Source organism: Phocoena phocoena, chromosome 6, assembly GCF_963924675.1.
Source record: "Phocoena phocoena chromosome 6, mPhoPho1.1, whole genome shotgun sequence".
Taxonomy (NCBI): Eukaryota; Metazoa; Chordata; class Mammalia; order Artiodactyla; family Phocoenidae; genus Phocoena; species Phocoena phocoena.
In genome coordinates this window covers 35505743-35577831 of record NC_089224.1, presented here as the reverse complement: position 1 = coordinate 35577831, position 72089 = coordinate 35505743, and the positions used below count along the sequence as shown (strand labels likewise).

At 41.4% G+C, this 72089-nt stretch overlaps 1 protein-coding gene across 5 annotated transcripts; it reads right to left on the bottom strand.

Moving 5' to 3' along the window:
* Positions 1 to 47036: 47036 nt before the first annotated feature.
* Positions 47037 to 66126, bottom strand: APTX (aprataxin). Of its 5 annotated transcripts, none has more exons than XM_065878519.1 (8): positions 66022 to 66126; positions 58863 to 58999; positions 57511 to 57557; positions 56971 to 57273; positions 56308 to 56367; positions 55262 to 55488; positions 48555 to 48658; positions 47037 to 47312 (listed from the first exon to the last, which is right to left on the bottom strand). In XM_065878519.1, the coding sequence occupies exons 2-8, from the start codon at positions 58993 to 58995 to the stop codon at positions 47158 to 47160; spliced, it is 1029 nt and encodes a 342-aa protein (XP_065734591.1). In that variant the 5' UTR covers positions 58996 to 58999; positions 66022 to 66126; the 3' UTR covers positions 47037 to 47157. The 5 variants fall into 5 exon arrangements, with proteins under 5 accessions (XP_065734591.1, XP_065734590.1, XP_065734589.1 ...); XM_065878518.1 differs by having other exon boundaries at positions 66086 to 66123; XM_065878517.1 differs by having other exon boundaries at positions 65569 to 66113.
* Between the last annotated feature and the right edge of the window lie 5963 nt (positions 66127 to 72089).

Here is a 72089-nt window from a genome sequence, read left to right as displayed (position 1 = left end):
ACTTCTACTAAACCTTAATGGCATCAGAGTGGCCCAGAAGTCCCTCTTGCTCCCCACATCCCACCAAAGACTTGCTTCTGGGAGAGCTGAAAGATCTTCAGATGTCAAATAAAAGATAATAAATTTATGATCCTGTCTGACCCTGCCTGATTCAATTCCTAGCCTTTAAATGCCATACCTGCCATTAAAAGGGGAAAAAAAAAATTCTGTCCATCTGTTGTATTTCTGCTTGCTCCATTAAATGCAACTATTTTACATACGGTCTTGAGACTTGATACTATTCATAGAAATTTAAATAGACCTTGTATTTATTTTCTAGGGCTGTCATAACACATACCACTGACTGGGTGGCTTAAACAACAGAAATTTAATTCTTCACAGTTCTAGAGGCTAGAAATTCAAGATCAAAGTGTCAACTGGGTTAGTTTATTCCAAAGTCTCTTTCCTTGGCTTACAGATGGCCGTCTTTTTCTGGTGTTTTCACATGATCTTCCCCCGTGCATTTCCGAGTCCAAATCTCTTCTTAAGGACACCAGTCATATTTAGATTAGGGTCCATCCACATGACTTCATTTTACCTTAAGTACATCTTTAAAAGGCCCTATGTCCAAATACAGTCACATTCCAAGGTACTGAGAGTTAGAATTTCAACATATGAATTTGGGGGGTGGGGTCACAGTTCAACCCATACAGCTCTGAACCCTACTTTCTAGAAACTCTTCCTCTAAAACATAAACTAACATGAATGAGCAAAAACCAAATTAAGTAAGCACTGAGGAACTCCTGAACTCTGCTGTTTTGGGGTGGAATTAGTCCTGGTATTATGTGTGACTTTCACTGTGTGCAGCTGCCAGTTTACCCTTAGACCATCTGAATCATGTAATGAACCATGTCACAAAGGAGTTCCTAGAGTCTTGTTGTTCCTGAATCCAGTCTCATGACATGGCACTATGAGCTCTCAGATCCTCCTTGTTGGGCCCTGAACTGATCTTGTAACTGACCTTTGATTCTCCCAGAGTGGATCTTACATGATTTAATCACTCCTTGCACACTTCTAGACACCCACTGTGTGCATAGTCCCCTTCTCTGCTAGGCGCTAGAGGAAACAAAGCCAAGACCACCTAGTGGATTTGTCCCTACCTGCAAATAGCCCTTGGGCTGCTCCGAAGTAACAGCAGAAGGAGGAGGCTACTCTCACTACATGCACACTTAGGTGTCTGCTGAATTCATAGAGATCATAGCAGAGACAAAATGAAAAGGAAAATACCCTAGACGTCTAACAAGTTAGAGGGCTTGACGGCCTGGCCATAAGCATGTCTCCAGGAGAAATTCCCATTGGTTTTCATGCTTTTCCCCTCCAGGGAACAAGTCACAATACCTTTTCCCAAGTCTCATGCCCTTATCTTTTTATTCTGACTGCAACGGTTTTTCACTAATAGATAGATACCATATTTAAAGCAAATATTTAAAACATGGATTTAAACAAAAGATATTCTGTCACTGTTAGGAAGATCCACATTATGAATCTTCTCAGGGCAAGTTTTCTTCCCCTCCTGCCAATCCAGTATCATGCCTCCCTCCCCATCCTCAAAAAAATCAATTTTCAGAAATAAATTTAGGCGTAAATCCAAGTATGCCTGTAGCTTGTCATTTCAACCAATAAAGTAACAAGCATTTGTTAAATGTTTCCTATGTTCTAAGTGTTTGGAGGCACAAAAGAAGCACAAGGAATCTCTCTGGATCCACTTAAAACCTATTTTGTCACATTGAAAATGTCTCAAAGGTGCCAAAGGAAAAAGAGAGACAGAACTTCAGGAATGCTTTTTCCTTTGTGAACCTTTGAAGCTCATGTTTAATACTACAGAAGAGTTTTTGAAACCTAGATTCTTAAAGGGGGAAAAAACAGATTGGCCTGAGGTTTTAATTTTTTTTATTTTTATTTTTTTGCGGTACACGGGCCTCACTGCTGTGGCCTCTCCCGTTGCGGAGCACAGGCTCCGGATGAGCAGGCTCAGCGGCCATGGCTCATGGGCCCAGCCACTCCGCGGGACGTGAGATTTTCCCGAACTGGGGCACGAACCCGTATCCCCAGCATCGGCAGGTGGACTCTCAACCACTGCGCCACCAGGGAAGCCCTGGCCTGAGGTTTGAAAGAGAGGTTGTAACAGCCACTATGGGGCATTCTTCAGGGAAAACAGTGCTTCTGGTATTTATGAGTTATTCATGAGAAAGGCAGCATCTAGCTGGCTTCCACCATGGGTGTTCAGGCAAAACTTTCATCCTGGCTGGAAGGCAAGAGCTATAAAGCCAAGTGAGGGCTGCCATGTGTTTCTAGAGGGCAGTTGTAAATCACAAGAACGTAGAGAAACAGACAGAGGACAGGAGACATCAGAGATAGAGAAGGCTTTGCTGTCTTGTCCACAGAAGAAAATGACATATGTCAGAGGCAGAGCTGCTCAAGGCCTCATTAGTGGAGGTAGGAGGCCAGGGGAGCCCTCATTTTGAGAAGATAATCACAGGAATCGTCTTCTCTACTATAATTTTTAAATCCAAAGGTCAGAATGGTACCACCTCAAGGCTCTGACACAAATAAAACATTCAGAATTAGTTTGAGACCTAAGAGTATTAAGTAGATGAGGTTTAAAGGTAAGTGATGCACTGAAATAGAACACAGGCATCCCTTGCTTTGCACAGTCCCAAGATGTACAAATTTCAGTTACTATGGTTTAGTTAAATAACACCAGTCGTTCAATAAAACAATTCAAATTTCAGTTACCACCATATATTAACCTGAGTAATCACATAAGATAGAAACTTTGCTGCTAACCTTCAGTCCACAAATCATGACATAAGTAACAGATGGGCATCACGATCAGTGACTGCTCACATCACTTCTTTCCAAGGCCGTCAGCAATTGGCGACTGCGCATTTGTTATTTCTTTCACAGAGAATAAAGAGTACAGTTGTGTTAGCTCCTTGTCTCCCAGAGATAAACTCATGAAATATTTTACAAAAAAGATTAAAGTGCAGCAAAGAAACAAAAAGTGGTAATTCTGGAAGTGAAACTGGATGCAACTAGAGGATCTGAAAAATGGCAAAAGAAAAGCAAAGTAGGATGAGATCTAGGCTTTCATGAAACTATGGTCTAAACTGTGTTGACAAAATTCAATGAATATAAAAAACAAGGTAAAGTTGCTTCCAAATATTTTAGTTTAAATTGTAGCAGCAACAGAAAACCAATTATGGCTGAAATGGAGCACTTACTTCTACTATGGATTGAAGGCTGCAATAAAAAATAATCTAAATCAGGTCAGCTAGCATTCAGGCCAAAGTGTTAAAGTTAGCTGCCATATTGAAAGAAAACATTAATTACAGGGAGACCAAAAAAGAACCTTTTACTGCCAGTAAAAGGTTCCATCATTTCAGATGTTGGCATGAATTGATTAATGTTAACCTATCTGATGAAGTGGTTAGCACAAATAAGGATGCTGCTGTGAAATTTGAACCCAGGTTGTAAGGATTAGTTAAAGCAGGTAGTTATGATGTTCTTCAATACGAAAGTGACTGTGACAAAAGCATGAAGATGTCCCAGAGGAAGTGACACTGGCAGAAAAAAACTCAGGTTAAGAGAACTCTCAGATATTTCATGACATTGAAAGTGCAAAGGATAAAGTGTTGAAAGCTGATTCAGGCTTAGAAAGGATTACAACAATTTGCCAAGGCATAAAGAACCGACACATGCTATGGATGAAACTTGAAATAAGTGAAAGAAGCCAGTCACAGAAGACTACTCAATACATCTTATATAATTCCATTAACATGAACTCTCCAGAATAGGTAACTCTATAAGTACACAAAGTAGATTAATGTTTGCTTAGGGATGGGGGGAAGGCAGAATGGGAGGGTGATAGCTACAGGTTATGGGGTTTTAGCCATCTGTTTAAAGATATCAGAGAGCTGTCAAAATAACCAGGATTTGAAGGTCAAGATTCCTAAGAAAAGGGAAGCTCGCTAAAGTGAGTCCAATATTCTGTTTACCTCTTTTTTTCCTCAGGGAAATGATGGTTCTTAGGGTGGTAGAAGCTGTAGGGGGTGAGGGTGGGAGGGCAGGAGGGAGGGTGAGAGTGGTGAGAAGCCAGGCAGAGAATGGATGCTAGAGGCAGAGATGCCAGTAATCTCACGGACTTGGGGAGGGAAAATAAAATCGGGGCCTGCCAACACAGCCAGGACTTAAACTGCCAAGATTCCTGAAGAAGGGAGGCCTAGGGAAGACAGTCTCGCCTTCACTGATTTCCCCTCAAGGCTAATAAAACTGGCCATCCTTTTAAGCAAGACCAAACAAGAAAAAAGAGGAAAGGTACAGCTTACCAATAACAGAAATAAAAATGGAAACCTCATTACAGAGTTTGCAAACATCAGAGATGCCAGTGGAATTATAGAACAACTTTAGGCCAATAAATTTGACAGTTTAGATAAAATGGACAAACTCCTAGAAAAATAAAACTTATCAAAACTGATATAGGAAAAAACATAAAATCTGAATAATGCTTTAACCATTAAAGAAACTGAATCTATCATTTAAAAATCTTTCCACAGAGGGATCTCCATATCTAGTTGGTTTCACTGATGAATTCTTCCATTTAAGGAAGAAGAAACAGCAATACTAAGAACACCTCTCTCAGAGAAGACAATCTATAAATTAATGAATTTATCAAATTTACCAGTAAACAAGGTCAATATATAACAAAAATAAAATACCAAAAATAAACCATAAGAAAATAAGATTTGAAAAATGATACAATAGCAACTCTCATCTCCCCCCTTCCCAATATAGCTCAGATTTAATTTCTTTAAATAATTATCTGATGATAAATTTAACACCTTGGAGGAAGTCATAAAGTCTGTATTTAAATAACTGGACTCCTGTTTATCCAACATACATGAATACATGCATGTCTTCCTTTAAGACAGGCCTTCAAGGAAACCCAACATTCCAGATGCCACAATAGTTCCAGGTATATCTGCCTGAGTTCTGCGAGAGAAGAAAGGAAGGTAAATCATACAGCTGGTACAATCCACAAGCTCACCTTCAGTTTATTTTCAAGGAGAACCCTTGTTTCCAAGGGACACTGATTCTGTAAGGAGACCTTCTTGGGCCTGGTTGGAGAACCTCTAAGAAATGTAGACAAAAGGGTAAGGGCCAGAGGTCAAGAAGCCTGGCCAGTGAGCCTCTGAATTTGATGGAGAGCCTGCTCTCAAGACTGTTAACGGTCCCCTCCCACCACTGCATCAGTGACTGTCTGGAAGAATGATTATAACAAGTATAACAAAGTGTTATTAATGCCCTTAATAGGTAACGAACATACAAATATCAATCCAAAAGACCTCTAAGACCCAAAATACAAGTGGGCAACAATCCTGAACAGAGTTTACAGAAAAAAATATTAATACAAATGTTCAATAACCATCTGAAAAGTGTTTGCCTGGGGTAGAAATAAAAATTAAAATGAGTTATCTGTCTTGCCAAACATATTAGCAGAGATTTTTTTAAATAATAATTTTTACACACAAAAAGAGAGATGGGCACCCTCGTATCTACTGGTTGGTATGTTAATATGTCTTCAAAACTGTAGAAGCCTAACAGTAAAAAAGAAATCGAAACAAAGCTAATTCTAATCTAAATGTTATAAAGAAACAAATGCTGTGGGGAAGGGGGTTGATATGTCCTAGCCCACCTCCTGTCTAAGTAAGTTGAAATAGCTCTTATTTGAAATAAGTACTGTCCTCCAGCTATAGCATACAGGAAGACTACTAACTTCTTTTATGCTGTTGACCTGGCTGTTCAATCATGAATCAAGGAATGACCTTAAAAGAGAGCAAATCTACTGGAAAACTATGTTAGAAAAAAGAGTTTGGTACAACATATTTCAGCATTCAGATTGAGAATGTACTCTCAGTATACCTCTCTACCACACACGCACACATACACACACACACACCCAAATACATACCCACCCACCCCCACACACATATTCACACACACATTCACTCATACTCACATATTACATGCACACATAGTTTCTGAAACTGTTTCTTCCCTTTATTTTCAAAACTTTTCAAAACATACCTCCTCTCAATCCTCTAACTTCTTTTTTTTTTGTGGGATCTTTGTTCCTTGACCAGGGATTAAACCCGGGCCACCGCAGTGAAAGCACCAAGAGTCCTAACCACTGGACCGCTTGGGAATTCCCTCAATCCTCTAACTTCTTTTCAGCCACTTTCCCCTCTCTGCCAGCTAGTTTTCCTCTGTCTGCCCCTTAAATACCCCCAAAGGTTCAGATCCTTGCCTTTCTTCTCTTTAAGGTTTACACCTTCTTGCTGAGTGGTCTCAGATTCTACTATTGCTTCAAGAACTATCTCTATCTCAACAACTTCCAAATCCATATCTCCAAACCTGCATGAACTTTCTTCACAAACTACTAGATCTATATAGTTCTTGTATTGCCTTCAAACATACACATCTAAAATGGAATTTTCCTTTCTTATTCCACCTCGTCTACTTTTTATCCTATTATTTATTCATTCATTCACTGATCCAACAAATAGTTACCAAGGGTCAGTGATTATTGACCACTCATTTTTCCAAGCTAGACACTTGAGAATCCACCTTCATTATTCTCAGCCCTTCTCCTGCTCAGGTCAACCATGTATTCTAACTCAGATAGGTCTCTTAGATTTAGCCCTTTCCTTCATCTCCACCAACACTTTAGCCCCAGTCCTCCTCATCTCTTACCAGGATGCCTGCAGCAACCTCCTATATGTTTTCCCTGCTGGTGAAGTCGGTCCATTTTCCACACAGTTGGCAGAATTATATTCCTAAAAAAAAAAAAATGAGGTCATGCCACTCCCTGTTCTTAAAAGCCTTCATAGCCCATAGCAATGGAGTCTGTGGACCAGATGCATGAGAATCAGCTGGGGAGCTCATTAAGCTATTGCTTTCTGAGCCCCAGAGTGACTGCATCCATCTCCTTGGAGAGGAGACCTAAGGATCCCCACTTTTAATGAGCTCCCCAGGTGATTCTTGTGCCCGCAAAAGGTGGAGACAAGTTCCTTAGGCAGCAATGCAAGGTCCTCCACCCTCTGGGCCCGGCTGATATGAGTTCCTTCCTCTCTATACTGTGCACCCTACACGTCAGTCACACGGAACTAGTTGCTCTTGCCTAGACACTTCAGGCTCTCCCAGACGTCCACACCTTTCTCTATATGCCACTCCTCTGCCTCCTTCACCTCCTTTAGCAAAGCTTGGTTTATCTTTCTCTGTGAATCCTTCCCTGGCCACCACTCTCTGTTCCATCAGAATCGTCTCTTCCTCATTTGTTCTTCCCAGCCTTTTCCTCACACCTTCATCATGTCCAGGCACTAGCCCTGCTGAATCATAATTTATCTGTTTATGTGGTGGTCTCCCAAATAGCCTATGACCTAATGGTATTATCTGGCAAATTTAAAAATCTTTATAAATGCCTAATGGACTGATTGATTAATTAGTTAACTTCATGCACTAGGTCCATTAGTTTATTTTGCCTGGTATTCATTATGGCAGGCTCACGGGATTCAGCTCTGTCTACAATCTACAGTACTATTAGAAAAAAACTAAAGTTTTTTCGTGATCGGGGAAAAACCACCATTACCATGTAAACCAGGCAAGCCTCTGGAATTTAAAGGTTCTAACCCTATAACAAGTTAGATCACCAGAAAACTCCCTATTTTAGCCACCCACATTCCTCATAGAATTATAATTTGACGTAATGCTCTACTGTCACTGTGATGGTTAATTTTCTGGGTCAACTTGACTGGGCCTTGAGGGTGCCCAGACATTTGGACAAACATTATTCTGGGTGTGTCTGTGAGGGTGTTTCTGGATGAGATTAACATTTGAATTGGAAGACTGAGTAAAGCAGATTGCCCTCCTCAATGTGGGTGGGTCTCATCCAATCAACTGAAGAACTTAGAACAAGAAGGCTGAGTAAGAGGGAATTCCTCCTGCCTGAGTATTTAAGTTGGGACACTTGCCTTTTCCTGCCTCTGGACTCAGACTGAAACATCAGCTCTTCTTGGGTCTAGAGCCTGCCTGCTTTCAGACTGGAATTTACACCATCAGCTTTCTTGATTCTCAGGCCTTTGTACTCAGGCTGAAACTACATGTTGGCTTTCCTGGGTCTCCAGCTTGCCACATGCAGATCTTGAGACCTCTCAGCCTCCATAATCACATGAACAAATTCCTTATACTAAATGTTTGTTTTATATACACATCCTATTGGTTCTGTTTTTCTGAAGAGCCCTAATACAGTCACCAAGTGGCCATTTTGAAAGATGTTTCTATATTTTCCCCCGTTGAAATCCTTGTCTATTATGTTAAGTGCTCCACTGAAACGGTTAAACACAACGTGAGTGTGCTGCTGATGTCCAAATGTATGGCACTTCCCTGAGCTCCACACTCATGTATCCCACTGTCCACTTCACATCTCAACTGAGTTGTCTCATAAATAACTCAAATTGAACATGTCCAAACAGAACTCGTATTTTTGCTCCCCAAACCAGCTTATGCCCAGTCTTCATTATCTCAAAAGATGGACCCTCATTGATCCATGTGCTCAGGCCAAAAACTTAAAGCAATCTCAATCCACACTTTCTCTCACTTCCTTCATGCAGCTAATCAGCAAGTCTTGTTGATTCTACTTGAATCTGAACACTTAATACCATTTCCACCAGCTTCCTCCTGGACCAGCCACCATCATCTCTCACCCAGACTTTTCCCACAGCCTCCCAATTGCTCTCTGCTTCCACTCTTGCCTCCTGCAATGTTCTATTGGTCTCTGCTTCCACTCTTGCCTCCTGCAATGTTCTATTCTCCATACAGTAGCCAGTGGGAACTAGAATTAGACACTCCCTGCTCAAAACTTCCCAACAGTTCCCCAATCACACTTGAGGAAAAAATCCAAATCTCTACGAAGCCATACATGGCTACTTTCTCTAGCTTCATCTCCTACCAGTCCCCTGCCACTTGCCCCACCACTGCTATTTCCCCCATCCCACTATGTGCAAATCTTCTCCCACTGGTCGTTTCTCAAATATATCAAGTTTTTTCCTACCTATGGGCCTTGGAGCCTGCTGTTCCCTCTCCTGAAATGGTCTTTGCAGAGCTCACCCCCTCTCCTCATTCAGGTATCTGTTCGGATACCACCTTCTCCAACAGACCTTTCTTCTCCTGACTTCCTAGCATGATTTACCACATTAATTCACTTTATTTGCCTTCGGAGCATTCACCTACTACCTGATGGTACTTTATTTACTAACTTGTTTGTTGACTCTCTCTCTTCAATAAACTATAAACCTCATAAGGTCAGAGAATTTGTTTTTCTTGTATATATTCATATCCATGGTGTCTGGAACACATATGTACACAATAAATAAATGGGTGGATTCTTCTTAGTATGTAGTACCAAAAAACATTCAATATTTGCAAACTGATACGTATCCTCTTATGAGATACAGAAATCACATGATTCATCATGTTTCCCTTTTTCTTAACTTCCAAGAAGCCCAATTCTTAATTTTGTACTCAAGCCCAACAACTTACCTTAAATTGGGTTTCCTTTTTAATTATCTCTCCATTACATGAATCTTGATCTTTTATCATTATTGCAACATTTTATAGAGCTATCTTTTATTATAAACCATCTTGATTCCTTTGTGTAGGCAGACTATAAAAATCAATACATACTTGTCCTCTGTTGTTTTTTTGATTCATGTGTGTTAATACTATCTCTCCAACATGACTAAGTTTCTTGAAAGCTGACCTATATATAACTGCCCTTCATATGCCCTCAAGCACATATCAAGGGGTAGAACTTATATTTGCTCAATAACATTCTTTTTTTTTTCCTTTTAGGTCCCAAGACTCTTTTTTTAAATTATTTTTATGGGAGTATAGTTGATTTGTGTACAGCAAAGTGAATCTGTTTCAATAATATTCATAATGTACTGACTTCTTCACTCATTGATCAATAGCACAACCACACTTTGGTTACAAGTGAATAAGCTAGGGTCTAGAGAAAATTGTCATTTCCCTTTCAGAAAGTGGACAAAAATTTGTTAGAAGTGAGAGAGCAGGAGTTACGTTATATAAAAGAGAACTTGACTTGGTAAGCTGGACTGGGAGGACATCACAGGCACAGTTAAGCCTGACACAAAGTTTAGTGGCAGAAAACCTAGAAGAGGTGAAAGGTTCTCCAAGAAAATGCCCTGGTAAACCTGGTGGAGGGGAAGTGAAGTAAGGGAAGGAAAGAAATTTGAGGATGCCTGGAGGTGGGCCTTGAAGAAAGGTGAAGGTATTGATCCAAATCTTGCTAGAGAAATAATGAAGACCCCTTGGCAGAGTGAATGGGGTTGAGGGGAGGCGGGATCAATTTGGGATTAAAGGGATGGAAACAGTGAAGGCTTTGTCATTAGCACTGCTTGAGAACTACCTGGAGGTGGGAACCCTAGAGACAACCCTGTGGGATGTCTGATGTCTAGACTGAGGTTATAGAGACAAGACAGAAAAAAGAGAGAGAGGGAGATGTAAAGTTCTGATAGAAATCTGGCACGACTGCCCCTTCACCATTAATTCTTGACGTTCAGCAAAAAGCCCAGCACTAAACATGAAGGCCAGCGGGCAGGAGTAGATGCTGGCATGGTGGATGCAGCAACTGTCCCCACTGGCATCTTTCCAGCCCCCAGGCACTCCACATCTTCACAAAACTCTTTGGGAGCAGCTGCAGTGCTAGACAAGGTTTTAAGTTTCTAGGTATTTCTGTGTAGGTATTTCCCCGCCCCCCCAACATGCCTCCAGAATCTACAACTTGCATTCCTCACAGCAGGAGAGGGCCGAAGACCCTCCCCATTAAATAGGATGGAAAAAACAAAAATGAAAAGCAGACACCCCACATCCACAGCCACTGTTTCAGCACCCAGAGCCTTCTACTGGATACTCTGCTCAAACTTTAATGTCTACATCGAGGCCCAGAAATAGCAGGGACAAAATGTGAAGTTTCATCTGAAAATTGTGCCAAATAACTGCATGTTAATCAGAGTAACTTATATAATATGCCAGAGTTTTGTGGGGGTTTTAATGCTCTCAAAATACAGTTATCCGATGCTGAGACACTTACCTATTCCAGAGCAGGAAACAGATGGTAGCTAGTTTCAACATGTGAGGGAGAGCACTTTTGCTCAGAGGACTTTTTGCCCTAACATTGGACCAGACCTAGAACCACTTGGCATATTCAAAATCCCCTGTGAACATTCATTAAATGATGCATTATTAACACCACCAAGAAATCAGGCTACCCTGATGCAAAAGCTGACAGGTCACTCATAAATCTAATTGGTATATACAGGCCAAATGGAATAAATTCACAATAAATCTTAGGAGAAATGGTCCACTAGCAGCTTCCACTCCCCCCATATCTATAGCGGCACAGCCAGACCCATACAAGATCCACTCCATCATCAACGCATGTGTTCGCTGAACACTTACTATCTTCCAAGCACTATGTTTACATCATCATCTCATGTAAGCCTTCCAAGAACCCTGCAAGGTAAGTACCACTATCACCCCATTTCACAGATAAGGAAACTCATCAAGATTAAGCCCTCACCCAGTTGGTGGAGCTGGCATTTGGACCCATGTGTCCTCACTCAAGAGCTCCCATTCTTAGCATTTAAAGCTACACTGTCTCCCAAGTGATGGCACAGGGTCAATAAGGAGAGATGCCAAAATGAGGTACATCGTCCCTCACAACTGCCTCTAAAGAGAAAGAAACGGTTGCAACTGAACAGGGGAAATGGAGTTCACGTCAGACGCAGAGGAGATGGGACCTCTTAAAGCTCTAAGTACAATAACTCTGAATACAAGTGGCTTTGTTTGTTGAATTAAACTACAGTATCAGCTGATAAAGTATTGCATCAATCGTTTTCACTTAAAGCAGTTTATAACATTTGAAGTTTCCTCCTAAAAAACAAATATTTGGGCTTAATAAAACACCTTCCAAATGATTTCTGGGGAGATGAAACATCTGAAAAGACTTTACCAATTGATCTCAATGCAGAGATACTTTTAAAAACAAAAACTCTAAGCCCTGGGTCTCAGCTCCCTGCAGAACACACACACACACACACACACACACACACCATATTCATCACACACACCTACTACACAGACAATGCACTTACACCACAAGCAAACATACACACACACGACACACACACTTATCACCAAAAAATACACCATAAATATACACACATACACCACATACATATATATAATACATATATAGCCAACACACATCCACCACATATATGCACATATACTACAAGACACCCATGCCACAGAAATCACACACACACTCCACACACTAGCAGTAAAGTGGCATGTGCTATTTGTATTTGTGATCCCCTTTCTGCATCCCTTTATGGTGTAACTGCACCTTTCATTTTCAATTTGAAGTGTACAGCTCTGTAGGGACAATTGTTTTAAATTTGAGAATGCCTGAATTAAATAACAATTTTAATTAATTTTATAGTCAAAAATGCAGTTCAGGGACTTCCCTGGCAGTCCAGTGGTTAAGACTCCATGCTTCCACTGCAGGGGGTGCGGGTTGGATCCCTGGTCTGGGAACTAAGATCCCGCATGCTGCGCTGTGCAACCAGAAAAAAAAATGCAGTTTACACTAGCAGAAGAAAAAAGTATGGGGCTTCAAAAATTATGCTCTTAAGCCTACTGAGTCACTGTAATTTTAAAATTTTGAATCTGCCATTAGTGGGAGAAAGGAAATCTATTTTGTAATCTGGCACATTCTTATGATGAGTCTCTTACTGTGACTCATGCCATAGGTGCCCTGTGCAAATGTAAAAGAAAATAACCAGATTAATATGTGAGAAGAATTTCAATGATGGGAGAGAGGTTGTTGGGGTGAATCAAGCCTTTCCCACCCTTCACTGACTTGGAGCCCCTCAGAGTGCCCACATCAGGTTAAAACAATCTCACAGAGTTGAGAAGAACTTCATAGCACACCAGCAGAACAAAAGAGAGGATTTTTCAACTTGCCCTGACCTACACTACTCCCTTTGTCCACTGAAGAACACTCTCTTAAACCTAACAGACTATCCTCTATTTCTTTTATTCTCCTAATTAAAAACCTTATGGCTAAACGCCTCAACTGCCTTCAAGCATAGTATAGCCCTGGGGTGAGGAGCAGGGGTGAGAACGGTGGAGAGAGAAAAGAAGCAAGTCAAGCCATGTACGCACTGTTATATTTAAAGAAGATAACCAACAAGGACCTACTGTACAGCACAGGGAACTCTGCTCAATATTCTATAATAACTTAAATGGGAAAAGAATTTGAAAGAATTTGAAAAAGAATAGATACCTATACATGTATAACTGAATCACTTTGCCGTACACCTGAAACTAACACACTATTGTTAATCAACTATATTCCAGGTACTTCCCTGGTGGTCCAGTGGTAAAGAATCCGCCTTCCAACGCAGGGGACACGGGTTCAATCCCTGGTCAGGGAACTAAGATCCCACATGTCACAGGGCAACTAAGCCCACAGGCCACAACTACTGAGCTCGCGTGCCTCAACTAGAGAAAGAAAACCCACACACCACAACTGGAGAGAAGGCCGCGCGCCGCAATGAGAGATCCCACATGCCTCAACTAGAGAAAGAAAACCCGCACACCACAACTGGAGAGAAGGCCGCGCGCCGCAATGAGAGATCCCACATGCCTCAGTGAAGATCCCACGTGCTGCAACTAACACACACAACACAGCCAAAAAATAAAATAAAATAAATAAAATGTTTTTTTAATTCTTTTTTAAAAAAGCCTTTTAAAAAATCCCTTATACTCCAATATAAAATAAAATTTTTAAAAAAAGAAGAAGAAAGAAGTCAAGGAAGTGAATTAATGGGAGATGAGGCTCAGTGGGTTCCTCTATGAGTGGGTTTCTCAGAGGAGGGGTGGGAATGAAGGAGGTGGGAAGAGCATAGGGCTGAGGAAAGTGGGTGATGCACATAACTCAGAAGTGTGTGCCTAATTCTCAATGTTAACATGTGCCAAATAAGCTTACACTAAATACATTTTGTACATTGACTTAATGAGTTTGGTTTACTTTGCAATTTGGGGTTATCTATGATCATGTAATTATCTCACCCTATGCATTGTGTTTAAGTTTCTGGTTTCAGGGGGCAAAACCGTTGAGAACTTTTTTTTTTTTGGCCGCACCGAGCAGCATGTGGAATATTAGTTCCCTACCAGGGATCGAACCATGCCCCTTGCAGTGGAAGCACAGTCTTAAATAACTACTGTATCGCCAGGGAAGTCCCAAAGAACTTTTTCTTTAATTTACTATTGTAGAAGAAATGAGGAATATGTTTTTATATAAATGTTGGTTGCAATTCGCCTTTAAGGAAGGTCTTTGAAGTTTACTGTGAATCATTACGACACTGAACAATTCATTGTTTCTCTTCCTAAAAACCACTTTAAAATAATATAATTTATATAAACAATATAATTTATCTAAATGATAGTTCGTAAGTGCCAGAGACAATAATTAAACAAAGGGTTTATTGTGTGCTACAGGAAAGGAACTAACAGGATTTTTTTAGGACTAAAAAAGTTCTTATCTTCTCCCTGGGTGTCAGGAGCTGGAGGATAGTTCAATCAAGGCAAATGCATCTGTCTTGGAGACTTTTCTTGAACCTTCAAAATCTAGCTAACAAGCCCTTTACTGCTAAGTTGACTTCTATTATTAAGTGGGAAAAATTTATTTGTTATCATAATTTTCTTTCTTTCTAAAGATTTATGTGTTTTTCTAACAACCAAGTTGACATAATTTGAAAATAACACATTTTCAAGGTACAGATAATTTCCATGCTCTGTAATTCATCACAGGGCATTAAACTTAGAGAACAATTTCCTTCATTTAAAAAAATTCACATATCCCTGAATAGAAAAACAGAAAATGAGAAATCAAGCCTCTTACAAATATAGATATGTTTTAGGATGAAGTCAGGGATATCCAATATTACAACTATTATTTAATATTGCCTTGAATATTTTGGCAAATGGGAGTGGGAAGAAGGCAATAAAAAGCAACAAGTATAACTATCAGAAAGAAGAAAGAATTATCACATGATACTCTATCTAGAAACTTTGGGAAATCAATCAGAACTAATTAGAACTAATCAGACTATTCACTAAGGGGCTAGTTATGAAACAAATTACTAACTTTCCTTTATATTAGCAATAGACCAAAAATGTGATGAAAAATATAAATTGCACTCCAAGCGCAACAGGATCTCATTATACATAAAGAATAACCACTAGGAATAAACTTAAGAAGAAATGTGGAGGATATAGATTGAAAGAAAATTACAAAAGTATGCTGTAAGTCATAAAGGAAGATTTGAATCAAATTGTTTCCAGGGAAGTGCAAGAGCCGTAAGACCGAAGTCCACCCAGGCCCACTGAGACCCCATTCAAGACCAAAACCAGTGACTGAGTGACACCCAAACCTAGAAAACTAGGCTTCCTGCAGGATTCTAGTCATCAGTCATTGGACAATGGGGAAGACACTATGTCAAAGGCATCACCAGGTTCATCTGTCACCATGTTTTAGTGGTAATGAGATTTCACACACACAAAAATACACTCAAGTGGAGTTGGACTATCTCCACGGATTGCCAGGTTTCCTGGGGTAGGACTGTGTTACCCTATATTAGCAAAAGTAATGCTTGCCACTGTAAAGAACGATAAGCCCATTTTCTCAATAGCCAAACAAAATGAAAACTACTTTCTTGCTTATTTAGAAGTCCAATCAGCCTGGGATAAGGAAAAAGGAGAGAAGCCAGGTTGATGAAGGCCCTTGCCATCTTCAACACATGAATTTTCGGGTTGCCCTGAACATCAAAGTCCCACCAGCAGATGGGAGAAAATGGAGAAGAATATTGTTTATGAGCCAGCTCTGAATGAGGTGCCCCTCACTTCTGCTCACATTCCGTAGCTACAACTCAGTCTCATGGCCAACCTAACCGCAAGGGAGCCCAGGAAGGGGGCTCGCACTGCTTCCCTACCCCAACTAAAAGAACGGACAATTGGGTTTATTCAACAGGCAAAGAAAGAGCTGCCCAGTTGCTGATATCTTCTTCATATAACTGGAGCTTCCCCTTTAAAGAGTTAATTTTTAAATTTTACACATATTGATGCATAACAATTTTTCTGTTTCAACAGAGGGGGCAATAATGAAACTTTTCCTATGGCTCAGGAGCTTGATGATGTATATCAGCTCTCCTCCTGGGACTGTGGTCAGGAACTCTTGAGGAATTACTGATACTTTCCCTCTATACTAAAATGCTCTAGATCACTATCTTTTTTTTTTAAACCCTTGGGTCATTTGAAATGTCTTTTCTGAATCCTTCCTCCGAACAGAATGGCACCTGTCACTTCTTGCTGCTGTCATCACACAGGTTTCTAGCAGTTCATTTCCCCTCTAATGTCGTACTTCTACTAAGGATTTATAATAAGGTAAAAAAAATTGAGTGTGAAGTAAAAGCAAAAAGTTGGCTCAGACTGAGGCCCACTCCTGAGTAAAGATTGTGAATTTCTATCACCCGGACCTGCTAGCCTTGACTTTTGTTATCCAATATCTTTTTGAAATTTTTTCTTCCAAGTTTTTACTGCTTTTAGCAGTTACAAAAAAACAAGTATGTTGGTTTAGGATATGATCCTAGAAAAGAAAACAAAATTATGCCTCAAAGAGAATCACTTTACAAATAGTCCTAACTGTGAAGAAAATTAAATAATAAAAAATAACAAAACTAGAATAGTAACTAACAAGGAGAGAGGTCTGCAATATATTGTTAGGTAGGAAAATAAACAAGCTGCAAAACAGCATTTAGAGTGTAACCCCATTTTTGTAAAAAAAAAAAGGCGTATTTTTGTACATGCATAGAAAAACCTTAAGGAATGTGCAGTCATTTTCTCTAAGGTGTGGGATTGGTGACAAATTTTACTTTCAATGCCATTTATTTATGTGTTTTATATTTTATAAGAAGCAGATTTTTTGTAAGCATAAAAAATAGTAAAGATGTTAAAATTCACACTGTCTTCTCAGAGTATAAGCTCCTGGAAGACATGGATGACAGATGAGCACTCCTCTGTATACTGCCTACTGCCACAAATAAGGGGATTCTTAATAAACACTAATATAAACACTGATCTTTATAGACTAAAAATACAAACAGGAGTCTTGAGCTCAGAGTCGATCTCATAGACCAGGCAGGCTCCAGGAAAGTGCTGATGACTTTCCCCTTGGAACACTTCTGCCTGGAAACCTGCTGGAGACCATATTAAGCAGAGTTTCAAGAGCCCATCAAAGGAGCTTATGCTAACCAGAGCCACACTCTAACCTATACTAGAATCATGATGAAAATGTACTCAGCTGGGGAAAAAACTCTGGATAACTATACTGTGTTATAAAGGTTTTCCAGAATCTACTTCACAAAACATTGATCATTTAGTGTGTGAAACCAACATGCACATAGTAGGCTTTTGCCTCTTGGTGTATACTGAGGGGATCCCACAAGACACCTTCTGCCCAGCACTTTCTCTCTACCCTGCATGAAACTCTATAAGACATTCACAAGAATTAAGGCACGAACTCCAGAATACTCCAGTTTAAATGAAAATACATTTGCTAGGAAAGTAATGTATCAGTAAGCTATTGCCCCCAGAATGCTGCTTAACAGATTGACCCCAAACCAAGGGGCATGCACCAAGAAGCATTTATTCTCGTGTTCATAAATCTTCATGTGTGATGGAACAGCTCAGCCTCATGCCGTGGGTGTGTGTGTTCGTTGAGGGAGCTATGCTCCACATGCCATGATTCTTCTGGGAATAGTTTTCATACTTAGTCAGTCTTAAAAGGAGGACACTAAAGAAATAGGACAGGAGGAAGGGGGGAAATGGGGTCTAAAAATACGTAGCACTCTGGACATTGCCTATGAGGGAGGAAAGGCTGGGGGAGGTGCCACAGGAGAGGTTTCTGGAAGAGAACATAATAAAACAGAACACCCTCATGAATGAAATTCACTGATGAAAATTCAGAAATGAAGAAAAACAAGATAAGACAGCAGGAAGACATAGATACATGAGTGTAAAAGAAAATGACAGAGAAAGACAAGTTTTAAGAAACCTGTACATAGAAGTAAAACTGTTCAAGCACAATGTGTTTCTCCATTTGAAACTAGCATTTCTTTTTTTTTTTTTTTTTTTTTTCCCCCGTTACGCAGGCGTCTCACTGCTGTGGCCTCTCCCGTTGCGGGGCACAGGCTCCGGACACACAGGCTCAGCAGCCATGGCTCACGGGCCCCGCCGCTTCGCAGCATGTGGGATCTTCCCGGACCAGGGCACGAACCCGTGTCCCCTGAATCGGCAGGCAGACTCTCAACCACTGCGCCACCAGGGAAGCCCTGAAACTAGCATTTCTTGTATGGCCATCCCTGATTCATAATCTGAAAGAGGTTGCAAACCGCTATGAGAATATCTCTGTAAGAATCCTTTCTACAAGAAAAACAAGTGTGTGAGTGTGTGTGTATGTGTATGTGTGTACAGGTTTTTTTAAATATAATTTTATTATTTTTTATACAGCAGGCTCTCATTAGTTATCTATTTTATACATATTAGTGTATACATGTCAATCCCAATCTCCCAATTCATCCCACCAACACCACCACACCCCGGCTTACCACATCAATGTCCATATGTTTGTTCTCTACATCTGTGTCTCTATTTCTGCCTTGCAAGTGGGTTCATCTGTACCATTTTTCTAGATTCCACATACATGCGTTAATATACGATATTTGTTTTTCTCTTTCTGACTTACTTCACTCTGTATGACAGTCTCTAGGTCCATCCACGTCTCTACAAATGACCCAATTTCATTCCTTTGTATGGCTGGGTAATACTCCATTGTATATACGTAACACATCTTTATCCATTGGTCTGTTGATGGGCATTTAAGTTGTTTCCATGACCTGGCTATTGTAAATAGTGCTGCAATGAACATTGGAGTGCATGTGTCTTTTTGAATTATGGTTTTCTCTGGGTATATGCCTAGTAGTGGGATTGCTGGGTCATATGGTAATTCTATTTTTAGTTTTTTAAGGAACCTCCATACTGTTCTCCATAGTGGCTGTATCAATTTACATTCCCACAAACTCCATACCCTCTAAAGCATTTGTTGTTTGTAATTTTCTGATGATGCCCATTCTAACTGGTGTGAGTTTTGATGTTTGCATTTCTCTAATAATTAGTGATGTTGAGCAGCTTTTCATGTGCTTCTTGGCCATCTGTATGTCTTCTTTGCAGAAATGTCTATTTAGGTCTTCTGCCCATTTTTTCATTGAGTTGTTTGTTTTTTTGATATTGAGCTGCATGAGCTGTTTGTATATTTTGTAGATTAATCTTTTTTAACATCTTTATTGGAGTATAATTGCTTTACAATGGTGTGTTAGTTTCTGCTTTATAATAAAGTAAATCAGCTATACATATACCTATAACCCCATATCTCCTCCCTCTTGCGTCTCCCTCCCATCCTCCCTATCCCACCCCACTAGGTGGTCACAAAGCACCGAGCTGATCTCCCTGTGCTATGCGGCTGCTTCCCACTAGCTACCTATTTTACATTTGGTAGCGTATATATGTCCATGCCACTCTCTCACTTCGTCCCAGCTTACCCTTCCCCTCCCCGTGTCCTCAAGTCCATTCTCTATGTCTGTGTCTTTATTCCTGTCCTGCCCCTACGTTCTTCAGAACCAATTTTTTTTTATATACATGTGTTAGCATATGGTGTTTGTTTTTCTCTTTCTAACTTACTTCACTCTGTATGACTGACTCTAGGTCCATCCACCTCACTACAAATAACTCAATTTCGTCTCTTTTTATAGCTGAGAAATGTTCTGCTATATATATGTGCCACAACTTTATTCATTCATCTGTCAATGGACAGCTAGGTTGCTTCCATGCCCTGCCTATAGTAAACAGAGCTGCAATGAACATTTCGGTACATAACTCTTTTTGAATTATGGTTTTCTCAGGGTATATGCCCAGTAGTGGGACTGTTGGGTCATATGGTAGTCCTATTTTTAGTTTTTTAAGGAACTTCCATAATGTTCTCCATAGTGGCTCTATCAGTTTACATTCCCACCAACAGTGCAAGAGGGTTCCCTTTTCTCCACACCCTCTCCAGCATTTATTGTTTGTAGATTTTTTGATGATGGCCATTCTGACTGGTGTGAGGTGATAACTCACTGTAGTTTTGATTTGCATTTCTCTAATGATTAGTGATGTTGAGCATCCTTTCATGTGTTTGCTGGCAATCTGTATATCTTCTTTGGAGAAATGTCTATTTAGGTCTTCTGCCCATTTTTGGATTGGGTTGTTTGTTTTCTTGATATTGAGCTGCTTGTTAAATTTGAAGATTAATCCTTTGTCAGTTGCTTCATTTGCAAATATTTTCTCCCATTCTGAGGGTTGTCTTTTCGTCTTGTTTATGGTTTCTTTTGCTGTGCAAAAGCTTTTAAGTTTCATTAGGTCCCATTTGTTTATTTTTGTTTTTATTTCCATTTCTCTAGGAGGTGGGTCAAAAAGGATCTTGCTGTGATTTATGTCATAGAGTGTTCTGCCTATGTTTTCCTCTAAGAGTTTTATAGTGTCTGGCCATAAATTTAGGTCTTTAATCCATTTTGAGTATATTTTTGTGTATGGTGTTAGGGAGTGTTCTAATCTCATTCTTTTACATGTAGCCGTCCAGTTTTCCCAGCACCACTCATTGAAGAAACTCTCTTTCCTCCATTGTATATTCTTGCCTCCTTTATCAAAAATAAGGTGGCCATAGGTGCGTGGGTTTATCTCTGGGCTTTCTATCCTGTTCCATTGATCTATCTTTCTGTTTTTGTGCCAGTACCATATTGTCTTCATTACTGTAGCTTTGTAGTATAGTCTGAAGTCAGGAAGTCTGATTCCTCCAGCTCGGTTTTTTTCCCTCAAGATTGCTTTGGCTATTTGGGGTCTTTTGTGTCTCCATACAAATTTAAGATTTTTTTCTTCTAGTTCTGTTAAAAATGCCATTGGTAATTTGATAGGGATTGCATTGAACCTGTAGATTGCTTTGTGTAGTATAGTCATTATCACAATATTGATTCTTCCAATCCAAGAACATGGTATATCTCTACATCTGTTTCTGTCATCTTTGATTTCTTTCATCAGTGTCTTACAGTTTTCTGAGTACAGGTCTTTTATCTCCTTAGGTAGGTTTATTCCTAGGTATTTTATTCTTTTTGTTGCAATGGTGAATGGGATTGTTTCCTTAATTTCATTTTCTGATCTTCCGTTGTTAGTGTATAGGAATGCAAGATATTTCTGTGCATTAATTTTGTATCCTGCAACTTTACTAAATACATTGATGAGCTCTGCTAGTTTTCTGGTGGCATCTTTAGGATTATCTATGTATAGAACTACGTCATCTGCAAACAGTGACTGTTTTACTTCTTCTCTTCCAATTTGTATTCCTTTTATTTCTTTTTCTTCTCTGATTGCCATGGCTAGGACTTCCAAAACTATGTTGAATAATAGTGGCAAGGGTGGACATCCTTGTCTTCTTTCCTAGTTTAGAGGAAATGCTTTCAGTTTTTCGCCATTGAGAGTGATGTTTGCTATGGGTTTGCTGAATATGGCCTTTATTATGTTGAGGTAGGTTCCCTCTATGCCCACTTTCTGGAGAGTTTTTATCATAAATGCGTGTTGAATTTTGTCAAAAGATTTTTCTGCATCTATCGAGATGATCATATGGTTTTTATTCTTCAGTTTGTTAATATGGTGTATCACATTGATTGATTTGCATATACTGAAGAATCCTTGCATCCTTTGGATAAATCCCACTTGATCATGGTGTATGATCCTTTTAATGTGTTGTTGGATTCTGTTTGCTAGTACTTTGTTGAGGATTTTTGCATCTATATTCATCAATGATATTGGTCTGTAATTTTCTTTTTTTGTAGTATGTTTGTCTGGATTTTGTATCAGGGTGATGGTGGCCTCGTAGAATGAGTTTGGGAGTGTTCCTTCCTCTGCAATTTTTTGGAAGAGTTTCAGAAGGATGGCTGTTAGCTCTTCTCTACATGTTTGATAGAATTCACCTGTGAAGCCATCTGGTCCTGGACTTTTGTTTGTTGGAAGATTTTTAATCAGAGTTTCAATTTCATTACTTGTGATTGGTCTGCTCATATTTTCTATTTCTTCCTGCTTCAGTCTTGGAAGGTTATACCATTCTAAGAATTTGTCCATTTCTTCCAGGTTGCCCATTTTATTGGCACAGAGTTGATTGTAGTAGTCTCTTATGATGCTTTGTATTTCTGCGGTGTCCATTGTAACTTCCTTTTCATTTCTAATTTTATTGATTTGAGTCCTCTCCCTCTTTTTCTTGATGAGTCTGGCTAAAGGTTTATCAATTTTGTTTATCTTCTCAAAGAACCAGCTTTTCACTGTATTGATCTTTGCTATTGTTTTCTTTGTTTATATTTCATTTATTTCTGCTCTGATCTTTATGATTTCTTTCCTTCTACTAACTTCGGGTTTTCTTTGTTCTTCTTTCTGTAGTTCCTTTAAATGTAAAGTTAGATTCTTTATTTAAGATTTTTCTTGTTTCTTGAGGTAGGGTTGTATTGCTATAAGTTTCCCCCTTGAACTGCTTTTGCTTATCCCATAGGTTTTGGATCGTAGTGTTTTTGTTGTCATTTGTCTCTAGGTATTTTTTGATTTCCTCTTTGATTTCTTCAGTGATCTCTTAGCTGTTTAGTAATGTACTGTTTAGCCTCCATGTGTTTGTGTTTTTTACATTTTTTCCCTGTAACTGATTTCTAATCCTATAGCATTGTTGTCGGAAAAGATGTTTGATATGATTTCAATTTTCTTAAATTAACGGAGGCTTGATTTGTGACCCAGGATGTGATCTATCCTGAAGAATGTTCCATGTGCACTTGAGAAGAAAGTGTAATCTGCTGTTTTCAGATGAAATGTCCTATAAATATCAATTAAATCTATGTGGTCTATTGTGTCATTTAAAGCTTGTGTTTCCTTATTAAGTTTCTGTCTGGATGATCTGTCCAGTGGTGTAAGGGAGGTGTTAAAGCCCCCCATCATTAGTGTGTTACTGTCAATTTCCTCTTTTATAGCTGTTAGCATTTGCCTTATGTATTGAAGTGCTCCTATGTTGGGTGCATATATATTTACAACTGTTATATCTTCTTCCTGATCATTATGTGGTGTCCTTCCTTGTCTCTTTTAACATTCTTTATTTTAAAGTCTATTTTATCTGATATGAGTATTGCTACTCCAGCTTACTTTTGATTTGCATTTGCATGGAATATCTTTTTCCATCCCCTCACTTTCAGTCTGTATGTGTCCCTAGGTCTGAAGTGGACCTCTGGTAGACAGCATATATATGGGTCTTGTTTTTGTATCCATTCAGTGAGCCTGTGTCTTTTGGTTGGAGCATTTAATCCATTCACATTTAAGGTAATTATCGATATGTATGTTCTTATGACCATTTTCTTAACTGTTTTGGGTTTGTTTTTGTAGGTCCTTTTCTTCTCTTGTGTTTCCCACTTAGAGAAGTTCCTTTAGCATTTGTTGTAGAGCTGGTTTGGCGGTGTTGAATTCTCTTAGCTTTTGCTTGTTTGTAAAGCTTTTGATTTCTCCATCGCATCTGAATGAGATCCTTGCCAGATAGAGTATCTTGGTTGTAGGTTCTTCCCTTTCATCACTTTAAATATATCATGCCACTCATGTCACTCCCTTCTGGCTTATAGAGTTTCTGCTGAGAAATCAGCTGTTAACATTATGGGAGTTCCCTTGTATGTTATTTGTCATTTTTCTCTTGTTGCTCTTAATAATTTTTGCATTTAATTTTTGTTAATTTGATTACTATGTTTCTCGGCATGTTTCTCCTTGGGTTTATCCTGCCTGTGACTCTCTGCGCTTCCTAGACTTGGGTGGCTATTTCCTTTCCCATGTCAGGGAAATTTTCAATTATAATCTCTTCAAATATTTTCTCGGGTCCTTTCTATCTCTCTTCTCCTTCTGGGACCCCTATAATGCGAATGTTGGTGCGTCTAATGTTGTCCCAGAGGTCTCTTAGGCTGTTTTCATTTCTATTCATTGTTTTCTCTTTATTCTGTTCCGCAGCAGTGAATTCCACCATTCTGTCTTCCAGGTCACTTATCTGTTCTTCTGCCTCAGTTATTCTGCTATTGATTCCTTCTAGTGTATTTTTCATTTCAGTTATTGTATTGTTCAACTCTGTTTGTTCTTTAATTCTTCTAGGTGTTTGTTCTTTAATTCTTCTAGGTCTTTGTTAAACATTTCTTGCATCTTCTTGATCTTTGCCTCCATTCTTTTTCCAAGGTCCTGGGTCATAATCACTATCATTATTCGGAATTCTTTTTCTGGAAGGTTGCCTATCTCCACTTCATTTAATTGTTTCTCTGGGGTTTATCTTGTTCCTTGACCTGGTACATAGTCTTCTGACTTTTCATTTTGTCTATCTTTCTGTGAATGTGATTTTCATTCCACAGGCTGCAGGATTGTAGTTATTCTTGCTTCTGCTTTCTGCCCTCTCATGGATGAGGCTATCTAAGAGGCTTGTGCAAGCTTCCTGATGGGAGGGACTAGTGGTGGGTAGAGCTGGGTGTTGCTCTGTTTGGCAGCGATCAGTAAAACTTTAATCTGCTTGTCTGCTGATGGGTGGGGCTGAGTTTCCTCCCTGTTGGTTGTTTGGCCTGAGGCGACCCAGCACTGGAGGCTACAGGCTCTTTAGTGGGGCTAATGGCAGATTCCAGGAGGGCTCACATCAAGGAGTACTTCCCAGAACTTCTGCTGCCGGTGTCCTTGTCCCCACAGTGAGCCACAGCCATGCCCCACCTCTGCAAGAGACCCTCCAACACTAGCAGGTAGGTCTGGTTCAGTCTCCTATGGGAGACTGAACACACTACTTTGTGTGTGCCCTCCAAGAGTGGAGTCTCTATTTCCCCCAGTCCTGTCGAAGTCCTGCAATCAAATCCTACTAGCCTTCAAAGTCTGATTCTCTGGAAATTCTTCCTCCCGTTGCCAGACCCCCACGTTGGGAAGCCTGATGTGGGGCTCAGAACCTTCACTCCAGAGGGTAGACTTCTGTGGTATAATTGTTCTGCAGTTTGTGAGTCACCCACCCGGTGGTTACGGGATTTGATTTTATTGTGACTGCGCCCCTCTCACCATCTCATTGCAGCTTCTCCTTTGTCTTTGGATGTGGGGTATCTTTTTTGGTGAGTTCCAGTGTCTTCCTGCTGATGACTGTTCAGCAGTTAGCTGTGATTCCAGTGCTCTCACAAGGGGGAATGAGTGCATGTCCTTCTACTGTGCCATCTTGAACCAATCTCTAAGTGGCAAGATGTACAGGTTTTTTTAAACAGAGCAGATCAGAAACTTCCTAGAATTTGAGCCTTGTATATAAGGATACAAGACTGAAAACAGTACGAGCTCACTCACCATTCTGGTTGCCCTGAGGAGGCTATGTCATGATTACTGTTTCCCATTCTTAGAGTTGCTCCATATTCCTGACCCCTCTGAAGGACCCCTCTTCCACATTTCCTTCAACTCTGTGAACCATCCTTTAATCCTATCAATAAATATATTTTTTGCTTAGATGAGTTTTTAATTGATTTCAAATTTTAAATCAAATCATTGAAATCAAAGAATTGTACCAGGTACTGGTCCCTTTCCTGTGTTTATCCTCAAAGGAGACAAGAGAGAGAAGGACAGAGAGCTAAAGATGCCTTGAAGCAAATAACAAGGAATGCCATCACTCAAGAATCTAGTATCCAAAATCATTTCATGAAAATCACTATTACTATGGCAACTCTTCAATGTGCATTCAGTGACTTTATAATATATTAGCACTTTGATGTAAATCAAACTGTATTGGCTTATTCGGCCTTGACTCCTTTTTACATATAGATTGTTTTATCTCATAAAATTCATCAGAGCTAACAGAGTAAATTTACTTTTTCCTCTAAAATTCCTATTGAAATCACACTATAAAGGAAAGCCTTCCATGTTTTATCTTCCACCACCACCAGCATTCTATAAACATACACACACACTCATAATATCCACTAGAGCCCCAGCTCCTGTCATCAGAATCTGTTCTGATGATCCAATATGGTTAACATGGTTAATATGCCTCCCATTAAATGATAAATTAAAAACCATCAAAGTCAAAAGCCTAATGAGATTTTTTAATAAAATCTGACTAGTTGGAGAGAAAGTTCATCTGGAAGAGTAACTGTATAAGAGCCAATAAAATGTTGCGTATTTTTGGCTGTGCCACCTGGCACGTGGGATCTTAGATCCCCAACCAGGGATTGAACTTGCGCCCCCTGCATTGGAAGCATGAAGTCTTAACAACTGGACTGCCAGGGGAGTCCCTTTTGTTTTTGGGGTTTGTTTTGTTTTGTTTTGGGGTTTTGGGGTTTTTTTTAAAGAGTCAATAAAATGTTGAAGAAGAACACTGGTCAAACAAGCCCTGACCATACAGAAAGTCAAGGTAGGTGGCAGCAAAGTAGTGCATAGAGCCCCAGGAGGGAGAGCCCTAGGGAGAGGCATGCCTATTTCTCATCACTCTGAGACAAACACCAGCACTTCCATATTATCTGCACCCAGAACAAGTTCAGACAAACTTTGAGTACCAAACTGTTTCCAAGGCCATATGGCCATATGGGACCACTGAGCATCATGTAAAACTCATTCATGTGCTACATGACTCTGAGATTCAACGTCTCACTAATTCAGAGAAGAGCCTCAGTCAAAGAAAATAAATAAAAGAGGAAATAAAGGAAGAGGTGAATCCACATATACTGGGGTCAGTGATGTTTTCACATCTTCAGAGAACTTAGAGAAAGTTTTTAAATCCAGCAGTAAAGAGAAATAGATTCTACACAGACACTGGGTCCAAAGGATCAGAAAGATGAAGTGTAAAGAACAAGCCTTAACCTCAAGCCACAATCCTTCCAACCTCAGCAAGACCTAGGAGGGGTAATGATGGGCAACAAAGAATGGGGGAGTGATGAGTAGGGAAGGGACAAAGATTCCACGGTTAAGGAAATAAAGCTGGATACTGTGTCAGTTTGCCTCAGCTTCACAGAAGCCTCATACAAGCTTGGCTAGATGAAATGGTAGTAGGGAAGAGAACGGAGGAGAAGTGGGGAGGAAAAGGAGAAGAAAAAGAAGGAAGAATAAAGAAATTCTACAAAATAATATTAATGAAAATTGTGGTATGAGTTTAGTAACAAACAGCTCAATAGTAGTGGAATAGGGAGTCCATAATAGACTCACGTATGTATTAAAATTTAGCTCACCATAAATGTGGTATTTCAAGTGAATAAGAAATGAAGCCTTGTTTAATAAATGAGTTGTAGTATTTAGCTAAAAATTGAAAAAATAAACACGGATCCCTACCCACACTATACCACAAAATAAATGCCAATGTAATAAAGACCTAAAGTCAAAAACAAAAGTATAAAAGTACCAGAAGAAAATATGAGAACATATGGATGAGGAAGGCCTACTTAAGCAAAATATAAAATTTAGAAACAATGAAGAAAAAAGAAAGAATGCCTGATTTGGCTACATAATTTTAAACCTCTGTACGATGAGAGACACCATAAACAAAGTTAAAAGGTCTAAATTTGTTAAGTGTTTGCAAAATAAGTAACAAATATGTCAAGAACAAAAAGAGAGGTAACCCAATTTTTTTCATGTGCAAAGGAACATTGACAGAGACTGTTCAATATCTCCAATTCTCATTCTGTGCTGCTTCTATAATAATAAAATTTTATTATTTAATTGGGCGTGTAGTTACACAAAATAAAGATTATATTTCACAACCTCCCTAGAGCTTAGTCACCTATGGTATGTGAATGAATGCTGGCCATGGAGTTATAGAGAAGGGTCATGAAGGAGGGTCCAGGAATTTTCTTAAGAAACAGTATGTTTGGGTCCTTGACTCTACATCCTACTGCCCAGAGTGCAGATGCTTCCATCTTAGACCTGAGGTCAAGGTGAGGAGTTGGATTTGAACAGGAAGAGGGATCCCCTTATCCTGTGGAAGGAAGTCAGGAATTGTATGCATGTAGACGAGAGGTAGTGAGGGGGATGGAAAGTGAGCAAGATAATTCTTACTGGCCTCAGTTTTTTGATCAAGTAGGAGAAAACATAGTCAGCTAAGAGTAAGGTAAGTGAGAACTTAAGGACAGTGGTAGTGACATCGAATATTTATTGAAGACAATGAAGGAGGAACCTGACAACAGCCAATCAACAGAATGAAAGGAGAGTGCTGAGAGCCCAACAAGGGTTCAAGGCCATAGATGTGGGGGGGTGCCAATCTGCAAGGTTTATTCCAAGATCTACTGATATTTTTTTCCAACATTGATTAACTAATCTGAAGATAGAAGTAAAGGAAGCAAATTGTGGCACTGATCCAGGGTTGGGATACAGTAGAGTGGGATGAGCAGTAGGATAAAAATAAAAGGGGTATTTGTGGGAGAATATTTTAGGTGATCAAACATGAGGGTTCATGGAGAAGAAACAAAGCCCAAGATAGGACCAATAAACTGGGAGGAAGTGGAAAGAGCAAGGGACTGGAAATCTTGATGCTGAAAAACAGAGATAGTAGAAATGAAACTATGAAGAAACTGAGGGCTGGGATCAGGATACTTGAGTTTTACTTGAGTCTTCTAAAATGGAGGTGTTCTAGAAGAAGGCAAGTTCCACAATATGACCGTGCAATAGACAAGAGAAGTACAGCACAGTGGTTAAAAGCATGGGCTTTGAAGCCAGAGAGAATTTCTGTCATTAGTTTTATTATTTATCTTCACTTAGCCTTCGTTTCTTCATCACACCTAATTAATAAGATTGTTGTGAGGATTAAAATAATTTACTTAAAGAGCTTTGTTCAGTGCCCAACACATACCAAGCTCTCAATAACTGATCATTTTTAAAAAGCAAAAAAGAGAAAAAACACACAGACACCCTACTATTCTGCCTACTATTAAAGAAGATGCACAACACATTATTGGGTAGAAAAAGGTACTACCTTTAATACTGATGCTAATTTTGCTTATGGGCAGCAAACATTTCCAAACTGTAAGCAAACGTCTAATAAAAAAACAGTGAATAGCCTAATCCAGTTACGGGCTCTTCCTTTTCCTTGATTGAAAATGTCTTTAAAAATAAGTGCTTGTTGGGGCTTTCCTGGTGGTGCAATGGTTGAGAGTCCGCCTGCCGATGCAGGGGACGCGGGTTCGTGCCCCGGTCCGGGAAGATCCCACATGCCGCAGAGCGGCTGGGCCCGTGAGCCATGGCCGCTGAGCCTGCGCGTCCGGAGCCTGTGCTCCGCAACAGGAGAGGCCACAACAGTGAGAGGCCCGCGTATCGGGGGAAAAAAAAAAAAAAAAGTGCTTGTTTTGGTGAGCAGTACTTCAGTAGGGTGTGCCTATTACAATTAATTAAGTCAGCAATTACAGCAGAAACTCAGCCCGTTCAACTAAGCCAGTATTTTGAAAAGAAGCATTTTTAAATGAAAGAAAAAAGAACCTATTTCCAGATAACAAGTAAAAAATGATCATAAGTAAACAGATAACATAGCCAGTGTGACTGGAGATGGAAGAATTATTCTTGGTAAAGCTGGAGAGGATGTCAGAGTTACCTAATGCAGTCAGCATCTTCAGTATTAGAGAGCTTTCCCTACTCCATATGCCCTTATCACACCTCCCTCACTCTGTAAATTATTACATGAAGTGTGGGAAACGTATACCTGTATATCAAAGATAGGAAGTAAACCACCTCAGCAGATGCAGTTGGAGAACAGATAGAGCCCCTGGTGTGGGCTAAAGGAATAACTGCAGACTTGTGATCTTTTAGTTATGTTTGAGTGCACATGGTTTGCTCTGTGATATACCCAAATCCTTTTAACTCAAATGGCTTTAGGCCACACAGCCAAAAGGCAATGCCTGATATTTGGTGCCTAGTACATAGTAGGTATTCAACGAATGTTAAAAGCCATTTGCTTATTTATGCAGCCAACATTTATTGAGTACCTAATATGTGCCAAACATTGTTCTAGACATTAGAAATAGAACAAACACATTTTTTAAATTTTGTTTTTATTTTGGTGTTTTTTTTGCATTATAAATGTAATACACGATTGTTGCACAAAATGAAACAACACAAAGGTGTATCAAAATTTTCCTTGTTGTCAAATATGGGATCAATTATTTTAAATGTTCCATGAACATATGGGGGGAGTATATCTTTTCTCTATTCAAAGGATGTGAGTCTTTCTCCTCTATACATGAGTGCACACCTGGGTGCTCACATGTTCACGCACGTGCACACACACACACACGTTTACTTATTGTAGCATTCAATTCCTTTATATCCTTACTTATTCTTTGCCTCCTGGAGATGTCCAATTTTGATATATACATACTAAAATCTCTCACTATCATTATTTTATATATCCCACCAGTCAATAAAAATTAAGATTAAACAACCATACAACAATGAATTGAGAGGCAAGAGCTAAAGTCCTTTGTTAAGCATCAAATGAATCAGAAAAACATTAAACGAATTCTGTCAATAGAACTGTCTATAGCTAAGTACACTGTGAATTAAGTTAGAAGATTTTTTTCTTCAGAAAAATGCTCTTTCTGTTGATGTCAAATTAAATTCCTCAAGCACAAGAACTACGTATCAGATCATCTACCTCTTCCCAGTCTGCGAGTCATAATTATTTCCCTTGGCTTACTGTTAATGTGGGCTTTTGTACAGTTGAAAAGGACTGTACAATTAGGTAATTCTGTTAAAAAGACAAAAATTAGCTTTTTCTCTCAAGAAACAGAAGCCATATGAATACAGTGATGAGAAACTAAAAAGCAATTCAGAAACGATTTTAATTACAGTACAAAGTCCAAAGTATCTGCCTGCATCGTTCATCTTCAAAGGTCTTTTGCTTTTCGCTTTGATAACTCTTCCTCAGATTTTAAAGGAGTAGATAAGGTGAAAAACACAATTATATTATGTGTATAGAGTAGCCCCATCCAGGAAAAAATGAGCCACAGAAGGAGAGAGGATGCCCTGTTGACTGTCCTTGCTATTAGTCACATTGGTTTAAAACCTCACAGGTTTTGTAGGGATAGAATACACAGAAAACAGGAGGAAAGGACCCAGAAGGTGGATACCATGATAATGATAGGTGTTTACAATTATACAAAATGTTTACTTTCCTTAGTCACCACAAATGAGTTGGAGTGTTAATCTGTACCTGGCCAAGTGACTGAAAGTTTAAAGTTGACTGTTGCTCCAAACAATTGTGAAGTGAATTCACCTAAAATTGTCATGTGTCAGATTATTTTTCCACTTTAAAAACATAAGTTTATTAATTAATATAGAAACTACCCTGCTAGCTCCTATCTTTGGAGGAGGAGCTAAATTATTTCCTTTCTCAAAATTCTTTTGAATTAAAAGTGATTTCTTTTGTCAAGAATGTTTACTTGGTCCTAAGATATATTTGGCATCTACCAAAATGAATCTTTTCTTAACCTGCTCACCTAAGCCGGCTGCCACTGAGCAAGGGAGGTGGAAAGGGCAGGAGAGAAGAGAGAACCTGCATGTTGTATAGTTTCTTACATCAGAAAAGAAACCAAGAATTCCAATGAATAGATTAGACCAAATCTACAAGAAAGTGTCCTTAGAAGACAACTATTTGCCATAATCATCATAGTTATTTAGTAACCATATACCAAGTGTTTAACTGTCATTATTTTACAGCAATCCTACAAGGTAGACCTATTGTGTCTCTATTTTACAGGTGAGAAATCTGAGGATCAGAGAAGTTAAACAACTTGCCAGTGTCACACAGTTGCTAAGTGGTAGATCTGGCATTTGAACCCAGCGACTAGGATGTGGGTTGTTTTGGTTAACACGAGAGACTAAGAAAAATCAGTACTGGTCATTGAGGATAGAAAAGGTACAGGTATTTTGCCAAGAGGTGATGTTAAAATCACTTTTAGACTGGCGGCCCTGGAGCGCCGAGGATATTATGGGGCCCCTTCCTCACTGCCCAGCGTCTGGTCATCCAAGTCCAGTCCTGGTGGGTTTCCCAGCAAGCTGCACTCACCCGCCGCAGTCCAGCATGATGCCCTGGTCCATCCAGGCGGAGCAGTAGCCAGCAGGTGTAGTCTTTGTTGTCCAGATCTTGCAAAGCCCAGGTCCCTGCGATGAGCAAGCAGCTCCTGCTCTCTGAGAAGACCTCTCTGAGCCCTCCATGACTCCAAACCCCAGGGAGGTGCCCACACCACCACCACTACCACCACCCCGGCAACTCCTGCCCTAGGTCGTCTCCAACACCAAACCCTGGCGAGGGGGTGAGGGGACCTCAAAGTCTCCAGCAGGAGCCTGGGGCAGGGCTTGGGGCTTACCCTCCTCTAACCCCAGCCATCTGGGACCCAGGACTCCCTCCTGGTCACGGTCTCCTCCGTTCCCCACCTCCTCTGGCTTGAGCCCCTATGGGCAGCCTCTGGCCTACACCAACAAGCCAAGGATGCCTCAGAGCCCCAGGGGCGTTCTCATGGTGAGGATCCTGGCTCGGCTCCTTCCCCCCACTCAGTGCAAAGACGTGGCTCTGCTATCTCAGCCCATCTCCATGGGAGGAGAGGGGAGGGAGGAAGTGGGCAAGAGCTTCACATGGGCTGAGGCGCAGCCCCGGGCCCCTACCCCACCCACTCTCCTCCGCCCCCTCCTGGGGGACTTGGTCCACACCTGCCTGGTACCTACTTCCAGGCAGGCCCGTCCATTTCACCTCGTCGCTGGGAGGAAGAAAAGGAAATTTAAATCCAGGGGGCCAGGCCCTGTACTGGACACTTTAGATACTTTATTTCACTTACTTCTCACTGTTTTAACACCTGATTTTACCATAAAGGAAACTGAGACTCCGAAAAACCAGCCAGAGCAGGGAGGATCCAGACAGCCAAACATGCTGGGTCTCTCTACTCTGCCCTTTCCACCTCCCCTTGCTCAGTAGCAGCAGAGGTTTTACTGGAGTAAGTCATTTTTCAGCTATACTTTCACCTTTCTCTGTTCACAGGGTTAGAAGGGAAGGATGGAGATGGGAAGCACATGCTTTTATGAAGGGGACTAAGGGAAGAAGTCAGGTTGTTCAAATAAGATGCCCCAGCCTTCACACTCATCGCCTTCAGCTCAGATAGGTTTGGTCATTCTCAACTTGCCTTCTAACATACTTTGACTGAACGTTACGGCTCAGTAACCGGTTTAAGGGAGATGTTCTGTGTGAATACGCGAGGAGGCACCTGGACATAAGGGAAGAGTTCTAGCTTCTAATTCCCTATTCTCCACCCACTACCTTGGTCTGGGACAGAACCATTCTGAGTTTTTTTTTGTTTTGTCTTGTTTTGTTTTTTGGCTGCGCTGCACGGCTTGCGAGATCTTAGTTCCTCCCGACAAGAGATTAAATCCAGGCCACAGTAGTGAAACCACTGGACTGCCAGGGAATTCCCAGAACCACTCAAGCAAATTGAAACTAAATTCCTCAAGCAAAGTGAAACTGAACCCACCTACCTTATGGCATTGCTGCCAAGGTTGGTAACTGTCAAAAAGGGAGCCTCAGTGCTGTTTATTTAGTGCCTCCCTCTATACCCAGCAGACCATATTTCCAGGCCCCAGAGGAGGGGAAAAATCTTATCTTGAAGAGACCAGTTTCTATTTCTCAGGGCAAACCCAGCTTGAGAATTCCTTTTGTCCCCAAAGACATGCCTGTCCTCACTGCTCTCCTACACACCTGGGCAGCCTAACGCTCCCTATGCCCATCTCCCTCTCACAAATGAGTTGTCATCTCTTTCTCAAAAAGTAGACTCCACTCTGGTATTCCTCCCATCACCAGTAACTGGAAAACAAGCTCTGCCTTTACAGAACAGTATGCTCAGCAGGTCAGCCTGGCAAACTGGAGTTTCAAAAAGGATTCCTGGAGGATTTTGCAGTGTTTTGGAGAGTGCCTCTGGGCAGATCACACACTGTGACAAGTTCTTTCCAAATTGTGACAATTCAATCATGCCTTCTACAAAGGACTGACTTTTTACACTTAACATGGGTGGCGGCTGCCCTTGCTCATTTTCCCCAAAATCTTGAAATGAGCTTGGGACAGCGATACGGAGGCAAATGCGTGGTTTTCTGAACACTGCTTCCGTTCTATGGCACCTGTGAACTGGCAGACAGGCACAGGCAAGAGGTGAGGGGCCTCTGCTGAAGGTTATGCTGGAGTTAGAAATGTTTGTGCACACTGAGCCCAGGAAGGCAGCGGCTTCCAAACCCCACCCCCACCAACTGTCAGAGGAAGAAAAACAAACAGCTGGAGGGGGAGTGGAGGTTTCTCACTCTAGTCTCCCTAATTTACATGGCTTGCTGCTAGCAGTTGTATTCTTTTCCCTTGAAATTTCTTCTAATTATAGATTCTCATTATCAGAGAAGTGGGACATTGGGAGGGGAGGAAAGAGATGCTTATTTTATATTAAAAAATTTCCCCATCAGATAATGCTTTAAACCTTTTAACAGGGGCTTCCCTGGTGGTGCAGTGGTTAAGAATCCACCTGCCAGTGCAGGGGACACGGGTTCGAGCCCTGGTCCGGGAAGATCCCACATGCCGCGGAGCAACTAAACCCGTGTACCACAACTACTGAGCCTGCACTCTAGAGCCTACAAGCCACAACTACTGAGCCCACATGCCACAACTACTGAGCCTGCATGCCACAACCACTGAAGCCCACATGCCTAGAGCCCAAGCTCCACAACAAGAGAAGCCATCACAATGAGAAGCCCACGCACCGCAATGAAGAGTAGCCCCCGCTCATCACAACTAGAGAAAGCCACGCGCAGCAACAGACCCAATGCAGCCAAAAAAAAAAATCTTGTAACAGGACATTCACCAAAAAAAAAAAAAAAAAAAAAAGAATCTAGACACAGACCTTACACCTGTCACAAAAATTAAATCAAACTGGATCATAGACCTAAATATAAGATACAAAACTAAAACTCCAGGAAGATAACATGGGAGAAAATCTAGGTGACAATGGGTTTGATGATGACTTTATAACAGGAGTGGGGGCAGGGGGAGTTGGGGGGGATGAATAATAAGTTGCACTTCATTAAAATTAAAAATCCTTTAACTGGGGACAAAATTTTTTGTTGTACAAATAGAACTGAAATGCAAATTCCTATCTGAAGGAGAGAATACTGGGGTTTAAAATCACAGTAAAGTATAAAAGACTAATGGCATATCCTTGCCTAGGTCATATTGTTTTGTTGCTGTGATACAGGTAAGGAGAAAGCAGATGAGAGTACCCGAATACAACTACTCATTTATAAGAAAATACTCATAAGAAATGTGACATGTACAAGGAACAAAGTCTTATTCTAGGGATAAACGTACCACTTCCACTTTAGCATCTTGAACATATGGCTTCTCAATGGACACAAGGAAATCTGATGGTTCGGGTCTTAAAATCAGATTAAATATTTCCTTGTTATCAACAGCCAAGGCAGTCTCCATAAGTCTCAGATCCAATCCAGCAATCAATTCATAGCAGTAGATATTTTCATTATTTAAAAAGTTCAATCATGAAAGTAACTAACAAATGCAAGAACTACTTTTCTGAAAAATATCACTTTATAATATAAGCAAACATTCAGCAAATGCGATCAAGAAAAAAGGAAGAAACACAAAATGCAAGATATGAGAAATGGAAAGAAAACAACAGAAATCAAAATTTCCCCCCCAAAACAGATGACGTATATAATCTTTGCTTTCAACTCTCAAAAATTATTAAAGGGGATCCAAGTCACATCAGGGAGAGTAACCCTTCTCCAAAATCTCCTCTTCCCTTCCCTAATTCTCCTGACCACTCAAAAAAGCTCCCACTTCCCAAATGACTCAAGGTCTTCTCCAAATGTTCACCTCCTGTATATTCTTTCTCTTCCTCCCTTTTCACTGTGTAGTTTGGTTTAGCTTCTCTGACTTCTTTTTGTTGCCTCTCCACTTCTCTCATTACTTGAATTCTCTACCACAAAGGATATCTGAAGCCAAAGTCCTGACCATTCTCCTCCTGATTTTCAGGTCCTATTTGCTCCTCCACTTCTCCTGATCTTTATGTCTGAAGTTTGGCTTACAGGCCACAAAGCACTCACACATGAACTAACCTATAAACTTTATCTCCCATTCCCACCTCATCAAAAATGTTTCCTGGAGTCCAAGTGAACACTGAAAAAGTAGCCCTCAGGAACCAAGAGGGTTCATTCCCAGAACTCAAGGATGGTTCAATATTTGGAAACCTAATATAACATGCCACATCAACATAACACAAGGGAAATCATGGGACTTCAATGGCTGCTGAAAGACATTTGTAAATACAAATAGGAAGTTGCTGTGTACAACAATTTTGAACAGAATGTAGTTGATATCTCTGTGAAAGAAACAGAGATTGAGGCTGTGGGCAAACAGAGAAAATCTAGTCTTCTTATCTAGTGATAGGGAAATCATCCAGAACATGAATTACCTTCATCTGTGTCATTCTCAGGCCCAATTGAACCTGCTAAAGGCTTGGAATTTGGACTTGCAGGATGTCTTTCCATCTATAGAGGACTGGAGAAGTGATATGACTTGTTAAAATTATTAGCCATTTTTGGCTTTATCAGTTATTAATATAAATTAACTGAATGTTGATTGCATTCCCTTGTGACCTATTACTTTTTTTAAATAAAACTTGGTTTTTCTCACATTCCCAAAAACATATTCACTGTAGCTAATTAGAAATATTCATAACATAATGAAATTTATGTTACCCACATTCTCAACATCCAGAAAAAAGCACTAATTAACATTTTAGCATATATTCTCCCACCATGAGTTTGGGAATATAAGCGTTCTTGGTGTTTAATAAAGACTTAACTTTGTCACTGGTGTTAAAACAATCACTTCTGTGTCCCAAATGACTCAATGGGATATCAGAGGCTACTAGACTAAAGAATTTTAACAGACTCTTGAGGCAAGAGTTCAAACATTTGTCTGCCTGCAAAACACAGTATTAGATGTTTTCCCATTGATAGCAGAGTTAATTTCTGTATGTGGTTTGGAAAAATGCCCTACCAGATGGTTCAAAATAATCAGGGTCAAAGGGATATACATACACACACACACGCACAACAGCTGAGAACCTCTGCCCTAAGAAATCAATAGATAATTGATGTGTATGAAAATGTATGTACGGTGAGAGACTCCATAGTTTTCACCTCTCAGAACCTGTGTGACTCCTTCAAACTGTCAGGAGCCCTGGTTCGTAAAGTTCTTTCCAGCTCTAATATTCTGGTACTATCTGAGGTTGGGGCACTTATTCTGCCTGTTTAGAAGAGAGAAGCATTGAAAGAGCTGGAGGACAGAGGTGAAGCTAGGTTCTTTTATCAGAAAGAGGCTTTGGGGGAAACTGGCCCATGAAAAATGCACACACAGCCCTTTACCTTCTCTGTGGATCACCATCTCACTTTGACAGTACTTCCTCTAATATCGAACCACCAGAGAATTAACAATTAAGTCAATGTAAAAATGATGCCACTTTTCAAAGATATGCCCAGCAGAAATGTCTGTTCCCAGTGCTGCTTCCGGGTATACCTGTGATGGGAACAAGAGTTACTAACCTTGGGGTCGACTTAAGAAATGGGAGGAAACGAGATAGCATATTTTTCAATGCCTACCATGCACTTGACATGTCCAAGACCCTCCACTGTTAAGTGCCAGAATCAGACCTCCACCATGGCTCTAACCAATTTTAGTCTATTTAATCTCCAAGCCAAATGACCTCCTCTATCAATCATGTATGTTTTATATTCTTACCTACACCCTGGTTTTCTGTCAAACTTCTATCTTAATTAGGAGATCAGTTAAACACACATAAACCTTATTTTTAAAACCCCTCTATATTTTATTTTAAAACACTGGTTCTAAAATATAAAAGTTACATAAAACTTCTTCCCCCTCCCCCCCCCGCCGCAAAAAAAGGACAAATTAAGACTTTATTATTCAAATGCTGCCATCTGGTGGCCAAAGATAATAATGCCCCTAAAAATAGATACTTCATAGAAAAGGTATGGAAAACCCCCAATAGCCTTTATCACCTTGTTTGTTAGCAAAGACTGATAATCTGGAATGTTAAGTGGGAAAATATGAACATTTTTAAGTTCCACTAATTCCGATCCATAACAGATACTATGCTCACAGAAATGCAAATCAAAACTACAATGAGGTATCACCTCACACCAGTCAGAATGGCCATCATCAAAAAATCTACAAACAATAAATGCTGGAGAGGGTGTAGAGAAAAGGGAACCCTCTTGCACTGTTGGTGGGAATGTAAATTGATACAGCCACTATGGAGAACAGTATGGAGGTTCCTTAAAAAACTACAAATAGAACTACCATACGACTCAGCAATCCTACTACTGGGCATATACCCTGAGAAAACCATAATTCAAAAACAGTCATGTACCAAAATGTTCACTGCAGCTCTATTTACAATAGCCAGGACATGGAAGCAACCTAAGTGTCCATCAACAGATGAATGGATAAAGAAGATGTGGCACATATATACAATGGAATATTACTCAGCTATAAAAAGAAACAAAATTGAGTTATTTGTAGTGAGGTGAATAGACCTAGAGTGTCATACAGAGTGAAGTAAGTCAGAAAGAGAAAAATACCGTATGCTAACACATATATATGGAATCTAAGAAAAAAAAAAGGTCATGAAGAACCTAGGGGTAAGATGGGAATAAAGACACAGACCTACTAGAGCATGGACTTCAGGATATGGGGAGGGGGAAGGGTAAGCTGTGACAAAGTGAGAGCGTGGCATGGACATATATACACTACCAAACGTAAAATACATAGCTAGTGGGAAGCAGCCGCATAACACAGGGAGATCAGCTAGGTGGTTTGTGACCACCTAGAGGGGTGGGATAGGGAGGGTGGGAGGGAGGGAGACGCAAGAGGGAAGAGATATGGGAACATATGTATATGTATAACTGATTCACTTTGTTATAAAGCAGAAACTAACACACCATTGTAAAGCAATTATACTCCAATACATTAAAAAAAAATTAGAAACTAAAAAGTAAAACTAACAAAAAACATTTGTTATTATAAATAACAATGGAATTTAGTGTGCTATTATACCCTCAGACCTACTGTAGGACATGCTGTTCTTTGCTGTTCCACTTGTGGCAGGATTCATAGTTTTTCTAACAGGTACAGATCCCTATGACTGATACTGTGAGGAAATGTTATACTTGAGCTCCACTCTTATCTCTCTCAGGCATTTTTTGGAATTGTCTAAAATGTAAATACATACCGTCAACCTCCAGCATGATGCCAGGCACATAATAGAAACCCAGTAAATGTTTCACTGTGAGTGGAGAAAAAACAAAATTTTATTGGGATCCTATTATGTTCCAGGTACACTGAATTTTATTGGGTACATGTCAGAGAACCCAAGAAAATAGCATCCGTTCTAGAGAACCTCATGGTCTGGTAAGAAACAGGGTCCCCATCCTGTAAGGTTGCACATTTGTGACCTACATGAGCCCCAGACTCAGGGGTGAGTGTGGGCTAAAAGCTTCCACCTGCAGAGGGTGCCTTTTACTCATTCACATGAGACATACACTAACAGCTTCTCAGGTTGGGTATTCAGATAGGGGTGCCTATTGGGGCCTTTCTCCAAAATCTTGGGTCTCTTCCCTAATGCCTGACAAGCTGGAGGGATCACATTTTAGTATTTTACCTATTTCCTCCCCTTGCTCTGTCATGAACATTTTATAGCTGATTCACTGTGTTATACAGCAGAAACTAACACAACATTGTAAAGCAATTATACTCCAATAAAGATGTTTAAAAAAAGGAAGGAAGGGAGGGAGGGAGGGAGGAAGGGAGGAAGGAAGGAAGGAAGGAAGGAAGGAAGGAAGGAATCAATACACACACACAAAAAAAAGAATCCATCTGCTCAACTGGCTTTTCAGGCAACTCCCAAAGCCCCTTCCTCTGCCCTGGCCCTGGCCTCCTACCCCCGAAAGAGCAGCCAATGAAAGAGCAGCAGAGCTGGTGGTCTACTAGTGAGCCAGGACATGGAGGTGCGTCAGGACCCTAGCAACTCTAGCCAGTGTTGTAAGAGTGCATCCTACAGCTTCTGGAGAAGTTTCTACAAAAGGTCCTTAGCGAGAAACTATTCAATTTGAATATGACAGTTTTTCCTCCAATCAAGGCAAACAGTACAGGCTAGGGGTCAGGGCAGTGGGTTCTGTCAACTTTCAACCTGTAGCTGCCAGAAGTCCAGGATTGTCTGCCTCCGTTTTAGTCTTAGATCCCATGACAATGGCACAGGGCTAAGGGAGCTACCAGCACTTTGGAATGATTTGTGCAGTCCATGTGAGTGGTAAATATCTGTTGTTTTGCAACTTGCTCTTCCCTGTTCTGTGTAATTCTAGTGGGGCCATCAGTCCTGTGGCCCTCTACCTATCTCGCCTCAAGATGGTCCTATTCCTCAAAATGGCCAGAGTACGTCTCCTCCTAAGAGATACAGTGATTAGTCCAGAGATGAGTATGTGACCTAAGCAGAAGACTCAGGGTCCTTTCTATACTTGGGCAGGAATGTCAAGGAAAAGGACTGTCTTCTCTCTCTTTCTGAGGCCCATGGCTATTTTTGTTGCTCCCTGGAGAGAGTCAACACAGGAAAGCAGAACTAGGAGATGGAAAAGGAAAGTTCTAATGATGCCATTTAAACCCCTAGATTCAGCTATGCCCTTTGCTCCCCACCATGGGTCCAGAATCAGCATAAACTGGGGCAGATGAAGACTTCTTTTAAAACTTACTTAACAGTTAAGGGCAAGGATGTAAAGAATCTCTGTATTTTAGAAAGCTCATCTGCCAATTTTGATCTAGTAAAAAAAAGGAGACCTTAGGGACACAGCAATAGAAGCTAACCAGCTGGAGCCTGAAGCAAGTTATAAGTCCCTCTTACTACTGGGAGGGACTTTAAGTATTATCTAGTCCAAAGCCCTGGTTTTAAATATGAGAAACCAAGACTGGAAGGGAAAAAGAACTTGCTGGAGAGAATACTCACTGAGGCCTCACAGGTCAGATGGGGTTAGTTTAGCAGAGAAGACCAGGATTGATGAGTGCTGTACCTGGGCCTTTCACATTCATACTTGTTTAATCCTCACAGTCAATCGGGGATTACACATTTTAACTCAATTTCACAGATGATAAAATTGAGTCCAGAGAGGTTAAATGACTACTCCAGTGTCACACAGCTAACATGTGACAGAGCTGAGCTTCAAATACAAGCCTAAGCCTTTTTTTTTTTTTTAATTTATTTATCTATTTTTGGCTGTGTTGGGTCTTCATTGCTGTGCATGGGCTTTCTGTAGTTGCAGCAAGCGGGAGCTTCGCTTCGTTGCAGTGCACGGGCTTCTCATTGTGGTGGCTTCTCTTGTTGCGGAGCACGGGCTCTAGGCCCATGGGCTTCATTAGTTGTGGCTTGCGGGCTCTAGAGCGCAAGGCCTAAGTCCTTTTATTCCTACTCTACCTTTAGATAAAGAAAATATGCAAGAAAAGAAACAAGTGGGATTTTTCACTGACACCATTCCTTATTCTTAAATAAGATGTCAGTACCCTGAACGCATCTGGGAAGAGTCAAGAAGACTTCCAATACAGGCCAAGATCTGGTTTAAATTGCTAAATGAACCCTTTAAACCTCCAAGTCCCAGTTGCCTTCTAAAAAATGACAAAGTTGAAATAGATGGTCTCAAAATAAATTTGCAAAATGGAACAGGCAAAAGGAATTGAGTAGTGAGTGGCCCAGAATCCTAGAACTCCTTTCCCACTGCCCCATGCCCAGCCTGTTTCCTTCCCTGAGGTCTGGGTAGATAGCAACTGCCAAGAGAGGAACTCTCAGGCATTTGAGGATGTCACTGATTTGATGAGTCATTTCACAATTGCTTACGTATTGCTCACCTACCAGCCCCTCCCTGAGTTGGAAGCATCAGAACCCTACTCATTAGGAGACTCTAAGACCCAAAACTCATTCCTTGGTGGTAGCTTGTTTAAAAAAAAAAAAAAGTTAACAGATTAAGATATAAATAATAGATTACTCCATTTCAGAGAGGCTAATGGACTTTGAGAGTCCTTTCCTCCAGCTCCAACTTATGATTTGTTCAAAGCCTATTCTTCATGCCACCATTAAAGACATTCACTTGATCAGTTTCAGGTTCCAGTTCAGCTCTGACTGTCACTTCTTATCTAACTTATCTTTCAGCAAGAGAAGAACTCAATTGTAAATGTGCCTTCTTGACTAGAGTTTAAAGTATCCATCCATATTCAACTGCTTTATTTTAATAAAACTGCTGTCTTGCCTGGCTATGATAGGGCCAAGATAGAAGAGGATAGTCCTAATGGAGAAAATACTACGACCTGGCATCACAAATGTGATTTACATGCTTTTGGTCTATTTTTTCATGCCAGTATGCCCTGTACCTTGAGAAGACTCCACCCAATTGCAATGCAATGATAAATCTGGGTTAAACAGGCAAAGAAAGGTAATTTTTTCTAGTGATAATGTCAACAATAGCCCACCTGGAGGAGGGGATGACATGGGGCCTATACACCTCAATATTCTGCATCCTTTTCCTGGCCCCTCCAAGTCATTATTTACGTTTGTTCTTCTAAAAGAGCTATTTTTCAAGCTCACTGAGTAGCCTGGCTGAACAAAGAATTTAGAGGTGGCCACCTCACTTCCAAATTTTCCTTCATTATCTCTCACATATTATACTGTCTGTGATACAGTCTCTCCTTGGTTGCAGTTTATCAAATATTCTCATCTTGATTTTAATACTGATATGCTAAACTATATAACATTATTCATTAGGTGGAAAATTAAATTGAATCCTTCTGCAATATCTATTTCTTAAAGTTCACTGGGCACTTTATCTGAAATTTAGTTAAATGTTCTGTAATTCTCAAGTGCACTGGCTGGGACCTCAGTAAAATCTCTGCCTTAGTTTAACAGTACAAGCTGCTACAAGCTGTACTCGGTCTTCAGTCTTGAGATACAATCATGGTGCAGATAATTGGTACCATTTTCCCCTAGACATTCATTTTGGTAAAGCAGATTCAATGCCATTTATTCATTCATTCATTCATTTATTTAGCCGTGCGGCATGTGGGATCTTAGTTCCCCAACCAGGGATCAAACCCGCACCCCCTGCATTGGAAGTGTGGAGTCTTAACCACTGGACCACCAGGGAAGTCCCAATTCAATGCCTTTTAGATAGCTTATGATGAGTGTCAGCCAAGGTTCCCAAAGCCCTCAGACCCACTGAGGATTTCCCTGTTTCCCGAGACTCCTGCCTGAGTGTGGTGGCTAAATTGCAGCCAGCAGTTCCTGGGTCCGGATTCCAACTCCAGCCAGAGGCCCCCAGGATGTGTATGTACTAAAGGGCTGAGGAAGGAGCACTGAGACCAAAGGAAAGCATCTCAGAAACATCCTGGAGATGGGATCTGGCCCCTTGTCTTCCGCAGTGATCGCAGACACCTCCTGAAATCCCAGACACATGATGAACCTTTTCACCAGAGCAGAGGTTCGTAAGTTGAGGTCCACCGACCACTAGGGAGTCTATGGAAGCACTTCAGGGACTTTATAAACTCCCTATTAATGTATATAAAATGTGTATATATACATTATCTTGGGGAGTAGGCTTGATGGCTTTCATCAATTTTTTTTTTCAGCCGCGCTGCACAGCTTGCAAGATCTTAGTTCCCCGACCAGGGATTGAACCCGGGCCACCACAGTGAAAGCACCAAGTCCTAACCACTGGACCAGCAGGGACTTCCCTATCATATTTTTTTTTAATCTAGTCTATGGAAGAGCTCTGTGGAAGTCTCCAAGTTGGCACTACTGGGACAGAGAGAGGCAGTTAGGCCAATTCTGTCACAGATGAGCCCTGAATCTCTGATATCTAGGCATATCCAATGTATGGGATGAAACTCCAGGAAATGTCACTGAACCTGCAGAGACCCTTAATGACCATCCCAAGTATGGCCTGGTCCCTGAAGGGACTATTCATCCCTGGATATCAAAGAGACAAACCCAGGAGAGGAAAAAACATATATGCTCTGAGTCTATGGCTAGCTACATTCATCAGGGTCCCAAGCCAAGCCTCTGAAACTGACCCCTGGGCAGGAAGAGGGGAATGGGAGCCATTGAAGAGGAGCAGTCATCAGCTCAACTTGGCTCCTAAGAACCTGGGGCCAGAGGGCCTCCCTCCAACCCCTGCAGAAAGGAAGGGCTGGTGGCTATAGCCAGTCACTCTCCCTCATCTAATGCCCAAGGTCTTCCTGGATCCTGAAATAACATTGACCCTGCAAAGGGAAGGAAGACCCATAACTGGCCCAGAAAGCCAACCAGAAAATACAGTATGTGCCCTGGCAAGACACAGCCTAATCTGGAAGCTTCAGATATGCAAGGTGTTTTGAAGCCAAGGGCTGATTTATACTCTGGTTCTCAAATTTTAGTATGAATAAAGATCATCCTGAATGTTTGTTATATAGTGCTGATTCCTAGATCCAGGGGATTGCGATTCAATAGTTCTGGGGTAGAACCCAGGTATTTATATTTTTTAAAAGGAAACTAGTAATTCTGGTCTCAGGAGTCCATGGAGTATACCTTTAGAAAGAGAGTTTCTCTGGGTTCTAAGGCATCAGATGTGGAGAAGGGGATAGATCAAGTGAACCCTCTTTCCCAATCCCCACCATTCCCCCCACCAAAATAAAAGCAGAGCTTCCAGTTACCATTTATCGAGCCCTTCTCTGTGCCAGACACTATGCTAAATCTTTTACATGGATTATTCTATTTAATGCTTATAACCCTGAAGTTCAGGGAAAATAAGTAACTTGCCTAAGATCCCTCAGCTCTGAGTACCTGAGCCAGGATTGGAACCCATATCTGAATCCAGAGTCTGTTCTTAACCAACAAGCCCATGATTCTAGAAAGAGTCATAGTGATAACACCAAAGGAAAAGCTATGAAGCCACATCCCCTCCACAGGGTCGAGGGAGAAGGCCATGGGCCACAGGGTGAGGAGGCAACCACGGCAGGAGAGGAAGCAGACAATTGGGCAGGCTCAAAGGTCCAGAGTTGAGCCAGACAGAAGGAACTATTATTGGATAAGGAACTATTTATGGATAAGCTGGGCTAGTAAGGACTACATTCCTGGAATGCAGAAGGAACAGAGGACAGAGACGAAAAATGGTGGACAAAGGGGCTTTAAAGGAAATGACCAGTCTCAGAGAAATCAACGAAAGCCATGGACACTTTTGGTCAGCAGAGGCCCAAGGCCCCTGCAGGTCTACGACCTCTGCTGGTTAGTACTGCATTTTACTGTTCAGCTGAGAGGGAAAATATTGAGTTCAATGCACCAGAACCAAGACCAACTTTGGAGCCCAGGATCTTTTACAGATTCTTAGATCTTCATCCTTTAAAGGGGCATAACAATAGTAGCTACCCCAGAGTTACATAGAGTAAGAAGTAAATGAGATCATTTGGATAGAGTACTTAACATAATACCAGAAACGAAGGAGCTGGACAAGCGTTGGCTGCTATAATCACTAATTACTACTAATTATGACTATACCCATGCTCACAAAAAAACCACTGTGGCATCTTGTTTATTTGTGAAAGACACAGGTCAAATGTGGTCTCTGTGGACTGAGGTTTTTCTCTCTTCAGAAAGAAGTTATTGTTAAGATGCTCTTTTCTTTTTTTACAAACAAGAGCAAAAAATGTCACACTGCCAAATAGATCAACAACTGATCAAAAATAATGTTTTAGACTTCCCTTCACCTTTAGTTTTGATGTTATCCAAAAAGTAACTTAATCCAACTGTTCCATCCATATTTGTGCTGAGGGAAAGGTGAAGCAATGGGGCTCTGTGCAACTTTTCATTCAACAACTATCTTTTTGTGCATCAGAGCTGACTTTGTGACTATTAGCTGAACTCCTGATAGTTTTCAATTACCTAAGAGAGACCCCAAACAAATGAACTTTATTTTCAGACAACAGATCTGAGCAAGACACCAAGAAGACTTGACAGTTGAACTGTGATGAACATATGGCTGAGTATTTCCATACCATCCAGGAACTCCTGATATTAGAAGAAAACTCCATCCTTCTACCCCCTCACCTAGCCTGTTTGCTCAGAGTGATGCAGAACTGATGAGACAGACTTCCTGGGAAAAGGAGCATTTGGGTGGTTTGGGATAGAAAGCAATGAAGGGGACAGAAGAAACTAAGTCTCCCTATGAAGGAGGGAAAGACAGAGAATATTACAGACCAGATTAAGATCAGAGAACAAGACCAATCAGTGCCTTCGGGATAAATAAGAGACCATTCTGGCTGCTCTGATGAAAGGGTACCACCTGCCTCTGAGGAGGAAGGATAAATGTAAGAAACAGAAATATATAAGCAGCCCTCTGCCTCTATATCCTGTGTTTGATCAGTTTGAACATGGCTTTGCTCCCATTAGTCAGACCTGATGTGGCTCCTGGAGATGGTGGGCCAGGTCTATCTCAGCCACCCTCACCAGAGAACACATCCATGACAAACCCTAATTCCTAATTCCTGAACTATTCAAGTCACCCCATATTGTGGCCACTCAGGAATAGAACAAGCTTTGAAAAAAAAAATTGCATGTTTTAATTCAAGAAATAAAAGTTCACACACAATCCAAAACAGGTGTCAGGAATTTGGTCTAAACAATCAGCCACACCTGCTGCAGAAGTTCAGGCTCCACAGAATCACTTTGGCCAGTGCTTCCTGAGATGCACTTTCAGCTGAGGAATGGAAGGCAGCAGCTGCTGGCACTCATGACAATGGAGGGGCAGCTTCAAGAGCTCACACATCCCATCTTGGACAGTCACTCTGCCAGCCTCTTGTACCATCTCAATCACAGCTGCAAGCAAGGAAATAGAGTTTAGAGTCCAGATACAAAAAAAAAGAGGAAGGAAGGAAGGGAGGGAGGAAGGGAGGGAGGGAGGGAGGGAAGGAGGGAGGAAGGAAGGAAGGAAAAAAAGAAAGAGGAGGGAGGAGGGGGGAGGGAGGGAGAGAGGAAGGAAAGAAGGAAGGAAGGAAGGAACAAAATCTGACTCCCAAATATGCCAGGTATCCTTAAAGCTAGTAAACTTGAGGTTACATTCACTATTGGGAAAATGGGCTCAGTCAGGTTCTAAATCTGAGCAACTTGTTTCTGAGATGGTTACATTCCTTCATGATACACTCTAAGCAATCCATGTTACTATGTCAAAGGCTAATTATCACAGGGCTTTACCCCTAGTTAGCCCTTGGTCAATGGGAGCTGTCATCATTAACATCCCAGCATGATGAAGTTCCACAGTATACACACTGGGAAATGCTTCCTTCTGTATACACAGCCTTCCCCTGTTAAGAAACCACTCTTGACGGAAGGCAGCCCCCTAGCTGCTGGCAGAAGAAAGAAATAACTGTTTAGAGCTTTCAGATCCACGAACTCCAATAATTCTCAGGACAACTTCTGAAGTCCCCCATTGTTAAAATAAACAATCATTTTTAGACCCTGACATGACAGCATTCTAAGTCCCCCAAGAAGGCTGCTCACAGCAAAGTGGCAATCCTACTACAATCCAAATAACCCAGTTTCTTTTAATGGGGCTCTCTGTACAGGCAACACAAAGTTGTACATGGGTTTTTGAAGCCAGGTTATTTTGGGAAACAAATGAATCAAGTATAAGAACAACTGAGAAGGGCCCTGATGGGGCAGTGGTTAAGAATCCACCTGCCAATGCAGGGGTTCGATCCCTGATCGGGTAAGATCCCACATGCTGCCAAGCAACTAAGCCCGTGCACCACAACTACTGAGCCTGCACTCTAGAGCCTGCAAGCCACAACTACTGAGCCTGCACTCTAGAGCCTGCAAGCCACAACTACTGAGCCCACGTGCCACAACTACTGAAGCCCATGCGCCTAGAGCCCGTGCTCTGCAACAAGAGAAGCCACCGCAATGAGAAGCCTGCACACTGCAACAAATAGTAGTCCCCTCTCACCCCAACTAGAGAAAGCCCATGCACAGCAACTAAGACCCAACAGAGCCAAAAGTAAATTAAAAAAAAGAACAACTGAGAAAATGAAACAAGTGTAAAAACCAAAGAACACTGTTTACCTTGTGATTCGAGGAAGTATTCGGTATTGAAAGAATTCCAGTGTTTTTTGTTTTTAAGGCAAGGAGAATCAAAATCCTGGCTGATCACATGAAGGTGTACATGGCTAGTTGAGAGGAAACAAAGATTGACCATTAAACCTAGCTTAATCAAAATGACAAAAAGTATGGGTATGTAAAATATTGATAGTGTTTCCATTTAACTCCACTCATTCATTCATTCACTTAAGACTATTTAAAGCATTGCAGCTCTATTTACAATAGCCCGGAGATGGAAACAACCTAAGTGTCCATCAACGGATGAATGGATAAAGAAGATGTGAAAAAAAAAAAAAAAAAAAAAAAGAAGATGAGGCACATATATACAATGGAATATTACTCAGCCTTAAAAAGAAACGAAATTGAGCTATTTGTAATGAGATGGATAGACCTAGAGTCTGTCATACAGAGTGAAGTAAGTCAGAAAGAAAAAGACAAATACCGTATGCTAACACATATATATGGAATTTAAGAAAAAAAAATGTCATGAAGAACCTAGGGGTAAGACAGGAATAAAGACGCAGACCTACTGGAGAACGGACTTGAGGATATGGGGAGGGGGAAGGGTGAGCTTTGACAGGGAGAGAGAGTCATGGACATACACACACTAACAAATGTAGTAAGGTAGATAGCTAGTGGGAAGCAGCCACATGGCACAGGGATATTAGCTCGGTGCTTTGTGACAGCCTGGAGGGGTGGGATAGGGAGAGTGGGAGGGAGGGAGATGCAAGAGGGAAGACATATGGGAACATATGTATATGTATAACTGATTCACTTTGTTATAAAGCAGAAACTAACACACCATTGTAAAGCAATTATACCCCAATAAAGATATTAAAAAAAATAAAGCAACCTAAATGTCCATTGACAGATGAATGGATAAAGAAGATGTGGTACATATACACAGTGGAATATTACTCAGCCATTAAAAGGAACGAAATGGGGTCATTTGTAGAGACATGGATGGACCTAGAGACTGTCACACGGAGTGAAGTAAGTCAGAAGGAGAAAACCCAATATATATTAATGCATATATGAGGAATCTAAAAAAATGGTATAGATGATCTTATTTGCAAAGCAGAAACAGAGACACAGACGTAGAGAATAAATGCATGGACACTGAGAGGGCAAAGGGGATGGGATGAATTGGGAGATTGGGATTGACATGTGTACACTGCTATGTATGGAATATATAACCAATGAGAGCCTGCTGTATAGCGCAGGGAACTCTGCTCGATGCTCTGAGGTAACCTAGAGGGGAGGGAAAACCAGAAGGGAGGGGATATGTGTATACATATGGCTGATTCACTTCACTGTACAGCAGAAACTAGCACAACATTGTGAAGCAACTATATCCTAATTTAAAAAATTTTTTAAAAAGACTATTTACGGCTCATTAAGTACCTACTCAGGCCAAGCACTGTACTAGCACTGGGAATTTAGCAGTGAACAAAACGGGAAAGGCCTATGCCCTTACAGAAATTATATTCTAAAGAGGGGAGAAAAATAATAAATAAGTAAACAGATAAACAAGGAAAATTCAAAATGTTAACATTGCTAAGAAAAAAATAAAACAGGGAAATGGGAGAGAGAGTGCCTGAGGGTAGAGGCTGCCTCTTTAAGTAGCTAGGGTGTACAGGGAAGGCCTCTCCCAGGCAGTGATTTGAGCTGAGAAAGCAGTAATGAAAGCAAAGATCTGAAAGAGTGTTTCAGGGAGTGGGGAGACCAAGTGTGAAGGCCCTGAAAAAGGGCTTGGTGCAACCAAGGAGCAGAAAGGAAATATGGCTGGAATGGCTGGAAACAAGGAGCAGGGACTAGGTAGAAGCCAGATCATAAAGGGTCTTATAGGTTGGCAGAGGGTTTGCATTTTATTCTGATTACACTGGGGAACCACTGAAGGATTTTAAGCAGGGGAGTCCTGTTATCTGATTGACACTTGATAAGATCACTCTGGCTACTGTGTGGAGAAAGGACTGTAGAAAGGGTAAGGATGGATACAGAGAGACCAGTTAGGAGGCTGCTACAGCAGTCCAGGCCAGAAATAATCATGTTTTAGACAGGAGCTATAGCAGTTGAGATGACAAGAAGCAATCCAATTTTGAATATATTCTGGAATAGAACCAATGGGACCAACTAATGGATTGGATGTAGGTTTGGGGAGGTGCCACTTGCTAAGATGAAGAAGCTTCAGGAAAAGCAGGTTTGAGGAAGAAAACAAAGAGTTTGCTTTTGGATTTGTTAAACCAAGTAGGATGACTTTTTGTATAGCTTTGACTCTTAGAATCAGTAATATTTCACATTCTCCCAACAAATCATCAAAACCAACCAGTGCCGTGTGGGAATTTAAAATGGAATATAAGGGCTTCCCTGGTGGCGCAGTGGTTGAGAGTCTGCCTGCTGATGCGGGGGACACGGGTTCGTGTCCCGGTCCGGGAGGATCCCACGTGCCGCGGAGCGGCTGGGCCCGTGAGCCATGGCTGCTGAGCCTGCGTGTCCGCAGCCTGTGCTCCATAGCAGGAGAGGCCACAGCAGTGAGAGGCCCACATACCGCAAAAAAAAAAAAAAAATGGAATATAAGCAGTAACAAATAAACCTAACTGTATTACAAATAAAAAGGGAACCACACTGAAGGGGGTCAGGAAGAAAATAACTACCTAGTTAAGCTTGGAAAGCAGTATTTTGACTGGATTCTGTAAAGATAAAAAGAACGTTATACAAAGCCTGTACTCTAGTGAGTAAAATGTCTTTCTCACCTGTGTGCGGATTAGCAATTCTGCAACTATTTTATGTGTATACTAGGACTGAACAAATAAGTGAACTAATTGCAGCTAAAGAGAGCCAAATTTCTCACTGTTGGAGAAAGAAGTCACAAAAAAGGAAACAGGAAGACAAGGATGAACCTGTGGAGTTGGACTGGAATCAGAAGTATCAGCATGAGCTCATGGCTTTCCATACACATGTACAGGTAGGTAAACAGAGAAATAAACAGAGAGGTGCATGTATCTGTGTGGGTAAGGATTCATGCATGTATTTCCTGGCTTCATCTGCTAAGAGGACCTAGAAGCAAAGACACTCTGGAACCAACCACTTCTCTCTACAGAAACCTCGTGCCCTAGTCTTGGCTTATAAATGTCATTATCCACTAAAAAGAACTAGGGCTCTTTGGAAAAGTGGTTCATTCCAGGGCTAGAACAGGAAAAATATAAGATAAGCCTGGAACATCTTGTTCCAAAAAATAAGGAGCCAGAAAATAAGGAAGAGCTCAAAAAATGTTTGGGGCATGTCAAAGTGATACAGGAGCCAATCTAAAGGAATTTCCAATGACCAAAGCTGGAACAATTTGAGCAATAAACAGAGATAGATTAAATTAAATCCTATAGACTAAAATAAATATCCATGAGTCCATACGTGTATTGAATAAATACATAATGGGGGAGAAGGGACAGTTCTTCCACACAGAGTAATTCCAATTAACAAATTAGAAGGAATGAGGGAAACATAAAATTACCATTAGGTAAACACCATAATAATAACTGTTGCAGGCAAGATCCACCAATAGATGCTAAAATCACTGGGCAAAAGTTTGAGGAGAAAATATATAGTAGCATAGTCTTAAACATCTCTCCCCAAGATATTCATCAATTACAAGGGAAAAACAGTAACTCTGAGTAAAGAAACCTGGCAGACACCACCTGAACGAAGTGATCAAGGTGAATATCATGAGCAACAAACCATCTCAACATCATGCACTCCTGATATGATGCACTGAGAAGGACACACATCATTTCTGTGGTATATTGATAACCTTAATCTAGTCATGAAAAAACACCAGACAAACTCAAATTGAGAGACATCCCGTAAAACAACTAGCCAGTACTCATCAAAAGTGTCAAGGTCATGAAAACCAGAAAAGGAGGAGGAACTGTCACACATCAGGGAGACTAAGGAGAGACAACAAATAAATGCAATGTGGGATCCTGGAGCAGAAAAAAAATGGAAAGAAAAATGGCTGAAATTCGAATAAGGTCTAGAGTTTAATTAGTGGTGATATTATGGAAGATCTTTGTTCTACTTCATACTTCCAGTTTTATATTTTCTAAATTGAAAATATATTACTTTTACAATAGAAAAAATATTTAATTTATTACCTTTTCCTTCCTATCTTTAATTTATTCAAAATGATATCATAAAGAGTGATCATAGGGCTTCCCTGGTGGTGCAGTGGTTGAGAGTCCACCTGCCGATGCAGGGGACACGGGTTTGTGCCCCAGTCCAGGAGGATCCCACGTGCCGCAGAGCAGCTGGGCCCATGAGCCATGGCCGCTGAGCCTGCGTGTCCGGAGCCTGTGCTCCGCAATGGGAGAGGCCACAGCGGTGAGAGGCCCGCGTACCGCAAAAAAAAGAGTGATCATAAAAGGATATGTAACTGGAAACTTTACTTACTGGTCATTTTGCTTCCCACCCACACCAGTCACAGCTCGTGCCTTTAGCATTCTCCTTAGCACAATAGCAGATGCAGAAAACAGACGTGTGGACACAGGGTGGGAAGCAGGGGGTGGGATGAATTGGGAGATTAGGATTGACATATATACACTACCATGTGTAAAACAGATAACTAGTGGGAGCCTGCTGTATAGCACAGCGAGCTTAGCTTGGTGCTCTGTGGTGATCTCAATGGGTGGGATGGGGGCGGGGGAAGGGAGGTCCAAGAGGGAGAGGATATATGTATACATATAATTGATTCACTTCGTTGTACAGCGGAAACTGACACAGCATTGTAAAGCAACTACACCCCAATTAAAATTTTTTTTTCTTTTTTTTTTTTTTGCGGTACAGGGGCCTCTCACTGTTGTGGCCTCTCCCATTGCAGAGCACAGGCCCTGGACGCGCAGGCTCAGCAGCCATGGCTCACGGGCCTAGCCGCTCTGCGGCATGTGGGATCCTCCCGGACCGGGGCACAAACCCGTGTCCCCTGCATCGGCAGACGGACTCTCAACCACTGCACCACCAGGGAAGCACCCCAATTAAAAATTTTTTTAAAAAAAGGGTATGGACACCATGATTACTACGTGAAAAGGGCTTTGTGATCAAGGGCTGTTAGTCATGAGCTCTGCAGTATTAGGGAAATAGGATTATGGGTGACTTTTTGCCCTAAATTTTTGAATAAGGTTTTAACAATTAAAAAATATTTTTTTAATGAGATACAACATAACTTCCACACTGTGACCTAGCAATTCCACTTCTGGGTATTTATACAAGAGCAAAAAGATGAAGTATATCCATGATATACACAACAACATGCATGAATCTCAAAATCCATTATGCTGACCAAAAAAAGACAGAAAAAGAGTATACATTGTATGATTCCACTTATATGAAGTTCTAGAACAGACAAAACTAATCTATGCTGAAAGAAAGGAGAACAACACGTGGGAATTGAGGGGAGGACTGCAAGAAAGGAGCACAAGGGAACTTCCTGGGAGATGATAGAAACGTTCTGTATCTTGATCACAGTGATAAGTTACATGGCATATACATCAAGACTGATCAAACTATAGATCTTATTGTGCATTTTATTATATGTAAGTTATGCCTCAATTTAAAATAAAGAGTATTGATAGGGAAAAAATATGGCACAAAAATTTCACTCGTTAAAGTAACCAGTAATCTAAGTCATAATTACCCACCTAATAAAATGTGAAGACTGTTAGGTGGTTAAATAAAATAACCAAAAGAAATTCTGACACATGCTACAATATGGATGAACCTTGAAGACATTATCCTAAGTGAAATAATCCAGCCACAAAACAACAGATACTGTATAATTCCACTTATACGAGGTACCTAGGGAAGTCAAATTCATAGAAACAGAAAGTAGAATCGTGGTTGCCAAGGGCTAGGGGGAGGAAGGAATGAGAGGTAATTCAGGAAGATGAAAAAAGTTCTAGAAATAGATGGTGGTGATGGTTGCACAACAATGTGAATGTACTTAATGCCATTGAACTGTACACTTAAAAATAGTTAAAATAGTAAATTTTATGTTATGTATATTTTACCACCAAAAAAAAAAAACAGCCTAAGATAAAGACTCAGAAACCCAATCACTCTGCTTATCTTGTTGCTTAGCTCAAAAGAATTGGAGATCTGCCTTGCTTTCACTCCTTGAAAAGAATCAGTCATTAATTTCTGAATCCTTCTGGGTATGAGCCAAAGGAAAACAGGCTCTACACTTTTTTCTCATTTTATTTTAAATCTTAGATCTACTAGGCTGTCATGAAAGAATTCAGTGATGCTTGCCTCCTTCAAAGCAATGGTTCCTAATCATTTAGGGGTTATAGATGCTTCTGAAAAATCTGATAAAAGCCACTGACCACAGTTCTTCACCCGAAGGCAATGAAGCTGCTTCATCTAGTTCATATGTTAGGCTCTCAGAGTTTACACTTTGAGAAGAACAAAGAACTGAAAGTTATCGAATTATAAGCAGAAGTAGGAACTCAAGGCTTACGAGCAAGTCAGGCAGGAGGGTTGAAGTTTCAGCCCACCTGCCTTGGAAACACCCCACCCTACTCCCCTGGACCTCAGGGCTATAAGCACAGTCAGCGGACCCAGGCTGAATCCATCTGTCCACCTAGATAGAACCAGGACACACCAGCACTCCCCACAAGGCTTACCTCATGCTGGGAATGGCATGGTAGCCCAATCGGAAGCGGAGTTTGCTAGACCCAGCGAAGTCTGCAATCACTTTTTCCCCCACAGTGTGCATGTGTCTGAGGAGCTCAAGGTGTTCTCCGGTCACAGCCTTCAGACTGGAAATGGAGGCCCATGGTAAGACCAGCCAGTGGTGACGAGCCTTGGGGTATTTATCCTTAATCACCACCACCTGCTCATCTTTGTAAACCTAGCAGAGGGGCACAAGAGAAGGAAACGGACATCTACAGCCCATCTTGTGTGTGCCAGATAGTCACATTCATTAACTCACTTAATTCCCACCACAATCTTGTGCAGAAGGTCTTAGTATCCCAATTTTGACCAATGAAAGCACAGAGACTCAGATAAGTTGAGTGTCTTGCGCCAGGTCACATAGTTATCAGTACTAAGTGGGAAGTCTAGAATTCCAACACAGATCTAGTTGACTCCAGTCTGCGTTTTCAGTCACCACACTACACAGAACACACAGAAGAGGCACATAGTTCCTGAGGATCAGATGTAAAACCCCTGCAGGCATGAACTCAAATGCACTATTCTCACTCTAACACAGCAGACCACATGACACATGCAAGTGTGTTCCAAGAAGCCCTATCAGATTGCCCCTTGTCACCCCAGGATGTAATTTAAGAACTCAGACTCCTCCCAGGATGATGCCTGACTATTAATCCCAGGGCAGCCCAGTAACTACAGTCACTATACATTATCTGACACTCTGTTGAAAGAGACCACACTAAGGTTAACACAACTTCCCTTATAATAATAGTACCCAGAAGTTTAGGAGGAACAAGGCAGAAGGGATATTCATTTGAAAAACTTGGCTTCTCTCCAAAGAACTCCAGTTGCTAACTTACTGACAATGAGAAAAGCCACTTGATCTCACAAAATAGCCCAGTAAAACGAATCTCACTCAGAAGGACTAATCTCCTTTGATTTCATTTGTAGTTATGAACTCTGTGAAGTGATCATTTAAAATGTGAAATGTATTTCAATGCCAAAATTTTATTCTGACCTGCATTTTGGGGTCCTCCATTGAAATCTTCAAGCCTTGACTCCAGTGGCCCAATGATTCCTAGAGCAAAAAGGGGCAATGTAAATCACAAATGCGATAGTTAAATTTGTCAGTAGTTAATACTGGACGTCAGCAGAGTCCAACCAAACTTGGAAATAAGGTCAGTCTTTAAGAATTAAACTATATCTCTTTACCTCAATCTTTTCCTTTATGAACCATAAGCCATCCCCATTTTCTTCCCATATTCAGAGCTGCATGTCTAGACAGAGGCTGGAAACACCAGAGTGTGAAGTGCATCTTCTTTGCCCTCTCCCACTCCATCTACAGCCTAAGTTTCCACTTTGACATCAGGATGTGAATCACATGATCTATGAAGGATGTTCCAATCTTAACCTTCTATAGATATACACTGACCCATTTTAGCAGCTCAGTGTTAAGCACACTGCCATTATCACCCTACCTTCAAGGGGCTTACCTCAGAAATTCAAGAGAAAAGTACATAAAGGGATATTCACCCAAGTGACTGGTGACACAAACAAGTGACTCTTTCATCATGGTTAATAACCCCTTAGGCATGTCTGGGCTTTACTGCGTACAAAACAATTAAGTAGTCATTACACCTCATTTAATCTCCACATCATCTATCAAGCACACTACCCTCACCTTTTTGGTGGATGCATCTTTCTCCTTCTTTGGGGGCACAGAGCACTGGCTAGGGTTGCTTCCAGGTTCTAGTCTTGTACTGGGCTCAGCTTCCTGGGCAGCAGCCCTTTCTACAGAATCACTGTTGCCTGACCTCTTTCTCTTCCTGTGTGTTTCCAGGCCAGGGTTCTTTGTCTCTTCCTCAAACTCTATGATATATGGATAAAGTTCATTCACCAGGTGGAGGACCTGGCCAGGCTGCAGCTTCACCTCTTGGTCTTTCCCAATTATGAGTGAGTCAATGCTGGTGGGATTGACCCCTACCTATGGAATAATCAGAAAATAATTATAATAATAGCAATAACACCATTAGCAATATAGCTACTCCTATGTTCACCACTTACTATGTGCCAGGCACTGTGCTTAATATTCACTTCCGTTACTCTGCCACTTCCACACGTGACAGAGAACCCTTTATTGGCTGGCACAGACATTCTAAAGTCAACAGTGTAAGAAAATCATCAAGTATAACATGGAAATCCAAGTTACAAATAGACATACCTGCTTTACCTTGACATATCCTTTGTTACACTCCGCTTTCAACTGTACTGAAAGAGATTGAAAAAAGTTAAACCCAAATGCCATGAAGAACCAGGCACTTGCTCCTGTTCTCCCTACAAGACAATGAAGCCTCACTCCAGGAGGCAATGTGACAAGGGTTTCCTCAAAGGCCTAAGAGCAAAATCATCCATTATTCAGGTGGCTAGGGCTCCAGGTCCTTCCATAAAATGCCCAACAGTGTACATACTCCCTTAGCTACTTCTAATATCTTTATAAGGCAGCTACACTGAATCCCCACAAGTCTCCCTATTCCAGAGCCCTTGGCCCACTCAGGATCACAGACTCTGCAGTCAGGAAAGGGGACCCATTTCTCTCACAAGCTCTTATATCTCAGGATTAAATCAAGACTTCCACTATTGTATGAAACCATCAGATGCCTTCAACAGAGAAAAAGGTAAAAGATACATTCCTGGAAAACTGAAGTTCAGCTGGCCTTGGGTAGGAGGAGTAGAAAGAATATTCTAGAAAAAGGATTGCAGGGACAGAACAGTCTGAGCATGTGTGGGAAGAAGTAACACTAAATACTTGTGTTCAGATACGTGAACAAAAAGCTTCTGGACAGGCTGACATATACATCCCTACAGCTGCTGCTGTGACAAGGCAGACAGAGAGCAAGAAGCAGTGTCTGCTTCTGTATGTTTGGCTTAGCCAGCTCAAGCATGGCATTTTTCTTTCTCCCATTTAGATTAACTCATGTGGAAAAAACCATAATCAGTGCTGCAGACTCCAAGCCTTAGGAACCATGGCAAACACACTGCAGGGGGAGGCCTGGTAGCAGTGAGCATGTCTGGAGTTTACAGGTAAAAAATGAAGTACATGGTAAAGATTTTTCCTAAGGACTTTCATTTCATTAAATCCCACGAAAGACATTTCAAGAGCTAGATGTCATAGTCTTTTAAAGATACCACCCTCTGTGTGTGGCAAAATGTAAAGGACGAAACCATCCCATCACTTCTCAGACATGGTTCCAAACTGGAAATCCCAGAATTCAATTGTCTCACTGCCCAAAGAGGAATCTCCCTGGGCAAAGCAGAGTGCAGAACTCAGTTCCACCAACCCATAGTACAGGATAGAACCTGCCTGCTCCCAACACTGAATATTAACCACTTTCAGAGGGTGGAGTCAGGAGTGCATGGGGCCCTAGCACTGGCTAAAAGAGCTCAGTTCCTGAGTTTTGTTTATGGCACACAAAAGGTTTTCCATCAGTAGCATCCAGGAAATGTACATCTTTGATTACATCACCATCTGAGGGAACCAAACACGGTAATCTCCACAATCCTATGACCAGTTACCTTGCTGTCGAGAACATTTCTTGTCAGTGATCTTGGTCTCGGGGCTGCGTCCAACCATGACTGCTTCCAAATGTGGAAGTTTGATTCGCTGGTGCCGATTGTCCTGTCTCACCAACCAGCACACCCGCATCATTAGTCTGAGAGACAAAACACAAGAGAATCGCTGGAAAAACTAGCACAGGTCCTCCAGGACCACACCCCAGCACCACCACACATGCCATTTACCAGCTGTTCATCTTGAGGCAAGTGACTTCACCTCCCTAGTCTCAATTTCCTCACCTGTAAAATGTGATAATGACAGGACTCATGAAGGTGTTGTGAGGATTAAATAAAACAATATGGGTAAAGTATTTACTTCTGTGCCTCAGTCATGCTATGTAATCAAATATTTGTTATGTTTATTGATATACTCTATGTGCTGGACATTAAGCTACCTGCTGAGGATCAAAGAATGATGAAACATTGTCCCTAGCCTTCAGGGACCTGGAGTATAATGGGGCAGACTCATATATCAATTATTACAACATAATGTAATATCTACTATGAGAAGGGAGTAGCCAAATATGGCCTTAGCCCAGGGAAAGAAAGACTAACTCTTGCAGGGAGCATCAAAAAAGGCTTCACGAGGAAGGGATATTCACACTCAGTTTTAAAGGGTGAGAAGCTTGCCTGGCAGAGAGCTAAGGACATAAGAACAGAGGATGTTCTCCATAGGCATCAAGGTTTCCATTCCTTAACTGTCAAAACATACTGATGTTAGAACAACACATTTTACTGCCATCTGCCAGAAGATAGTCATCATAAATATACAAACCTACAATTTCTAAAGTGTGAATGCAGCACCTTTGTGCAATACACAACCTGCACAACACTACTGGAGGGTCTGATACTCTTTTGTAAAACAACTTTTATGGTCATGTAGGGTATCAGTAGAAGAGAAAGAGAAGAAATTCGGGAGAGGGACGAGGCCTGAAGAAAGAGGATGGAGAGGAAAAAGAGCCAGGAGAAATTGTGAAGGTAGACTTATTGCTGACTGCATCTGGGGAATGACAAGGGAGTGAAGGTTTCTAATTTGGAAATACTCATTACCCAAAATGAGGAATACACTGGAGACATAATTTAGTGATAAATGATAAGTGAAGAAGAGATGATTTCAGATTGAAACGCAATTAGATTAAGTTGCCTGCAGAAGATCCTAGAGTCACACTAGGATATACGGGTATGAAGCTCAAGGAGGGGAAGGGACTGAAGGTATATATATATATATGTGTGTGTGTGTGTGTGTGTGTGTGTGTGTATTTTTTGAGACTATAAAGTGCATTATTTGGAGTCTTGGGAATTGCAATTCAGGAGACACAGTTTCGAGTAAAACTGAAAGTGTTTCAGGGGAGAGAAAGAATCAGGGGCTTATAAAGGTAAATGCCACAAGGTTGTTAAAGTTCTAAGAATTATGACCAGTTCTGACACAAAAAGGAAGTATTTGTCCTTAACTGAATGTATATATATGAGAGGCATCAACATGTCACAGAAGTTAGGGTAAAAAGAGAGGATGAGATCACCTAGGGGCAGAACAGGGAACTGTGGGAGGGACAGACTAGATCTTTGGGACACCTCCCTAGACTCCAGAAGCCTACTAACGTTCAAGCCTCTAATACCCTCTCCTTGCGAAACACTCCTTGCAGGCAAGGCAACACTCAATCAGCCGCTCTGCACAAGCTTTGTATCCAAAGGGGAGAGAAAAAAACCAGATTTTTCAAAATCAGAGTTTCACTATCATCTGCAAAGACAGAATAACGCAAAGCAGAGTGAGCAAATGAGTGCTGAAGACGTGCAGTCACAGAAATAGGATCAGTCAGGAAAGGCTTTGGAAACTGCCCAGTAGAAAAAGCCAAGAGCCAAGGGGACTGATAAGAAAGAAAAGGAGTGGGAGTGGACATTCCACTTCAAAAAGCACAAGTGACGGTACAGATTTCAGCAATGACAAGCCATGGGTGAGGGGTGAGCAGCAGACCTTAGTTGGCCAACCCAGAGGAGCTGCCCCAGAGAGTCACCCAAAGAAGGCAAAGGTGTTGAAAGAACACTAGGCCAAAAAGTTGAGATTTAACAATCCATAGGAGACAACTGCCAGGGTCTGAGCTGCAGAGTGAGGTGAAATGATGCTGTGTATAGGCAGGCTGGAGTGGAGAAATCTAGAGTCAGAGATGAGTCATTTAATAAATTAAATGTGGGCCAGAGTTAGGTCTAAAAGGCAACTCCTTCGTGAGGGAGCTGATGCAAGAGCATGAAGAGTCAGCTGTAAATCTAAAATCCTAAACCCAGAGCCTCAAGTGATGATGGTGCTACAGGCAAGTCCCACTTCTAAACGCTATGTGTTCAGAGGGGCATGTTTGCTCTTGCTGGAAACTGATGAATGAGCAGGTCATGGACTGAGAAATGAAGTATGTCTTCATTAAGCATTGGGAAATAAGTCAACTGGTGACTGACTACTCACAGTAGTAATAAAGAAGCCTGAAGAGAGAACAGTTGGATAGCAGGGACAGGAGGGAATCCAGAGGACAGCTGAGAGCATGGCTGACTTTTGCAGGATAATAGGACCTACCCCTCCTGCCCCACACAAACATACATTCACATGCTTCATTCCCTCTAAAGTTCTGAAGTTATAATGTTTCTATTTACTACACCTTGAGAAACTGAAGCAGTGACTACAGGATGCTTATGTAACTAACCTTAAGCAATATCTTCGCCCATTTCAGCCTCCAATTCCAACTTCTAGGAATGAAGCATTTTAGAATATGGGGAGCACATAAGGATGGATGTTCCTGAATCTTTAATATAACTCATCCAGTAAAACTCCATAAACTGCAAGCTCTATGACAGCAGAAGTCAAGGCCATTTTTCCTTCCACTATACCCATAGCACTTAATACCTAGCATACAGCAAGAATATAATAAATATTTGCAAGTGAATGACCAGATAATAATCCTATCCAGGTTCTCCTCCCTTCCTTCTCTCTTCCCTCCTCTAGCTCCTCTTAAGTGGGGTGCTTTGCTACTCTCTCTGAGCAACCCCATCTCCACATTTATGTGGGTAAATCCTAATTCTCTATTTTTCAGCCCCACACTTTTTACTCCAGAGTTGTAGGGACTGGTCAGAAAGAAATTCTGATTATTTCTTAAGGGACCCAAGTGATCTGATGGGCCGCACAAGGCCAGAAATCTGGTAACCTGGAACACGCTGTCCAGAAGAATGTTCTGCAATGATATACGTGTTCTAAACACTAACGCAGCCACCATGTGACAATCAAGCAACTGAAATGTAGCTGGTGCAACAGAGGAACTAAATTTCTTACTTAGCTTTTTTAAAATTTACCTTAAAGTTACGATAGCTACACGTGGCTGAGGGCTACCATAATGTCCAGCACTGCCCTGATCAATCCCAAATCCCTCAGGCTTGAAATTGAGACTCTCATACTTTAACCCCACAGAGGTTACTTATTTCACCTCCCACTTCTTTTCATAAAACTAGTCCCATTTACCCATCCCTCTCTCTCCTTCCTTCCCCTCACATACATCCTTCAGGTATAACGTACTACATCAGGTCTCCCAAGTAAGTCATTATGAATATGCTCTCCTGGTACTGAATTATATTCTTTCCTTCCTCCTAAAAAAACAAAACATTCTTCCCAACCTCCAAGTCCCACCTCCTCCCTGAGGCCTTCACAGAGCCTTCTCTCCTCTACATCTCCTCTTCTCTTCTCTACATCTTGTTATTGCGTGTGGTCGGATTTACCTTCTCTGAAAATGAAATATGGATGTAATCCCACTGGCCAAATGAGATTATAATCTCCTTGTAAACAGACTGCATCCATTCAGGAAACTCGGAGGAAGGATCTCTGGAAGTCACTGGCCTAGGCTAGGTCTGGTCTTGTACTTCTGGATCTGCTGGTCTTCAGCATACTTTTATCAAGTGCATACCATGTGCTAGGCACTTGCTAAATGTCTTACTTACATCATCTCATTTAATCTTCACAACTCTCATTCTAAGGAAAATTTAAGTCTTAGAGAAGAAAAGTAACACGTTCAAGTCACACAGCCAATGTGTGCCAGAGATAGGATTTGAATTATTCCAGGGAACGGGTTATTTTGTTGCTGTTGTTGTCTTGTTTTGGGTTTTTTTGACCACACTGCATGGCTTGCAGGATCTCAGTTCCCCGAACAGGGATTGAACCCGGGACACGGCAGTGAAAGGCCAGAATCCTAGTCGCTAGACCACCAGGGAACTCCTGAGAATGGGTTCGTAATCACTACATCATGTACTTTTTGTCTTCAGTCATTTGATCATTCAATCAAAATTACTGCATGTCTACCATGTACCTTATGCCACCCTGGTGCTGGGAATAAGGAGGTAACACATCTCACTTGTATTGTATGATGCAGGTATTATCTATCATATCTGCCTTCAAAAGGCTCAGAGTCTTGTGGAGGAGAGAGACTCAAAAACAACTGTAACAAATGTGGAAAGTATAATGATTGGTCTATGCAAAGGGTGTTGTCGGAGCACAAAGCTGGAGTATCCAACCTAGACTTGGAGAAAGGAGGTGTCAAGGAAGGTTTCCAATAAGAGGTGGGCCTAAAATGAGACCTATACATTAACTGGGTTAATTAGGTGAAAGTGGGCAGCCTAATTAGGTGAGGAGCAGGAAGAAGAGAAAGGAATCAGAGAGAAGATTCCAGTCAAAGGGAACAGCAAGGGCAGTGCACAAAGAAAGCACAGTGCACATGAAGAAGCAGTTCAGGGCTGCTGCAAACTAAGTATGAGGCAAAAAAAGAGGACGGAGACGCAGGCTGGTCCAGATGAAGCAGAGCCCTGGGTGACCAGCTGCAAAGTTCAAACGTTAGAAGCTCTAATGGATTTTGCAATTTAGTAAACAATAAATATTTGCTGAATGAGAGAAAAGATTGTATGAATGGACAGATCCCCTTAAATATTATTAGCAGGACTTTGACTCAGTCAGATGTGTTTTCAAAGATCATTTGGGGGAGGAGGGTAGGTTGTGTGGAGAACTGATAACGTCGGATACAGGACTAGAGTGGGGGATACCAGTTAGAAGGCCATCATATTTCAGATCAAAGAAGATAAGGTCCAAAGTAAGACAATAATAGAGATGGAAAAAAGAGCACAGATTTGAGAAATATTTAGGGGGCAAAATCAACAAGATTTAGTGATGGATGTGCTAAGAGTAAGTTCAGAGAAGACAGAATTTGAACAGTCTGTGGGACTCGCAGGCAGGGCTGTCCAGGGTAGTCAGAGGTGAGCACGAAACTCAGAGGAGATCTAAGCTGACACTTCGATTTGGGAGCATGCAGGAAGGAGTTAAAACCAAGCTAGTTGATGTACTCACCTAGGCAGTGTGTACAGAATGAAAAGAACAATGGGCCAAAGTCACAAGTCTTGTAAACACCCAACATTTTAGGAGAGGAGGAAGAAGACTATCCACAGGAGAAATGACTGGTGAGAGAGGCACATGGAAAAACAGCTAGAATGTAAGCTCTTTAAAGGAAGGAGGCACTTTGACTTGTTCATCTCTATATCACAGTACATGTTTGTTGAATAAATCAGCTGAGTGTATTGTCCTGAGAAGCAAAGGAGTAGGCAGTGAAAGGTATCATCAAGTTTCAAAAGCAGCAAAGGAATCCAGTAATGACTGAAGAATGTCTATCTGGTTTGATAATCAATCACTAGTGACTACAGGATAAAATTTCAGGGGAATGACAGATCTGAAAACTAGACTGCAGAAAGGAATAGGAGGTGGAGTTGGAGACAGAATTTAGAATACTCTTTTAAAAGTTTGGATGAGAGGGGAAGAGAGTTACTGCATGAGAGCCAAAGGAAGATGGATCACTAGGAACTTTTTCTTTCTTTCTGGCTTGGGAGCGTGGGGTGGGCAGGGGGACGACACACACATGGATATGAGAAACCTGACCTTGTTTATACATAACTGGGACATAAACAAGGGCACAAAAGACAAATGAAAACAAGGTCTCATAGGTGAAAGTATAAAAGAAAGGTCAGAAGCAAAAATAAAGGAAATTGCTTTGATCAGGAGACAGCTCATCCTCTGATACTGAAGGAAAGGTAAAGATAGGGGTAAAGCTAGATGACTGTATGAAGGGAAGGCAGAGGCAGAAATTTGAGGGAAAGCCCACCTGATGACCTCAATTTTCTCCCTAAAATAGTACACAACAGAGTAAGGTGTTTGGGAACTTGATAAACAGCTGAGGAAAATCAATATAAAATAGTGAATAACATCCAAGCCTCTGAAATCCAACTGCTCAAGTTCAAATCTTGCCTCCACCACCTACGGACTGTGCGACTTGTGGCCAGTTATTTAAGCTAAGTCTTTTATTTCTTCAGCTGTAAAACGATATTAATTAGTGCTCTACACCACAGCGTTGTCACAAGGGCTAAATTAAGAAGAAAAAGTTCAGTATCTGGCAAAAAACAAGCATTCAACACTACTATCACTCTTGTTAATAGTGAAAGTAGGATGAAAGCAGGAGCTAAGGAAATGTAAAAAGATCATCCGAGAGCACTGTGCAACTAAGGTGAAAGGGCACAAATCTGTTGTGTCTTCCCATGTGAAGAGTCCTGTCTCAAGTGTTCTAATGACGCCCAATATAAATCAAATTCTCAAAAGGCTCCAAACCTGGACCACATTAATTCCACATAGAAATTATATCCTTGCTTTGTTGAACCGCTATCACCGGTCTGCATGAGAAAAGGCTTGCTTCTTCTGGCCTTCCTGTAAGGCCTGTTGAGGACGCTGTGAAGGGCCCTCAAGTTCCTCTCATGGAGCGTTTGTGGAGAAAACAATGTCCTTCCTGACAGGCTGCGCCGCCTCCTTGGGTTGGACAGTGCCCATTCTCTAATCTTTCCTCTGCTTGTGTTCCAAGCTAGGTACAGGTATCAGGGGCACAGGTGAACGAACACGAAGTGGGACGGAGGCCAACGTGAGAGCCACCAAAACACGGCAGACGGGAAATGGGCAGCCCAGAGCCCTAGAGCCCTGGAGCCGGAGGATGCTGCAACGCCTGCCGGGAAAGAATCCGTGAGAGCGTTATTCAGGGCACACCACCTAACAGGCGATAGCGGACCCGGCCTGAGGCCCACTCCCACGGCTCTCAACCCGGCAGGCAGAAGAAGTAGGCCGATAACCGCCTTACCTAGAAACGGCGGAGGCTGACAAGCTCACGTTACTCCTCCACTTCCGGCGCTGTGGGATGACGTCACGAGACAGACTCGAGCGCAACCAGTGATTACCTGCTGACAGGATCTCGCCCGATGCCCGGATCCGGAAGTGCCCGCCCCACTTGGACCTGTATTGGGCCACGGTCCAAGTTCGGATCTTGGCAGTTATCCCAAAGAGGACGAGCTTTCTCAGCATCTGTCTATGCGAGAGCTGCTACCCCGTCACCACCTCTTAGTTTCTGAAATGGGAGAGACTTCAGGCTGCTCTCCTCTCGGTGGCCGTTTCTAGGCAGCCGTCCAGCCTCTGACCTTCCTCCGTCCAGCCTTCCTTCATAAGGAAAAGCTCACTACTTTTAAGGCCACCTTTTGCGCTGTAGACAGTAGCTGCTTGTGGCCGCCCCCTTTCAAAGCTACAATCTGCTTTCTCCTATTCTGGGGTAGAAAGGACTGGAGGGGAGAAACCTTAGCGGAGAAACCTGCTAAGATTTTTTAAATGCTGTCTTCACTAAATGAACTGGCTGAGGGGCAGTCAGGGAGGGGAGAAGCAGGATGTTGGAATGAGATGTGTTTACCGATTTTTACTGCAATTCCAAGATGTTCCCTAAGAGTCATATATTGCAATTATTCGAAGGCATTCTGGCAGATGGAAAAACTCCTCTCTCATTTGGAATATTGTTTCCTTCCAAAGAAAATCAGAGACTCAATGGTATGATGGCGATATCAGAGCTATAAAAACAGAGTGGGAGGATCTTCCAGGAAACACGGAAGGGAGACTTGGCAGTTGTTAGCAGAGAAGATGCAGGTTTATATTAGGGTCACACCAGTAAGTGGAGGAGCACAGGAAGCTTCTCAGCAGCCACACAGGCCTCATGGCAGTGGAATGTGGTTCACATTGCTCGAGGTAAATAGAAGTCTACTTTGGTGACCTGACCAGTTATTTCCTCAGAATTAAGCTTCTCTTAGCCTCTACTTCAACCTGACCTGCCTATGTTGTGTCTTGCGTTCAAAACTGGATTGGAGGGCTTCCGTGGTGGCGCAGTGGTTGAGAGTCCGCCTGCCGATGCAGGGGACACGGGTTCGTGCCGCGGTTCGGGAAGATCCCACATGCCGCGGAGCGGCTGGGCCCGTAAGCCATGGCCACTGAGCCTGCGCGTCCGGAGCCTGTGCTCCGCAACGGGAGAGGCCACAGCGGTGAGAGGCCCGCGTACCGCAAAAAAAAAAAAAAAAAAAAAAAAAAAACTGGATTGGATTATTCTAATTGGATTATTCATTCAACATATATTGTGCAAAAATGTCCAGCCTATTAGGTCTAGCCATTTCTCTATAGCATACTACCAGCCCAAGAAGCAGGATCACATGGCATAATGCACGGCTTCGGGGCATGGCAGGCACAAAATTTTCAAGGACTCCAAAACCAAAGATTTATCACAAACACATATATAGAGATTAATAGAGAATAAGCCTGTGGTATTATCTAATGCAGTAGCCCTCAAAATATAATCCTTAGATCAGTAGGAGTAGCCTCAAAACACTTGGGAACTTGTTAGAAATGCAAATTCTCAGTCCTCACCCCAGGCTTACTGATTCAGAAACTCTGGGGGGCGAGGCCCAGCAATATGTTTAACAAGCCCACCAGGTTATCCTAATATTGTACATGCTTAGATTTGAAATTCACTGATGGAAGGCAAAGGCTTCAAACCACACACTGTGATAAATGTGTTTTGTTAGTATACTCAGAGTTTTGGAGTTTTTTTGTTTGGTTTGTTTTTTTCAAATAAAATTTTTTTTTCAATTTTTAATTGTGGCAAAATACAAATAACATAAAACTTACCGTCTTAACTGTTTTTAAGTGTATAGTTCAGTAGTGTTAAGAATATTCACATTGTAGTAAAATCTATCTCCAAAACTTTTTTTTTTTTTTTTTGGCTGCGTTGGGTCTTCGTTGCAGCGCACGGGCTTTCTCTAGTTGCCGCGAGTGGGGGCTACTCTTCGTTGCAGTGCACGGGCTTCTTATTGCGGTGCCTTCCCTTTTTGCAGAGCACGGGCTCTAGGCACTCGGGCTCAGCAGTTGTGGCGCACGGGCTTAGTTGCTCCGCGGCATGTGGGATCTTCCCGGACCAGGGCTCGAACCCGTGTCCCCTGTACTGGCAGGCGGATTCTTAACCACTGCACCACCAGGGAAGCCTCCCAGAACTTTTTAATCTTGCAAAACCAAAACTCAAACAACTCCCCATTTCCCTGCCCCCAATCCCTGGCAACCACCATTCTACTTTAAGTTACAATGAGTTTGACCACTTCAGATACCTCATGTAAGTGAAATCATACAGTATTTGTCTTTTTGTGACTGGCTTATTTCACTTAGCATAATGTCCTCAAGGTTAATTCACTTGTAAGTGTCAAAACCTCTCTCCTTTTCAAGGCTGAAAAACATTCCATTGCATGTATACACCACACTATTCCTCTGCTTCCACCTTTTGGCTATCATGAATAATGCTGCTGTGAACATCGTTGTACAAGTATCTCTTTGAGATCCTGCCTTCAATTATTTTGTATATATACCCAAACTTGGGATTGCTGATTCATAATTCTGTTTTTAATATTTTAAGGGACCACCTACTGTTTTCCATAGCGGCTGCACCATTTTACATTCCCACCAGCAGTGTACAAGGGTTCCAATTTCTCCACATTCTTGCCAACATTTGTTATTTTCTTATTTGGGTTTTTTTTCTTTTAATAGCAGTCATCCTAATGGGTGTGAGGTAAGGTGATATCTCACTGTGGCTTTGATGTGCATTTCTCTAATGATTAGCGATGTTGAGCATCTTTCCATATGTTTTTTGGCCATTTGTATATCTTCTTCAGAGAAATATCTATTCAAGTCCTTTACCCATTTTTTAATCATGTTATTTTATTGTTGCATTGTAGAAGTTCTTTTAATCTTCTGGATATTAACCCCTTATCAGATATATGACTTGCAAATATTTTTTCCCATTTCATAGGTTGCCTTTTCACTCTGTCAACTGTGCCCTGCACAGAAGTTTTTTATTTTTTATTATTATTTTTTTGGCTGCATCGGGTCTTCGTTGCAGTGTGCAGGCTTCTCATTGCGGTGGCTTCTCTTGTGCAGCACAGGCTCTAGAAGGCAGTCTCAGTAGTTCTGGCGCACAGGCTTAGTTGCTCCACGGCATGTGGGATCCTCCCAGACCAGGGCTCGAACCCGTGTCCCCTGCATTGGCAGGCAAATTCTTAACCACTGCACCACCAGAGAAGCCCCAGAAGTTTTTAATTTTGATGTAGTCCAATTTATCTATATTTACTCTCGCTGCCTATGCTTTTGGTATCATATCCAAGAAATCATTGGACGCTTTTCCCCTATGTGTTACAGTTTTAGGTCTCACATTTAGGTCTTTGATCCATTTTGAGTTTTTTTTTTATATGGTATAAAGTAAGCATCCAACATCATCCTTTTGCATGTGGATATCCAGTTTTCCCAACACAATTTGTTGAAAACACTGTCTTGCCTCCATTGAATGGTCTTGGAATACTTGTTGAAAATCATTTGACTACATATGCAAGGGTTTACTTCTGGGCTTTCTATTCTATTCCATTGGTCCAGTACCACCCTGTTTTGATTACTGTAGCTTTGTAATAACTTTTTAAATCAGGAGGTGTGAGACCTCCAACTTTGTTGGTTGTTTTTTTTTTTCCTTTTTCTAAGATTGTTTTGGCTATTTTGCTCGGGGGGGTAATTTTTTTTTAATTATAACAGTTAGAAATTAGAAAATCTTGCATGAAAATCAGGATTCTTGTTCTCTTGGGAAAAATATCAAGAAATCCAGCAAATTCTGGCAACAAACAGCTGGAACTGGAGTGGCTGCCAAGTGCTTTCTAGTTGCCATTGTCTCCACCCACTCATTTACGTAATCTGTCCCGTCCCTTAAAGGCCCTTCTTTCTTTGATACTTTGAGACTCCTGGTCTAAGGGTAAGCCTGTTGGAGCCAGAGGACCAACCTGGGGAGGCTGCAGTGGTCTGGTTCAGAGATTTTCTCAAAAGGAAAAATACAGAGTTCTGAGAGAAAATATAGCTAGGAAATTTTTGTTTGTTTGTTGCAGGAGAGAGGGTAGAGTGGGAGGGGTTGGGGAGGGGTGTCAGGAAAGACCTATCTAAGGAAAGGACAATTAAACTGAGTCCAGAAAGATGAAAATGAAACAGACAAGACTTGGTAGAAGAATATTCTAGGTCTATAATCTAGACTGAGGAAAGGGCATGTACAAAAGCCCTACAGTAGGGCTTTTAGCATATTCTTTCAGGCATGGCAGAAATCCAATGGAGCTCAAGAGTAGTTTGTAAGAGGAAAACGGTGATATATGAGCGAGGGTCAGATAGTAAACCATTCAGGAACTGTATGTAAGCTCATCCTATAGTCAATGAAAAAACCCTAAAGAGTTAGCCAGGGAGTGACATTATTTGATTCTCATTTTATGAAGATCACTGTGGCTGCTGTGAAGAAGAACGGATTGAAAGGGAGGATGAGAACAGAAAGGCTGAGAGCAGTTAGGAGTTTACTGATGTAGCACAAAGGATGTTGGCAGCCTGGACAAGAATACAGAAGTGGACTGATTTAAGAGCTATTTTGGAGGCAGTAGCAACTGGATAAGACAAGACATATTCTTCTCTGTAGGCCAACCTAGGTCAGATGGCAAATAACAAAAGTCACTTAGTGGGGATAGGACCAAAACCTAGTGAGCTATACATGTAGTTGCATCTTTCACATATCCAAAAACTTCTCACTGCAAGTACCTACGACTCTGCCTGAAGGCTTCCTCTGGCCCCAAGAGCCTTCTCTGACTGCATACAGGCCAGAAGGGATGGGATTTACACTCCTGGGAGCAGTAGTGAAAATGATGTAAAGAAGTGAATGGGTAAACTTGTTTCCACACCCCTGGGGCGAAACAACTTTGAAGCATACACTACTCTGTCTCCCAGAGGCTCTCCAGCCCCAGTTGTCTAGAGGGGTAACCTGTGCATTAACCCGCCAGTACTACTTCTCTCCCATCCCTGTCTCACTTCTCCACTCCGCTATTGATGCTTCCTGCTATCATCTCCTAAACAAACTAATTGCACTCAAATCCTTGCCTTGTGTATGCTTCTGGGGGAATACAACCTATACACTCCTGTTGAATATTTTCTTTTTTTTTAATTAATTTGTTTATTTATTTATGGCTGCATTGGGTCTTCATTGCTGCGTGCGGGCTTTTCTCTAGTTGTAGTGAGCAGGGGCTACTCTTTGTTGCGGTGCATGGGCTTCTCATTGCAGTGGCTTCTCTTGTTGCAGAGCACAGGCTCTAGGCGCACGGGCTTCAGTAGTTGTGGCACATGGGCTCAGTAGTTGTGGCTCACAGGCTCTAGAGCGCAGGCTCAGTAGTTGTGGTGCACGGGCTTAGTTGCTCCACGGCATGTGGAATCTTCCCAGACCAGGGCTCGAACCCGTGTCCCCTGCATTGGCAGGTGGATTCTTAACCACTGTGCCACCAGGGAAGTCCCTAGATATTTTCTAATGATATTTTATTTCTCTTTTTTAGGTAAGTTAGTAACTCCTACTGCTTCCCAACTTTTTGATGTCATGGCACAAAGATAAAATTATATATGCAGATCATACTGGGGTCACCTTAAGGTCTATGAGGAACTTGGTTTAAAAAAATCATTATATTTTCTTTATAATTATATGTGATAAAAATTTTAAATAGACCATTTGAGAAAATAACATTGATTCTGGCTAAATATCCAAATAAAATATTTTTAAATTTTTCATGAGAAACTTGACCATGTTTCTGTGAATATTACCTTTTTGACATTAGGTTTCATGGTGAAATAGCTATGTCATTTCTGATTAAGTTTTTAATGATAATCTTTTTAAATTCTTAGAGTCACACCCATAATTGGCGCACCAGTAGAGAAGTTCTGTTCTATACATCACA

Bases quoted from the DNA above. Each gene is read 5' to 3' on its own strand.
- APTX (XM_065878517.1), bottom strand. From the start codon at position 65,636: ATGCAGACCGGTGATAGCGGTTCAACAAAGCAAGGATATAATTTCTAT. The intron at 57,274-57,510 runs GTATGTCTATTT...ATTATTCCATAG, and splicing joins GATATGTCAAGGTAAAGCAG to GTAGGGGTCAATCCCACCAG. The intron at 47,313-48,554 runs GTAAACAGTGTT...CCTTGCTTGCAG, and splicing joins ATACTTCCTCGAATCACAAG to CTGTGATTGAGATGGTACAA.